Consider the following 61729-nt stretch of genomic DNA (forward strand, 5'->3'; position numbering starts at 1 on the left):
TTTAGCGCCGCCTTCAGCCCAGGGCATGATCCTGGAGACCCGGGATCGAGTCCCACGTCGGGCTCCCTGCATGGAGCCTGCTGCTCCCTCTGCCTGTGTCTCTGCCTCTCTCTGTCTCTGTGTCTCTCATGAGTAAATAAAATCATGAGTAATAAAATCTTTAAAAAAAAAAAAAAAAACCACCACCGAGCTGAGGGCCTGTGTCCGTAACTACATGTGAGCTCATCTCAGGAGGCACCCAGACTACTGTGCGAAGAGAAACAACTGGTGACTCCTTGTGCCATGGCCTGCGTCCCTCCACAACAGAAAGATGGCCTGCCCCCGGCTGGTGTCAGCAGGGCCCTGTGCACTTGGATAATACTGCCTAAAGCCAGGTGTCCCCGCATCCCCGCCACCCCTGCCCCTCCCCAAGCTCTGCAGACTCCAGACATCGCTGCTGAATTTCCACCCTTGAGTCCTTGACTAATGCTTACCCTCTTTGCAAATACCACTTCCCTCCCACACACCCAACTTCACATACTCTTAATTCCTTAGGGGTTTTATGGATGCTCTGAATGATGGGGAAGGCAGAGTCCTTCTCTTTAGCCGTTGTCTGCTGCTTATGTTGCTTTCTGAGTATGATACCATGTGGCTCTTCCAGGGTCAAGCATTAAGGATCTCAGCAAGGATGGATCCAGATTCAGGGGCGGGGGGCGGGGGGGGTACGGCAGGTCTCCAATTTTGGAGACCCTCTTCAAGAAAAGGAATATAAAATCGCAAATGCCAACCGAGTCAGGGCCCTGGAGGGCTGTGTTTGGACAGTTCAGAAGGATCCAGGTGGAGGATATCATCTCAGCGAAAAAAGCAGGATCTGCCTGGGTTCCCTGCACTGGACCAAGGTGTCTGGTTTTGCTGCAATAAAGGACCCTGCTCTTCCCCACTGAGTGCATGTTAGCACCCAGGGGGAAGTACGGAGGTTTGGAACCGGCTTCTTGCCTCTCAGGCAGGAGGGAGTGTGCAGCAGCTCGAGCTGCTGGGGCTTGGAGGCACGGCAAGGTCTGTCCCCACCCTCCTGAGGACCACCTGGTGCTCCCACTGCACTTGGGGCAGAGGAAGGGGAGAGAGAGAGGTTGTGCCCCGGGTGCCAGTCAGATCTGAGGCTGTCCTCCCTTGTCTGGCCTCGTGCCTCACTGATGCGACCCAGAGCAGGAACCTCAGGTTTCTGAAGTGAGTCTCTGTCCCTTGGGAATTCAGACTCGGGACGGTCCCTGAATGCTGGCCTGGTCCTCATTAGTGCTTCTCCAATGGAAGGAGCAGTTTCGTCGGCAGTAGGCCACAGACCAATGCTTTCATAACATACAATAAAGTGAATTATTAGAAAAACAAAATAGAACATGTACATGTAGAAAACACAAGGCCAGATTTCTTATTATTGGATCCAGTTAACATAAAATCGCTCTATCAAATCAGCCTGAAATTTTCTCGATGCTTCCTCTCAATTTCCCTTCTTTTCCTGTTAGGCGCTCCGAGGCAAACACACGTGGTGCACATAAGTACTGACGTGAGGCCCATGTGCACGGGCTCACACGTGCGCACACGCGCACACACGCACACTCAGCAGCCAGGCAGCCCCTGTCCTTCCCTCCACCAGCCCTGTTTCCTTCCCATATTTACAAGGACATTTGCCTCCGGTGGATCAGAGCTCAGGATGAGCAAAGGGCGTCTGGTGAACCTTGAGGAGGCACAGGACGCAGGGACTCCAACAGTTCTGACTCCCAGTCCCTTCCCTGCCTTCTAGAAGAGAGAGGCTTGCTGCCGAACTCCCTGAGACCTGCCCACCCCAAGTCTGGCAGTCCCAGCCCCCACCCCAGGCGTCCTGCCGCGGGTCTCTGCCCATCATTGTCACCGCAGCCTCGTGTTCAGGGCCAACCAAGGAGGACGCTGGACGACCCCCCTCCCACCACCTGGCTACCGAGCCTGTCTGCGCCGGGGGCATTGCTCAGAGGCCTATTCTTAGCTCTCTGGAGTAACTTGATAGCATCCGGGCTTCAACTGCCATTCACCTGCCCCCAAAAGCACCCCCCCACCTCGGGGTCCCAAGGGCCAGGCATCTACCTGCATTACCAGCCCCCCACCCCACCCCCCGTCAGCGTCCCGCATCTTAAGAAAAGCCCTGAGGGCTGAGCTCCTGCCCCGCTGCGCGCCCCCAGCCCGGCTGCTGGGACCATCCCGCCCCACCAGGCGAGGTCCTTATCTAGGAGACACCTGTATGAACTCGCTCTTTTCCATTCCTGTTTCTCCGGTAAGTCACCGTCTATCCCAGGTACCGCCTGAAGAGGGCACAGAAGTTCTTGGGTTTTCTTTTCTCCAACTATCCCGGGTTCCCCGCACGGGAGGGCATAGGACGGCTCTGAAGGGGCCGTGAGTCAGGGCGGCACACACTCCGAAGCCGCTGCAGTCAAGGCTTCCTTACCTAGCCTGGGAGGCCAACAGAAACGGCCGCGAAGCACCGTCCAACGAGCGCAGGAAGTACAACGATGGAGAAAGCGGAGAAGGTCCAGGCAAACAGATTCGCCGTTTGCTCCTGCCTCCCCCAGGGCTTCATCATCCCAACTAAGCCACCATCTTCTGTTAAACACAGATCCTCCTGTCACACGCATCCGCGTGCCACCAGGCCTGTCCCCAGAGTCGGGCAGCAGCAGGAGAAATTTGACTAGTCAACAGCTGGGAGACTGGTGGCCCCAGGAGCTGGAAAAACGTGGAAAGAATTCAGATAAATCCTTCAATAGAGGAATTACATCCAGACAAGTTGTATAGCAACCTGGGTAGGAGTTTCTAACTTCTGTGTGTGTAGGTGGAGGAATCAGATGAAGTGTAACTTGAGCCTAGGAGGCCGTGGACTGTGCAACCGGCCCCTTTGGGCAGCAACGACCCGGCAGCCGTGGAAGAGGGCTCCGTGGGGTAGCTGGGGCCTGAGGGGAGCTGCCCAGGAGCCTTGGGACAAAATCTCTGCAGGACCACTGAGGACACGTTTCCAAAAAGTCACTTGGAGAGGGGCTCCCCAGACACCTAGGATGACACGGTTCTCTTAGTGGGTAAGTTTGCTTTAACATCCAGAAATTTTAAAATTAGGGATGGAAATATTTAAAACAAACACATTGCATTAATATATTTGTATTAAGAAATATGTGCATACTTAGTGTTCTAGGTATTTGCGGTATTTTTTTAAAAATTAGCCTAACAAGAGTTAATTGGCCTTACAGTTTTTTTTTTTTTAAGATTTTATTTATTTATTCTTGAGAGACACAGAGACACAGGCAGAGGGAGAAGCAGGCTCCACGCAGGGAGCCTGACATGGGACTCGATCCGGGGTCGCCAGGATCACGCCCTGGGCCGAAGGCAGGCACTAAACCGCTGAACCATCCCCCCACCCCCACCCCCACCCCACCCCACCCCACCCCCGCCCAGGCTGCCCTGGCCTTACAATTTTAATTTAAAATGTGTGATTGGGAACATCTGGTGATTATTAAAATGTACTTGTTTCTTTTTTTTTAATTATTTATGATAGTCACAGAGAGAGGCAGAGACATAGGCAGAGGGAGAAACAGGCTCCCTGCACCCGGAGCCTGATGTGGGATTTGATCCCAGGTCTCCAGGATCGCACCCTGGGCCAAAGGCAAGCGCCAAACCACTGCGCCACCCAGGGATCCTGAATGTACTTGTTTCTAAGTTAAGTATAAAAGCTTAAAGGGGTGCCTGGCTGGCTCTGTCAGTAGAGCATGCAACTCTCTCTTGATCTTGGGGTTGTGAGTTCAAGTCCCACATTAGGGGCAGAGACTACTTAATAAATAGATAAACAAATAAATGTGTTTTTTTTTTAAATAAAGACTTAAGGAAGAACTAGGCTTCTGATCTGCATCTTTTTTTTTTTTTTTAAAGATTTTATTCATCCTTTTGACAGAAAGGAGTGAGCACAAATGGAGGGGAGCGGCAGGCAGAGGGGGAGGGAGAAGCAGATGCTACTGCTGAGCACCCTGGGATCATGACCTGAGCCTAAAGCAGACGCCTAACTGACTGAGCCGCCCAGGCGCCCCTGATTTGCATCTTTAATATAGGGAACATAAATTTAAAACTTGCGGGGGGGCCTGGGTGGCTCAGTCGGTTAGGTGTCTGCCTTCGGTCAGGTCGTGATCCCAGGGTGCTCAGTGGAAGCCTGCTTCTCCCTCTCTCTCTCTCTCTCTGCTGCTCCCCCTGCTTGTGCTCATTCCCTCTGCCAAATAAATCAAATCTTTAAAAAAACTCTTTTAGGGCAGCCCCGGTGGCACAGCGGTTTAGTGCCGCCTGCAGCCTAGGGTGTCATCCTGGAGACCCGGGATCGAGTCCCACATTGGGCTTCCTGCATGGAGCCTGCTTCTCCCTCTGCCTGTGTCTCTGCCTCTCTCTCGCTCTCTCTGAATGCATAAATAAATAAATCTTTAAAAAATAAATAAACTTTTTTTAAAAATTTATTTATTTATTCATGAGAGAGAGAGCGCGAGAGAGAGGCAGAGACACAGGCAGAGGGAGAAGCAGGCTCCATGCAGGGAGTTCGACGCGGGACTCGATCCCGGGACTCCAGGATCACGCCCTGGGCTGAAGGCAAGTGCTAAACCGCTGAGCCACCCAGGGATTCCCCCCAAAAAAACTTTTTTTTTAAACTTTTTAATTTAAAAAGCCAAGGTAGCCCTCTGAGTATTTTTTCTGGGAACTAAAAGGATGTTGTAAAAACTCACATTAACAAGACCAGCCGGTTCCCTGCACCGTTTGCAACCGCACAGTGAACGGTGAGCTTCTGGTTGGCCTGCCGCTGTGCCCTGCCCGCCGATTCTGAGCCCTGGGGGTGGCACTGACTCACAGAGCACCGATGGCCGGGCTCAGGGCCACCCCGCTGCTGGCGGGCACAGAACCCGGCCGCCGTGCAGAATCGCCCGGTGCCCTCCCCTCTGCCAGGTGGCTCATCCTGCGACTTGCACGCTGGAGAAAACGCGTACGGATGGACAGACAGATGGACAGGGAGCAGGGCGGGCTTCCCTGAGGCCAGCACGACGGCAAAATCCACTCCAAGGAAAGTCCAACTCAGGGACCCTGGTTGAGGCTTCATCTCAACAGGGCGTTTCCGCTCTGGCCAAATTTACAGTTTTAAGACTACATTTTACCAGGCAGGTGACTTTTGAAAAACCAAAACCCCAATCCAACAGATTGTTAGGCAACTGGTTCTTTCAATAAATCAGGCTGCTTGCCTGGGAGAGAGAGAGAAGGGGAGAGAGAAAAAACAGCAACACCCATCAGGGCAACCCCGGGGGGCTCAGCGGTTTAGTGCCACTTTCGGCCCAGGGCGTGATCCTGGGGTCCCGGGATTGAGTCCCACGTCGGGCTCCCCGCATGGAGCCTACTTCTCCCTCTGCCTGGGTCTCTGCCTCTCATTCTCTCTCTCTCTCTCTCTCTCTCTCTCTCTCTCTCTCTGTGTGTCTCATGAATAAACAAAAATTAAAATCTTTAAAAAAAGAAAAAAAGAATGAGTGGAGAATGGGCAGAGGCCTGGAGTAGACAATGAGCCCAGCAGAGGAGATGTCAAGGATCTGGAGAGCAATGCGGGGGCACAGGCCGCGCAGTCCTCCCGTGGGGGTGGGGTGGAGCATGACCTCACCTGCTGTAATTCCCCGGGTGGCCGGCCCAGGAGGACTCCGCTGGGAGGCTCCAGGGCGGGCTCAGGCCACCTCCAGACATACCTGGCACATGTTAGGTCTTCATAAGTGTTTGTTTAACAAAGTTTGTTTTCAGAGCAAAGGAACAGAGCTAGGAAAATATACAGATTGCAAATCTGGAAAGCTTATAAGACAATTTTTTAAAGACTCTCTCATTATGCTTAACATTTTCCAGAGGGGAGGAATCTACTACCTGTGGAGCAGCTGGTGCCATTTTCTGGCAGCTCTAAATATTTTAAATTGCCCCATATAGAAACTAATCTACACATCCATCACTGCCGCAATTCACTGACGCCCAGTCACTGTGAGCATTCAGAATAAACCCAATGTTTCCTCACACTCAATCTCTTAAGTATTTTAAGGGAGTTCTGTGACCCTTGCCCTTCAAATATTGCCTCACCAGATAATAACTAGAGCTATAAAATAGCTCCTACTCTTTGATCCAACAATTCCACTTGGTAAAATATGCTAAATGGAAATAACTCGAACTGGGGAGGAGTAAATTTATGCATATCAGTTCATACTCTGTGTAACAGACAAAAAGTTAGAAATAATACAAATTCCTGAAAATTGGGAGTGACTAAACAAATGACGGGCAAGTGCTCCGTGCTCTAACCGAAGCAGCAAGCCACCACCTTGCCTGAAGACAAATATACAAAAATTATATATTAATGATGCATGGGAATGTGTACGAGCAATGTTCTGTGAAGAAACCAGAATGTAAAACTGTGTTTTTAAATGACCTACAACTGTGTAAAAGGGTCTCTGGCTTTGTCCACCAATAAAGTCCATAAGGGAGCTTGGAACCCTCCAGAACACCCTCTCCAATCCTCACCTCCTCCAGATTCATCTAGCCCAGGAGATCCAGAAGCCCATCTGATCCAGAAGACATTCCACATTCAGTTTCTTTTTTTTTTTTAATTGAAGCATTATTGACATACAACATTATATTAGTTTCAGGCATACAACGTAATGATCCCATCCTTGTATTTATGACCACCACAAGTCCAGCGAACAAACATCACCGTATAGTCACAACACTTTTTTCTTGCAGTGAGAACTTTTAAGATCTACTCTTAGCAACTTTCTTTTTTCTTTTCTTTTTTTCTGCAACTTTCAAATACGCAATATAGTCACCATGCTGCACGTTACATCCCCAGGGCATATTTACTTCATGATTGGAAGTTTGTACTTTTTGACCCCCTCACCCATTTTGCCCACCCTCCACCTCTGGCAACCCCCAGTCTGTTCTCTGTATCTGTGCGCTCGTGGCTGGGTTTGCGCATTTTATTTCTTTTTTGATTATTTTTTGAAGGTTTTTAAACTTTGTTTATTTGAGATGGAGAGAGAGAACATGAGCGGGGAGAGAGGGGTAGAGGGAGAGGAAGAGCGAGAAGCAGACCCCTACTGAGCAGGGAGCCCAACAGCCGGCTCGCTCCCTGGGATCATGACCTGAGCTGAAAGCAGACACCTAATTGCCGGAGCGGAGCCACCTAGGTGCCTCGTGTATGTGTGTGCATTTTGGACTCCACATATAAGTGACATCATATGCTATTTGTCTTTCTCTGACTTATTTCACTCAGTATAAGGCCCCCAAGGTCCATTCATGTTGCAGCAAAAGGCATTATATACACACATGGCACATTTTCTTTATTCGTTCATCCATTGATGAACACTTGGGCTGTTTCTACACCCTGGCTATTGTAGATGACCCTACAATGAACACAGGGGCACACTAAATCGAATTAGTGTTTTTGTCTTCTTCAGCTAAATACCCAGACATGGAATTGCTGGATCATATGGTAATTGTATTTTTAATTTTGGGAGGAACCTCCATACTGTTTTCCACAGTGACTACGCCCCACATTTGGTTTTAAATCTGTCCTGTGTGGCTTACACTTGCAAATATCAACCACAAACAAAGAACCTGTGAGGGCAAAGTCCAGGAAGAAAACAAAGCTGAGCAGCAGACCCCAGGCATTGGGCCTCACTCATCCTGCTCCCCGTTTTCACTTCTCAACTGTTCCCACCACTGTTCCTGTTCTATGGGGGTTTCTGGTCCCCGTACAGTTTCCATCTGGAGTAGTCATACCTTTTGGGACCTCGTCAGACACTTTAGGACACAGCAGTGACAACATAGACAAAAGTCCTGGTCTTCACAGAGCTTATTTTCCAATGACATATGGTGGCGTGGGTGGTCCTATTATTGGAGACAGGACATAACTAAACAAGTATAAAATCAAATAGAGATAAATACTGTGGAGAAAGCAAAACAAAATAACCTCACTGGGAGGGACTAGGGGGTGAGAGATCACTTTAGATCAGGTGGTCATGGAAGACATTTGAAAATGCAACACTTTAGTAAAATCCAAGAGGAGCGGAGTCAGCCCCTAGAACTGTGACAAGAAGCCTCCAGGTGGAAGGAAAAGAGAAGAAGGGCCCAAATTAGGAATAAGCAAGGTAGTTCTTTAAAGAATGAGGGCATCTGGGTGGCTCAGTGGTTGAGAGTCTGCCTTCTGCTCAGGTGATGATCCTTGGGTCCCGGGATTGAGGCCGCATCGGGCTCCCGGCTCAGTGGGGAGGCTGCCATCACCCAGGCTTGTGCAAGCGCGCTCTCTCTCTCAAATAAATAAATAAAATCTTAAAATAATAATAATAAAAAAAAATAACTGAAAGAAGGCCACTATGACTAGAGGGTCACCAGGGTTTTCCCACATTAGGGGAGTGTTGAGAGACAGGGCTGGAGAGATAGGCAGGATATGATCCATATGTACATGGGAAGCCTTAGAAGGGGTTGAGGGGACCTGGTTGGAATTATTGGGAAATGCTCTGGGGAGGGTGCAGAGAATGGCTTCTTAGGAGCCAAGAGTAGAGTACAGAAACCAGTATGGAAGCTAACACACACCATAGGCAAGAGGTGGTGGTGGTGGTGTGGACTCTGATGACACCCAGCTCAGAGAAAAAAATTGTACATTTTTTTTTTTTAAGAAAAGAGAGTCTTTTTTTTTTTTTTTTTAGGGACACCTGGGTGGCTCAGATTTTAAACTCTTAAAAATGAGATTTTATTTATTTATTTGAGAGAGAGAGAGTGCTTGCTCAAGCCTGGGTGAGGCAGAGGGAGAGGAAGAAGCAGACTCCTCACTGAGCCAGGAGCCCGAAGCAGGGCTCCATCCCAGGTCCCCGAGATCATGCCCTGAGCCGAAGGCAGTTGCTTAACCGACTGAGCCCCCCAGGCACCCAGATTTCTTATCTTAAAGTAACTAAGGCTTGGACTCAGTTTCCTGGAAGATACAAGTAACAAGAACATGTTCTCTCAAGCCTGTCCCTTCCTGTCACTAAAATCTGCCTTTGCGGCCTTTCATTAATCCCCCCTTGCCTTGAGGACCAGGACCAAAGCAGGGCACCAGTCACAGCTACGCTCCCAGTGGACAGAGAGTGAGCAGCCTAAAGCCCCAGCCGCACGTGGAAGGGCAATCACATCTCTTGGGGCACACAAGCTGGGCCACGAACGTCACAGATCCAAATATTTCTTCTGCCTTCCCTTAGGGTTGGATGACACTACTTCCCTGTGAAAACCATATTGGAAATTTCTTGGGGATTATTTTAACTGTTCCTTATTCTAGAACAAGTCTAGAAAAGAAAAGGATGTTTATTCTCTGACCCACAGGGACATGTCTGTCACTTTGAGAAACTATTTAAAAAAAAAAAAAAAGAAAGAAAGAAAGAAAGCAGCAGCCCGGTGGCTGGTTCAGTGGTTTAGCGCCACCTTCAGCCCAGGGCATGATCCTGGAGACCCGGGATCGAGTCCCACGGCGGGCTCCCCACATGGAGCCTGCTTCTCCCTCTGCCTGGGTCTCTGCCTCTCTCTCTGTGTGTGTGTGTCTCATGAAAGAATAAATTAAAAATCCTAAAAAAAAAAAAAAAAAAAACTCTTTCAGCCCTGGCTTATTACCAAAATAAACACTTTCTAACACGATGGTTAGGTGGGTGCTGTAGTGTTCAGAGTGCTTCTTTTGTGGACTCTGACAGCTCGGATGAAATCCTGTAACTTGGTGGTTGAGAGTGAAGGCTCTGGAGTCAGACTGCCTGGCCTTAAATCTTGGCTTTTCTACTTACTGTGTAGCTTCCAGCAAGTTATTTAACTTCAATAAGCCAGAATTTCATCTGTAAAATGGGAGTTTGGTAAGCTCGGAAGAATCTGAAATCGGCGAAATACGGTGAGAACGTTTTGTGAATGCTTCTAAGCCTGGGCTGTTCCGAACGTCCAACTCCTCCCCATAACTACCCCCGCTTCACATCCCCCCAAGCACACCCATCAACATACACTCTACAGACACACACTCCCTTAGGCGAGAGCCTCCATTCTTGGAGAAAGGGTATTTATCCATCATAAACATATATGTCACTTTACTTCATAAAATAAACCTTCCTTATTTAGGATAGATTGAAAACAACTCCTGGAAAGGAGTAACTGGATCCCAGGCCTTGCAACTAACCTCCATCCCCCAACAAGTTCAAAAACTTTCAATGGCTCACATTTTTCCATAGGGGGAAAAAACGATCCACTCCTTTTTTTTTTTTTTTTTTTTTTTTTTTTTTACTAGAAGTTCATGAACTCCCAGAGCCAGCTTAATTTATATTCCACTTCCTAATTGCAGGATCCTTGGATCCTACCGACAGTTTCCCACACAATTTGCTTGAGCTTAAGGAATGTAAGACCTGCTAAGGGAAAGTTCAGACTCTTTCTCAACCCTGGGGACGGGTTAGCTGGATCTGAAGCAAGAGAATAAGATTCATAATAATATCTGCTAAGAGCTTCCTAAGTGGCGGCCTCTGGAAGGAGCTACAGGGTGGCATTGATGGAGCGGACACCAGGGGGTAGCAAAATCTCACTCTCCCCGGGGCCCCAGCAGCAACTACAAGGAGGCTCGAGTCTGGGGCTGCGGAGCCCACCGCCCAGCTCCCTGCCCTGCCTCCGCGGGGGAGACGGTCACCGGATCCGCCCTGGACTTTGCTTCTTCTCTGACACTATGGAGCAGGGGCACCTTCTGGTCTCCAAGAAGGATGAACAGCCTCTCTCTCTTCATTTCCAGGGCCCGTGGAGCGGAGAAGGGACGGCGTTTAGCGTCCCGAGGAGGCCACAGGAGAGCCCACCCCCGGGTTCCCCTCCCGCAGCCCCAGCGACTGCCCAGGCCCCGGCGCCCCCGCGCAGGTGCTCATCCCCCCCGCCCAGGTTCTCCAACGCCAGCCCCCAGCCGCGGTGGCACCGCCGTCAGGCCCGTCTACTGCCGAGCGTCCACTCCCCGGGAAGTGCCCCCCGTCCCGCGCCCCTGCAGGGGCTGCCCGGGGCGGGGGGGGGGGGGTGCTGGCATCTCCTGTCCGTGCCCAGGCCTCCTCGGGCCCTGGGAAAGCCTCGCCGGCTCGGGGCACACGCGACGCGGTGGAGGATGGGTGAGCCTAGAACTCTCTTAACCCGCCTGCCCCTTTGCTGCGTGGAGAGCCATCCTCACCGCCACAGCCCGCGCGGCCCGGGGACACCTGGGCCACCCCCCGGGCCACCCGTAGGAAGGAAGGGGCGGCGTCGCGTCTCGAGTCCTGGGGCCTGAGCGGGAGGGGGTGCGGAGGGTGCGGGGGGGGAGGGGCGGGAGGGGTGCGGGGGGGAGGGGCGCGAGCACACCGCTCGGGACGCGGTGCGGACGAGGCGCACGCCCCTGCAGGGCCACCCCATGCCGGGGCCGGGCCCCGCCGTCGCCCTCACCCCTCGCCGCCCCCGACCGCCCTCCCCGGCCGCACACAGGGGCCCATTGTCGGAGCGCGGAGGCTTGAGGCCCCGGGGAGACGGGAGGGGCGGAGGCGCGAGCCCCTGAGGGTGCAAGGGTTCCCGGGGCCTGCCCTCCGTCGGCGGGGCCCGCGCCTCCTCTGGGCTCCGAGGACCGGCCCCCGCGCGAGTTCGGCCGCCAAGCCGCCCATCCCAGGCCGGGGCCCCCGGGAATGCACGCCCCGCAGCCTCCCGAGTGTCCTTGGGGGCCCGCGCGGACCCCGCAGGGAGCCGGGCGGCGGCGGGCGCAGGGGGCACGGTCCGCAGGGCCCGGGTTGCCCGCGGGAGAGCGAGAGCGAGAGCCGGGCGCGGGACGGGGCGGGAGGGGCGGGGCGGGGCGGGGCGCGGCGGGAGGGGCGGGGCGGGCACGCGGGCGGGCGGGCGGCCGTCTCGGCTCTCCCTGGCGGGGCCCCGCGGCCCGAGCGCCGCCGCGACCGGAGCTGCCCCCCAGCCAGACCCGGCGAGACGCGGGCGGCGGGACGGAGGGAGGCGGCGGCGCGCCCGGCCCCGCCCGCCCGAGCCATGGTGAGTCCCGCGCCGCGGCCCCGCGGTCCCCGCCGGCCCCGGCCCCCGGCCCCGTCCCCGGCCCCGTCCCCGGCCCCGTCCCCGGCCCCGTCCCCGGCGCCCGCTCGCCGGCCCAGCGCTCCGGCTCGCCTGCCTCCCTCCCATCCCCCTTCTTCCCTTTGATCGCCCGTCCGTCTGCCCCGCCGCGCTCGGCTTTCTTCCCTCCTCTCGCCCCCTCCCCCTCCGCCCCTCGGTCCCCCCGACCCCACACCTCCCCGCGCCCTCGTCCGTCCCGACCTGTGCCTTCTTTGCAGGCTGGTCCAGCCCCCGCCCCCCGGGGTCCAGCCCCCCGCCCCCAGCGGAGACCCCTGCAGTCGGGGCGGCGGCGGCGGCCCTGGGGTGCGGGGGCGCCCTCGGGTCGGCGGGTCGGCGGGACGACCCGCCTGGAACCACCATTTTCCATCCCAGTCCAGCCCGGTGCGCGGGGCCCACCCATCCGGCCCTGGGGACCGGCCGCAGCTGCGCCGGGCGGGGGCCGGGAACACGGCCGGGGAGGCACATGCCCGCGGGGGGACGGGGCTGCCCCGGGCCGGGGACCGAGGGGGGCGGGGAGCCGGCGGGGCCCGGGGGCGTGACAAGGGAGCGGGCGCTAGGCGGGGGCCGGGGCCGGGGCCGGGGCTGCCGGGGAGGGGTGGGCGCGGGCGCGGGTGCGGGCGGACGCGGTTCTGGGAACTTTCCCGGCAGAAGTTGCCTGGAGCCCCTGCAGGAGCGGCCGGCGGCCGCGGGGCGGAGGAGCGAGGCCCGGGGGCCCGGGGGCGGGAGGAGCACCGCGGGCCGCGGGCCCCGGAGGAAGGGCTCCCCCGGGCAGGGAGGCCGGAGCGGGGCACCAGGGGAACTGGGCCAGGGAGAGCTGACTCAGTGGCTCTGCTCTCGCGGCTGGTCGCGGCCGAGCGAGGCCGCCGCGCGCTCCTGCCCGCCGCCTCCCACCCCAGACCCCTCCTCCCCTCCTGCTGCTGCAGTTTCCTGTGGCGGAGACTCTCGCTCAGCCATGAGCTCACCGCCCCTAATGGGTTGCAGCTGCCTCGCTCCTCGAGCTCCAGCTCCCCCCTCCTGGCCTCCGATCGGACGGCCCGCTCCGCCTCCCCGCCCCCCGGGTCCTCGGAACACTGGGGGGTCTGTCCGCCCGCCCACACACCCTGGGCCGCGGCTCCGTGCCCACGCCGCGAGGGTGCGTCCCTGGAGGGGCTGCCCCAGCTCCGCAGAGGCTCAGACACATGGGCCAGCTGGTAGAATACGCAGTTTTGTCTGCGGGGGGGGGGGGGGGGGGGGGATGGGGTGGCCGTGGAGAACTCCACCGACACCCCCGCAAGCACCCCCTGCCCCCTGCCAGCAGGGAAAACCTGATAAAAAGAACTTCAAAGGCATCTTGAAAGAGAAATTGGCCTGCAGAGGACTAGCCTGAGGAGCACTCCTTGAGGGCCTGGGCCGGAGTCAGCACCCCCCCCCCCAGCCCCCGGGGATGCGCTCAGGGCGGCAATTCTGGGGGAAGCAGGGCTGCCTTCGGAGACAGCAACTGCAGGTGGAGCTGGCAGAGAGGTCCTCCTGGATTTGGAAAAATACATACCATCAAGGCCTCCTCCCTTCCTCACATGTTCCTTTTGTGACTTTTTCCTCTTTTGGCTGCCCCCACCCAGTTCTTTGTAACCCAATCCCACATGCTCTGGGAGTGGGTGATTGCTCTAGGGCCACTCCGGGAGAGGGAAGGTTGCTAGAGAGACAGACAACCCTTTAGTCCTCCTCCTTCCCACCCAAAGACCATCTCTAGTTTATGATCGTTTATGGTGGTGGCACCTCCACCTCCGTTGGAGGTCGCTAGCCCACAGGCCCCATGAGGACGGGCCTGTGAGATGGCCGGGCCAAAGCCCTCCACGCCCCAGAGCTCTCCTAGCCACCACCAAATCCCCTGGTGGCCCAGAGGACTGTCTCCTCTGAGGAGAAACTATGCAATGGTCCAGCTCACAGGAGCCAGCACTGGCCCCGAGAGATCGAGAGATCGGAGACATTCGCAGTAAAGCCTCCCTGGATCTCCAGGGGAGATGACCCTGCTGGCCCCCTGCGGCCACCCAGGCTCATCCAGCGGCACTTCCTGAGGGGCCCCTGTGAGCACACACTGTGTGCACCGTGTGCCCCCCGGGGCCGTGCTCTCTAGGGATCTGCAGCTGGCCTTCTTGCCCCCAGGAGCCCGAGCCAGTGGAGGACTGTGTGCAGAGCACGCTTGCAGCCCTGTACCCACCCTTCGAGGCGACAGCTCCCACACTGTTGGGTCAGGTGTTCCAGGTGGTGGAGAGGACTTATCGGGAGGATGCGCTGAGGTACACGCTGGACTTCCTGGTGCCCGCCAAGCACCTGCTTGCCAAAGTCCAGCAGGAAGCCTGTGTGAGTGGCCCCTAACCTCTACTGTCTCACTCCAGAGACTCTCTAGACTAATTTCCCTCTCCCCAGAGATGCCACCTCCCAACACTCACCCCACAGAGGCACAGGCCGCTCAGATACTAACTCACACAAAGACACTCGTCTTCCCCAAGTACTGACCCCTAAGAGACATCAATTCCCCAAGACCCAGGCCCACCAGACCCAATTCCAGACATTCCCCCCCATACTGATTTCTCAACATACTCAACTCCCCCAGACGTGACTCAACAGAGAGCCTTCACTTCTGCAGATATAAAGGTTCCTAAGAGTCTCTGACCCCTCCAAGTCCACGGCATCTGCTGACCATGTCTTTGTAATGACTCAGTTGTTACTCTCCCACGCATGGAACGCATTTCCTAGAGAAGCTTCCTGCTATCAGAGAACCAGCCAGTCCCAATCCCTTCCTCTGCTACATGAACCCCCCCGGACACCCCTCCTACTCCCCTGGGATGCTAACCCAGCAGGCAAAAGGGCAGCCCTGCCTAGGGTGGTCCCATTCTAACTGCCTTCTGCCGCTTCATCAGCAGAGGCCTGAGCGCGGCGTCCCACCTCTCTCCCCAGGCCCAGTACAGCGGCTTCCTCTTCTTCCATGAGGGCTGGCCCCTCTGCCTGCACGAGCAGGTGGTGGTGCAGCTAGCAGCCCTGCCCTGGCAGCTGCTGCGCCCAGGAGACTTCTACCTGCAAGTGGTGCCCTCAGCAGCCCAAGCACCCCGCCTGGCACTCAAGTGCCTGGCCCCGGGAGGTGGGCGGGTCCAGGAATTGCCAGTGCCCAATGAGGCCTGTGCCTACCTGTTCACACCCGAGTGGCTGCAAGGCATCAATAAGGACCGGCCAACAGGTCGCCTCAGCACTTGCCTACTCTCGGCGCCTTCCGGGATTCAGCGGCTGCCCTGGGCAGAACTCATCTGCCCACGATTTGTGCATAAAGGCGGCCTCATGGTTGGACATCGCCCAAGCACGTTGCCCCCCGAACTGCCCCCTGGACCCCCAGGGCTCCCCAGCCCTCCGCTCCCTGAGGAGGCCCTGGGCACCCGGAGTCCTGGCGATGGACACAACGCCCCCGCTGAAGGACCTGAAGGCGAGTACGTGGAGCTGCTTGAGGTGACACTGCCGGTGCGGGGGAGCCCCACAGACGCCCAGGGCTCTGAGGGCCTCCCCAGGACCCGGACGGTACCCACCCGGAAGGGTGCTGGAGGGAAGGGCCGGCACAGGAGACACCGGGCCTGGATGCACCAGAAGGGCCTGGGGCCCCGGGACCAGGATGGGGCCCGCCCACCCGGTGAGGGAAGCAGCATGGGGGCCTCCCCTGGGTCACCCCCAGGAGCCGAGGCTCTCCCAGAAGCAGCAGCTCTCGAGGCGTCGGAGTCTCCAGCAGAGACACTGGGGGAAGCCTCTGAATCTTTCCCCCTAAGGTCGGGGGACTTGGGAGGAGAGGCAGGCCAGGGGGCCGAAGGACCCCCCGGCACCCCTCGGAGAACAGGCAAAGGAAACCGGAGGAAGAAGCGTGCTGCAGGCAGAGGGGCTCTGAGCCGGGGAGGGGACAGTGCTCCACTGAGCCCTGGGGACAAGGATGAGGCCAGCCACCAGGAAGTCCCTGTCAGTCTGCACCCACCAAATGAGCACGAGCTCCCAGGATGCAGCCTGCTTGAGGAGGAGCATGGAGGCTCAGGGAAGGCAGAGCTGGAGCTGAAAGAGGAACTCAAACCAGCAGACAAAAAAGAGCCTCAGCCCCCAGAAGCCTGCGGACCTCTAGGAGAGCCGGCCAGAGAGAAAGATCCAGAGGGGCCCAGCCTGGCAAGCGCGGCAGGTGAGATGACACCGAAGCCAGCAGGGCAAGGACCACATAGGTTGGGCCCAGGAAAGGGCTGGAGGAGGCGCTGGGGGCCCAACAGCCAGAAGGCTCCCCGCCTCAGGCGCGTAGCTCTGCTTGTGTCTGTGCAGGACCCACAGGTCCAGAGGGGCTCGTGTCAGACACACCACCACCACCCCTGGAGACGGCGCAGGAAGTGGGAGTGAGACAAGAAGAGGCCTCTCCGGTCTCCATCTCTGATGACCCAGATGTAGCTTGGGACTTGATGGCATCTGGATTCCTGGTCCTGACTGGTCAGTGGGCATCGGTGTTTGAAGGGAAGGGGGTCAAGGGAAGAGATGCAGCCTGGGTGGGCTGTGGAGGGAGGCGGGGTGGGTGGTAGGTAGCCAAGGCCTGCCCCCGGCCCGGACAGCCTGACCATTTTGTGTCCTCAGGAGGGGTGGACCAGAGTGGGCGAGCTCTGCTGACCATTACCCCACCGGGCCCTCCTGAGGAGCCCCCACCCTCCCGAGACGTGCTGAGCACTGCTCTTCATTACCTCCACTCATTGCTCAGGTAACCGAGGCCCAGCATGGGCACCCTGGCCGTTAACCTCCTGCTCATGGGGGCCCTGACCTCCTTTCTTCCCAGGACACTGGCTTCCTGACCTCCGGGATGCCTACTTCCTCACCCCTCAATTTCTAAGCCATTGAGCCCTGACCTCGCTGACTTCTGACCTCTAGGATATCTTCATCAGTCCTCAGAATCAACACTGCTGATGTTCAGTATCCTAAGACATGACCTAGATTATCAGGGTACTGATGTAGTCGTTCAGCAGCGACTCACTGGGCCCCATGAACCTAGGGGGCACCCCGCTGTGTCCTGGCAGGGGACTCACACCCTTCCAGACCCCGATCCTGGTACCTGGGACTGTGTGAGTGGAGACTCCGAATGCTAGGTCACTGCCTCTTGGACACAAAACCACCCTTGGGCCCTTTGCCTGTTGCTTCCCAAAAGTGCCAGGAACTGACTTCTCCTGAGGACTAGAGCAGTAAAACCAGACCCTGTGCCTTCATGCCCTCCACGCACACTTACACGTGTGTGTACACACACTGCCTCTTTGGTTCTTCCCGTGCCCTCAGGCCTGATCTCCGGATACTGGGGCTATCGGTCCTGCTGGACCTTCGGAAGGCACCCCCACTGCCTCCAGCCCTCATTCCTGTCCTAAGTCAACTTCAGGTAACCAGCCCTTGACACGGGTACCCCTCTCGACCCTAACCGAGGGCTAAATTGCCCACAGTTTAGCATTATTCTTCTCTGCCCTCAGGATTCAGGAGACCCTCCGTTCATTCAGCGACTGCTGGTTCTCACTCATGATGATTCTCTGACTGAACCCTGTGGGCTTCAGGTTTGAGTCCCCTAGTGCCCCTCAGTAGTGGGGACGGAAGAGGATGGCGAGGGCCCCAGGCTGGTCCCTGAACCCCTGGGTGGCCAGGCCAGGAACCCCCTGTCTTCACGTGTCTACAGGGCGCTGAGTTGCTATCAGAGAGTGATCTGAAAAGAGTGGCCAAGCCAGAGGAGCTGCCATGGGACTTGGGGGGCCACAGGGAACCCTCTCCCAGCTACTGGGTAGAGACACACCAGGTAAGCTCCACCTCCCCTACCCAAGAAGGCAGGAGCCAGGAATGACACCGCTGAGGACGTTCTGGGAGGGAGAGGCCAGACCTGAGACATGTCCTTGGGGTCGGGAAAAAGTGGTTTCCCTTCCATTCCACTCAACAAGTATTTATGGCTCACAGCCCATGAGCAAAATACCACGCATGTACCATGGGCTGCGGGGGAGATGAGAGAAGCGTATGAAATAAGTTCTTAACATGACATCAAACAGCATAAGATTTTTGGTGGGATCTACGTCACAAGCTATTGGAGAAGATTGTAAGGTCATTTTACTGCGGTTCTGGAAAGAGCTGACACTCAGGAAGGCTGGTTCTAGTAGCACGTGACCTTGGACAAGGAACTGTACCCACGTGCAGAGAGGCACCTTCCGTGCATGTTCCCTGCGCCAACATCCAGGCCTCGGGGTCCTCACCCACAGTGTGGCAATCATGATATAATCTCCGATTCTATGAAGCTAAGTGCTGTGAATATTCAAGAAAAGATAAATGAGCTAAGTATTAAAGGGGGTCTGTAACATGGTCTCTAAGCTGTACATCAAAGGGAAGTGGATCTGAATAGGCAGAGAAGAGGGGATTTTTAGGGTGAAAACTTAGTGCGGACAGGGAGAAAGGAGACTCACGCTGACTAAGCTGTTTAAGGTGCCAGTCCTGGCTAAGTGCTTGCCTGTCATCATCCCTTTAAACCTCACAAAATTCTGTGAATCTCTTTTTTTTTTTGAGAGAGAGAGAGAGCATGAGTGAGGGGTGTGGGGCAGAGAGAGAATCCCAAGCAGGCTCCATGCTCCATGCGGAGCCTGACTCCAGGCTCGATCTCACAACCCTGAGATCACGACCTGAGCCAACACCAATGTCCTACAGTTAGTAAGCGACAAAGTCGGAAGTGGACCCAGCTTGGCCTCCACAAAAGTCCAGGGGGGCAGCCGCACCTGCAGCCCCGGTGTGTGTTGCAGGAGGTAGCGAGGCTGTGCCGCCTGTGCCGAGGGGTGCTGTGCTCTGTGCGGCGAGCCATCGAGGAGCTGGAGGGAGCAGCAGAGCCAGCGGGAGAGGTAGGACTTGAGAGGGGCCCAAGGGGATGGGGGCGCCCGGGGCTCCGCTGGAACCCCTCCCGGCACCCACTCCCCACCCCCAGGAGGCCACGGGAATGCTCGAGCCCCTGCAGAAGGTGCTGGCGGATCCACGGCTGACAGAGCTGCAGAGGGATGGGGGCGCCATCCTGATGAGGCTTCGATCCACCCACAGCAGCAAGTACGCGGCGGGGGGCGGGGGGGGGGCCGCACCGGCGCTGCCAGATGGCTCGTACTGGGTGAGCCCCTGGACAGGAGAGCATGCCTTCCCACCTGGCATGACCTTCACCTGACGCCCCTGGCATCACAGACAGGGACTGGGAGGATGGGGAGTGTTAAATGCCTTGGCCGGGATTAGCCACTCGGTGGGGGAGTCAAATCCAGGCCTGCACTCTGACCCGAGGCTGTGCAGGGATGGAATGGGGGGGGGGGTGTTGACGAAGACAGTGGCTCACTGGGCCCCTCTCCCCCTGCAGGCTGGAGAGCCCGGGCCCAGCTGCAGTGTACCAGGAGGTGGACGAGGCCATTCACCAGCTTGTGCGCCTCTCCAACCTGCACGTCCAGAGGCGGGAGCAGCGACAGCGCCTGCAGCGACTCCAGCAGGTGAGGACCCCCAGACCGCTCCTCCGTGGCCTGGGAACCTGGCCCCCGCACTCCCTTTCCTGCCCACATCCACAGTGATGGCTTGATCGATGGCCCTCCCTCTGTCCTCACCCCACCAGAGGTTGGCCTGGTGGGGGTGAGAGTCAACAAGAGGGAGGCAGCACCTCAGCCCCGGAAGAGAAGCCAGACCTCCCCTGCCCCGCAGTTGATATTTGATCAAGGATCCTTAGAGATTATGAGATTAGAAGAGATGTTTGGGTGCCCTAGGGGATTCTGGGAGGAGCTGATTGACCCGAGGGTGCCTGTTAGCTTAAAATAATAAAAGTCCATTGATACCAGCTTTTTAGCTACACTGCCACCCGTGTTCCCTCAGCTCTTTCTGCGATGTCATCCCCAAGCCTGAGGCTGGACAGGTCCCACCTCTTCCACCTTGAGAGGAAAGGATAATGGGAGATGCTAAGGCCTCTGTGGGGAAGATTTGGGGATAAGGCTGGTTTCTCTGAGTCTTGATTCTTCTCTCCTGGGGTTCAAAGCCCCACAGGAGGGCAGCTGCTGTGGCTCAGCGGTTTAGCGCCGCCTTCCGTCCAGGTGGCATCCTGGAGTCCCAGGATCGAGTCCCACATCGGGCTCCCTGCGTGGAGCCTGCTCCCTCTGCCCATGTCTCTCTCTCTCTCTCTGTGTCTCTCATGAATAAATAAATAAAATCTTTTTTTTTAAAAGGGGGGGTCCCTGGGTGGCTCAGCGGTTGAGTGCCTATCTTCGGCCCAGGGTGTGATCCTGGGGTCCCGGGATCGAGTCCCACTTCGGGCTCCCTGCATGGAGCCTGCTTCTCCCTCTGCCTGTGTCTCTGCCTCTCTGTGTCTCTCTCTTGAATAAATAAATCTTAAAAGAAAAATCCCCCTAGAATAGGGGATTATTCTAACATGCGGGGCCCAGGGGCCTTTGCAATCTGCTCCCCCAGAGCCCCAAGAGTGGTGAATGAGCACCGCATGGACCTGCATGTGGGCATCCGGGTCAGTGTCAAAGTGGGGCAGGGCTGTCTGTTTCCTGGGGTTTCTACATATTGGCTTCCTCCAACCCAGGATCCAAGGAGTTGTATCTCTTACTGTTTGCTCGCTTGCTTGTTAGCTGTTTTCCCCGTTTCAAAACTGTTAGCACACAGGAATTGGAGCCTAAAGTTCTCAGCTTGGGTTCTGGCTTTGCTAGGAGTGAGATGTTGGACAAATCTTGAAGCATCTCTGAGTTCCCAAGTCTGCATCTGTAGGATGGGGATCATGATAACGACACTTCCCTCGCAAGGGTGTAAGGATGACCAAATGAATTCATCAAAGGCCTGAACAAGGGTTTATGGTTGGGCCCTATCTTTTGGGAACATTCTCAGGCTTCTCATCCTCAGGCTGTCTTACCCTAGCTTCCAGCCTTTCTTCAGAGGAAAAAATTACTATCCCTTTTTTGATCAAATATCCCAGAACCAACATGAGAGTCCTTAGATTGCCATAATAGGCAACCAGAGCTGGACACACACACACACACACACACACACACACACACACACACACTGGGTTGTCTCTCCAAGCCAGGTACCTGGGACCCCTGCCCACCCGTCGATGGACTCTGAATGCGAAATTTCTCCTGGCCCTCAGTTATCCAGACGGTCGTCACATCCTGCCTCAGGCATACGCCAATTTTATCTATGTCCCCTCCAGGCCTAGCCCTGGACCCCTCACCCGCCTCCCGCAGTGCTTCCTGCCAGCCCAGCTTCCCGTCCTCGTGCTCTACCAAAGGTCTCTTGCTTTCTCTCTTGACCCTGGTGGAGACTACCACCGACCACTGTTACCATTCCCACGTGACAGCTGACAGGAGGGGGTTCGCCCAGGAGGCTGCGGATTGGGATGGTGGGGTTGGAGCTGGATCTCAGCTTTCCTTCCCATCGCATGGCCTCCTTCTCCCTCACAGCCCTGCCCTCCGCCCTGTCTGCCGCAGGTGCTGCAGTGGCTCTCAGGCCCAGGGGAGGAGCAGCTGGCAAGCTTTGCTGTGCCCGGGGAATCCTTGTTGGCCTTGCAGGAGACTGAGCTGCAGTTCAGGGCTTTCAGCACTGAGGTTCAGGTGAGAAGGGGGAGAGAGGCAGGTGGGGAGGGGAGAGGGGAGGAGAGAAGGGGAAAGGGGCAGGGGAGAGGGGGGAGGGGCAGGGGAGAAAGGGAAGGGGTAGGGGAGAAGGGGGAGAGGAGGCGGGGGAAGGAGGCCAGTCTGGGACGGATGGCCAGGTCTGAGGGCCGCCTTCTGTCTCCAGGAGCGCCTGGCGCAGGCCCGGGAGGCCCTGGCGCTGGAGGAGGACGCCGCCTCGCAGAAGGTTCTGGATGTCTTTGAACAGCGGCTGGAGCAGGCTGAGAGCGGCCTCCATCGGGCCCTGCGGCTCCAGCGCTTTTTCCAGCAGGTGTGTGCGAGCCGCCCTCCGCGCTGCCCTCCACAGGGAGCGGTCCGCAGGGTTTGGAAGCAGGGAGCCCCGCTGCCTGGAGTGTCCGCCCTGCCCCCTGCTTGCTCGCTGGCCCTGCGTGCCCCACGGGACCTGCCTCCCGGGCGTGGTCGTAGGTCTGGGCCTGCCCCTGACCGGTCTGTGGCAGCCCGGGGTCGTCTTCCACGCAGGCCCCGCTGCCTCCTTACGGGCTCCCAGGGCCACGGTTAGGGGGGACGCGGGTGGTAACGGGCGATTCTCCGGACCTGGAGGGCGGCAGCCCGGAGGCCGTGGGCTGGGGCGTGGGGAAGGGCACAGGGAGGCCGTGGGCTGGAGCGCGGGGGCGGGGCCTCCTGTGGGCTAAGGCTTGGGGAAGGGATGGGGAGGCCGTGGGCTGGGGTGCGGGAGGGGGCGCCGGAGGCCGTGGGCTGGGGCGCAGGGGAAGGGGCAGGAGGCCGTGGGCTGGGGCGTGGGGAAGGGGCGCGGGGGCGGGGCCTGGGGGGGGACTGGGGCGCGGGAGGGCGGCAGCCCCCCTCACTGCGCCCCGCCCTCCCCGCAGGCAAACGAGTGGGTGAACGAGGGCGCCGCGCGCCTGGCGGGAGCGGGCCCGGGCAGGGAAGCGGCGCTGGCGGCCCTGGCCCTGCGGCGGGCCCCGGAGCCGAGCGCCGGCGCCTTCCAGGAGATGCGGGCCCTGGCCTTGGACCTGGGCAGCCCCGCCGCCCTGCGCGAGTGGGGCCGCTGCCGGGCCCGCTGCCAGGAGCTGGAGAGGAGGATCCAGCAGCAGCTGGGCGAGGAGGCGAGTCCGCGGGGCCAGCGGCGACGGCGGGCGGACAGCGCCAGCAGCGGGGGCGCTCCCCGGGGCCCCCACAGCCCGGCGCCCAGCCTCAGCTCCCTGCTGCTCCCCGGCAGCCCGGGCCCACGCGCCGCCCCGTCCCACGGCTCCCTGGCGCCCTGCGGCGAGGACTGCGCCGACGAGGGCCCGGACCCGGCTGCGGAGGCGGAGGCTGGGCCTGCGCGGCCGGTGCTCATCCGAGGCCTGGAGGTGAGCAGCACCGAGGTGGTAGACAGGACCTGCTCGCCTCGGGAGCACGTGCTGCTGGGCCGCACCGGAGGCCCGGAGGGGCCCTGGGGAGGAGGCACCCCCCGCATGGAGCGCAAGCGGAGCCTCAGGTGAGGGCGCGGCCAGGGAGCCGGGGTGGGCCCCGAGCCCCGCACCGGCCTCCGCGAGCTCCCTGTTGCCCCCGCAGTGCCCAGCAGCGGCTGGTGTCAGAGCTGATTGCCTGTGAGCAGGAGTACGTGGCCGCCTTGAGTGAGCCAGTGCCACCCCCGGGCCCTGAGCTTACTCCTGACCTGAGGGGCGCCTGGGCGGCTGCCCTGGGCACCCGCGAGAGGCTTCGCAGCTTCCACCGGACCCACTTCCTCCGGGAGCTTCAGGGCTGCGCGGCCCACCCTCTGCGCATAGGGGCCTGCTTCCTCCGCCACGTGAGTGACCTCTACACCTTGTCCCGGCCCTGTCCTCCTGCATCTCAGCTCTCCCCCTTGTCCTTCCTCCTTGGTATCCGCTGCCCCACCCCTCCCAGAGGGTGCGTCCCCTGGGCTCCCCTGGATCTGCGCAGGCCTCGGCCAGGCCTTCCCTCAACCGTGGGAGCCTGTCACTTCCCAGGCGGAGAAGTGGCCTGTGTCTCCTGTGGGCTGTAGTGAGGATGGGGGCGAGGCAGGGGAGAGGCCCGTCTCTCACCACAGGGTGGCTTGTGTCTCCCCCACTGGCACAGGGGGACCAGTTCAGCCTTTACGCCCAGTACGTGAAACATCGTCACAAGCTGGAGAATGGTCTGGCCGCGCTTGGCCCCCTGACCAAGGTAACCTTTGCCCCGACCCCCATGGGGTGGGGGGGCACGGAAAAACCTAAAGCACACCCAACCTCAGAGTCCCTCGGGGAAGAAAGCTCCCCTGGATGTGTCAGGGGACATTTCCTATCAATCGTCTCCCAGAAATGCTGGATGCTGGGGGTGGGACAAGCCCCGGACTGGGAGCCCAGCCAGCCTGAATGTTAATCCCGAGGGACTCTGGGCAAGACTCTTGATTCCACTGGGCCTCTGTTTCTACGTCTGGTAAACAGGCACAGTAGCTACTGACCCTAAGTCAGCGCTGTGTGGGTCAAGACTTTACATCAAAATACGTGAAAGTGACTTCAAGGCTTAAAAGCCAGAGACCATGAGGGATTACTCCTCTTGCGTTCCCCTTCGAGGTACAGAGAGAGGGTGCTTGAGTCTCCTGCAGGCCCCCACCTGCCTCCTTCCTGGGGAAAGTCTCCCCTTCCCTCTGGCAGTATCTGGGCTTCATCGACCCCCCACAGCCTCGACTACCCTCCACCTTCCTGACAGAGCTCAGCCCCCGTTAGCTCCAGCCCCTCACCGCATCCCCGTCTGTCTCCTCCCCAACCAGGGCTCCGTGGAGAGTGGCCCTCACCTGCCCCGGGCCTTGGAGCAGCCCCTGGAGCAGCTGGCTCGGTACGGGCGGCTGCTGGAGGAGCTCCTAAGGGAAGCTGGGCCTGAGCTGAGTTCAGAGCGCCAGGCTCTGGGGGCTGCCGTGCAGCTGCTCCGGGAACAGGAGACCCGTGGCAGGGACCTGCTGGCCGTGGAAGCAGTGCGTGGCTGCGAGGTGAGGCCATGGCTCATCACTCCAGTTCTGACTGCGTAATCCTGTGGCCTCACGAACTGTGTCGCTGGTGACAAGAGAGCTAGACTCAAGGTCAGAGGGCTCAGGCTCCAATTTCTAATCAGGGAGATGGCCTTGGTCAAGTCACTGAACTTCACTGGGCCTCAGTGTTCTCGTGTATAAAGAAGCTGTGTCCTGCCCAACACGCCACCGTCCTCCCTCTGCCTCTGCTTTCCTGTCCATTTCTAACTCTTCTCTTATGCTATCGACTCCACACCTCTTCAGGTATCTGGACACCCGGCACATACCTTATCCTCCCGTATCTGGTCTCTCTAGCCCAGGTGTTCCAGAACAAGTGGGGAACCTGCCTCCTCTGTGATAGACCTCTTTCCCATCAGTTCTTTGCTGATTCTTTTCCTGGGTCAGAATGGTGCTTCATCCCCAACATCCAGAGACTTCCCCAAAGGACACTGTAAACACTACCTGCAGCGTACCTTCTGTCCGGAGAGGCAGGACTATGTTGCTAGGCCAGGTGTGCTGTGCACAGCGACCAGGAGATGGATTCTAGGCTGAGGCCTTCCCTGATTTCCTGACTCAGCCTGAGAACCAGTACATTAGGCCCCTTGCCCTATAAATCCCATTTTTACTCCCCATAAAATATACCCAAAGGGCTCCAGGGCCAATTATTTTTCCTTTCCCTTTCCCCAGACAGATCTGAAGGAGCAGGGCCAGCTCCTACACCGGGACCCCTTCACTGTCATCTGTGGCCGAAAGAAGTGCCTTCGCCATGTCTTTCTCTTTGAGCATCTCCTCCTGTTCAGCAAACTCAAGGGTACTGAAGGGGGATCAGAGACCTTCGTTTACAAGCAGGCCTTTAAGGTAGGATATGGGGGGCGGGGTGCCGGGGGGCTCAGTGGTTGAGCTTCTGCCTTCAGCTCAGGGCGTGATCCTGGGGTCCCAGGATCAAGTTCCGCATCGGGCTCCCTGCAGGGAGCCTCCTTCTCCCTCTCCCTGTGTCTCTGCCTCTCTCTCTGTGTCTCTCCTGAATAAATAAAAAAGCTTTTAAAAAAAAAAAAAGGTAGGATGCTAGAATGGCGGCGAGGGGGGTGCGGCGAGGGACAGGACAGGAATTCATGCTCTTCTTGAGAACTCAAGATGTTCTAGAAAATAATTCAACCCCCACTCAGGTTGAGAATCTGAATCATCTAAGACAGGTTTTGACCTTATCAACCATCTGGTTAAGGTGTCAGAGGTGATAGACATTCCTGTCATTGTCATTGGGATTTTCCTTTTCATTCTTGTGGGATATTTATGAGGCATTCCAAGCCAGAATAGAGGAGGACCTTTCCCATTAAGAATATATGCTTTTGCGGTGGTCCCTGGGGGCAAGGAGAAAAGGATCTATCGTCTATCTATTCATGTATCTGTGTATCTACGTATCTATCAATAGCTTAAGTTGAGGGAAGGAACCAATGAAACGGAACCTGAGAGGAAAGAGGCCTTGCTTCAGGGAAACAGCTCTGGTGTCCATCAGAGACCTATAGTGCTAGGGGCACCCGGCTGGCTCAGTCCGTTGAGCATCTGACTCTTGATCTCAGGGTTGTAAGTGCAAGCCCTACGCTGCTTGTAGAGATGACTTAAAAAAAAAAAAAAAAAAAAGAGGGAGAGGGAGAGGGAGAGAGACCTATAGTCCTAGAACTGGCAATGTGACATGATTCTAAGGGATTCTTAGTCTCTCTCTACATTTACTCGAGCTATCTGGGGCAGGGGGCGGGGCGGGGGGGGGTGGTACAGTATAGAGGAAAGAGCCTAGGTTTGGAACAACGTAGACATGGGTGTGAACTCGTTCTCTAATAAGCCATGATAAGCCCCTGGGCGAGTTGCTTCGTGTGTCTGGGCATTCCCCTTCTGTAAATTATGGTTGTCGTGAAGACTAAATGTGGAGCACTTGGCATATGGTGGGTGTTGAGCAAACATTTACTGAACATCTACCAGATGCCAAGCCAAGTGTAGTGCTTTTCCATGTGGTACCGTCTAGCCAGGACTCACTCTGTCTGCACCCACTCTTCCCCCGCTCTTTCTCAGACTGCTGACATGGGGCTCACAGAAAACATCGGGGACAGCGGGCTCTGCTTTGAGCTGTGGTTTCGGCGGCGGCGTGCACGAGAAGCGTACACTCTGCAGGCAGCCTCCCCGGAGATCAAACTCAAGTGGACCAGTTCCATTGCCCAGCTGCTGTGGAGACAGGCGGCTCACAACAAGGGTACCGGGCAGAGCCGGGGAGGGTGGGCTCGGGCCCAGGTTAGGGCAGGAGGTTAGCCGGAGCGTGCAGAAACCACCTGGGAAACCACCCGGGGTGGAGAAAGAAGGACTTGCGAGGTGATTCAAGGTCTGACTGAGAGGGATTGCGGGCACAGAGATTAGCCGAAGGTACACCAAAAGCATAGAGGACGCTACCAATTTCAGAAAAGCAAGAGCAAACGGTAGGGCAAAAGAGAGTGGAGGAGTGCTCACTGGACCGGGGTTCCAGAATTTACCTGCTGTGTGACCAGACTAGAATTTCTGTGGGTTTTGTTTTGGGGTTTTTGTTTTGAATGCTCTTTAGCCTCTTTGCACTCATCTGAAATTGGGAAGCGACAGCTACATCGTGGTGTAATAGGAGATGGTCAAATAAGGTGGCATCTAGGGAAGCGCTGGATAACCTCTAGAGGTGTGTAGAAACCAGGGGCTTGCTCTTAATGCCCAAGATGGAGGGCACAAGGGGAGAACTAGAAGTTGGGCGGCTGGAATGCCAAATGCACGGGATGTAACATGTGGGAGACAAGAGACAGCTGTCTGAGGAGGAAGTCGAGGTTCCCCGTCCCCATCCATGTAGTGACAGTTGACAGCAAGAGGAGCAGGAGATACCAGATGACTGAGAATCGGCAAGGAGCAGAAGACTCCACGACGACGACAACGACGACGACGACGACGACAACGATGGTGCTGGGGCTTGGAGCGAGGGGGCTGAAGGAGGTTGGTAACAGGGTCTCTGTTCCCTAGAGCTCCGAGTGCAGCAGATGGTCTCCATGGGCATTGGGAATAAACCCTTCCTGGACATCAAAGCCCTTGGGGAGCGGACGCTCAGTGCCTTGCTCACTGGAAGAGGTGAGGGCCACAGTGCTGGGGGGCGGCCCCCGAAGTCAAGACCTTGAGAGTGAGGGCATAGTGGGGATGCCTGGTGGGAAAAGGAAGGGTAGAGCGTGGACATGTCTTCCCAGAAACTGTGGGACTGACCGGGAGGCCCTCTGTGAGACGGAGGGTCATTTCCAAGAGCCAGGAGGGCTTTCCCACACCAGCCCCCCACCCCACCCCCGCCCCCCTCTCTGCAGCCGCCCGCACCCGGGCTTCCGTGGCCGTGTCATCCTTTGAGCATGCCGGCCCTTCCCTTCCCGGCCTCTCACCGGGAGCCTGCTCCCTGCCTGCCCGCGTCGAGGAGGAGGCCTGGGATCTGGACGTCAAGCAAATTTCCCTGGGTGAGGCACCTCTCAAGGGGTGGCTCCCAACAGCTGGGTCATCGTGGTGATGCTCAGGCCGCTTGCTGCTAAGCAATTCCTTTTTCTAGCCAAGTAGCCCAGTTGCCATGACAACTATGTACAGCTTCCCCATTGCTAAAAGAGCCTTCCATCTGGTTGCTAGGATAATGCTTACAGCAGCCTGTTGCTAAGAAGCACTTCCTCTGTACCTCTCTCTCTAGCTCTCCTTGGGTTTCTATGGAAACTGCTCAGCTTCCTGTTGTACTCTCCTGGTTCACCACGGCAATCCTTATAGTTTCCTGTCGCTTCTTCCTTGGTTGCTCTAATGATGCTGCTGACAATTTCCTGCCTCTTGGTAGGGGGGTGCTCTTGCAACTGGATTGCTATGGTGACTCATGGCTTCCTGTTGCTATGGAGCTTTTTCTTCCCTGATGGAGCAGCTTGGTTGCTTAAGGTAATCTAGAGGGGTTCTATACCCTGCTCTCACCCTAGCTTCCCCTCCAGCCCCAGAAACACTTGACTCTTCTGGAGATGTGTCCCCAGGACCAAGAAACAGTCCCAGCCTGCAACCCCCCCACCCTGGGAGCAGCACTCCCACTCTGGCCAGTGGAGGGATCTTAGGGCTGTCCCGGCAGGTAAGTCCCTGAACTAGGGCTGGCTCGGGGCGACCTCTTCAGCCGCCTTCTGAGTGGGCTAGTCTGATCATTCAGCCCATGGGGCCGGGGAAACCAATGAGCCTGTGCTCCCAGCAAGAGCACAGGTTGGATATACTGTCCGGTGTGCCTTTCTCCTCTTCCCCAAGGTCTGAGAGGCATTAAGGTCAGAAGTAAAAGGGAATCTTTAATAAGGAGCATAGTGCAGGAGTAGACGGCAAGGGGGGAATGCCAACAGCATCTGGACTTGGATTAAATCAGCAAAATTGAGGGATTTGAGGGAGGAGAGAGGTGAATTGGCAGGCTTGTGGGGTGGGGTGGGGTGGATATAGGTAAGAGGACATTGCCTCACCCTTTCCGTTCACTGCTGTTTGCCCCTTTGCAGAGTCATGTCCGAGCCCTGAGTGACCCCACCACTCCTCTGTGAGCTGGGTGAGTCAGCAACACCCCGTCCACTGTACCCGGCACCCCTTCCCTCCTGCATCAGCTGCTTGCAAGTCAGCTTCTTCCTTCTCCCAACCCATCTCCCTCTTCTCTCCTGGCTCCTAGAGAAGATGGAGAACTTGGCTACAGCCCCTCCTCTCAGCACGTTTCGGGCCGGGCCAGCAGTGGAACACAGTGGAGGACTGAAGAGTACTGAGTTCCTTCCCTCTGCTTCTTGGATGGAGATGAGGTCAAAGGACCAGCACCTTGCCCTGCTGCTATCTCTAGCTCTCTCCAGCCAGGTGCCTTCCTACGGGAGCCAAAGCGGCCACACTCGCTTGCCTTCATACCTGGAGGTGGAGAAATCCTCCGTCATCCAGTCCTTCCCCCTCCTCCTGGGCCACCATGTACTCCCAGGGTGCTGCCCCATGGCAGCCCTCCCCTCCAGCCTGAGTTCTCCCCTTCGTCCGGTGCCACCCGGACTCTCCCTGAGAAGACTCCTCTCCTGCCAGGCCAGCTGCAGTTCCTGGCAACTCCGTCCTGGGGTGTCCTAGGAAACGGAGCTCTGCAAACCATTACAGGAGTGGGGAGGGGGGAGGGGGGGACTTTATACATGTAATTACTGTTATTATAATACTATTGTTATATTAAATGTATTTACTCACACTCTGCGTCGGAAGAGCTAGAGCACAGCTCTGGGTTGAGGTTATCTTACCACCTTGAGGACCTCCCCCCCCATCCAACCATTAACTAGAACACAAGAAACATAACCGGGGCTTCAAGCCACCGAGTACCCCTTAGCGGCCCCACACTGGGCCCGGGTGTGGGCGCATGTGGCTCCTCTGCGGTGGCTCTCAGAGGCTCAAAGCATCCTGCGAGCTTCTTCCCGACCCGCTAGGCCCGCTCATTGAGGCTGAGGCGGTCGGGTCAAGCCAGGATCCAGCACAGTCCAGCCACCCTCACCCTCAGCCGCTCAGCCCACCGTACAGAAGAATCAGGCCCCAGGGCTCCTTGCTAACCGCTGATTCCTGGGCCCCCCACCCCAGAGCTGCAGAAGCCACAGCCAGGGTGGGGGAAAGCCCAAGAGGTCTTGCTTGGCACGAATCTCTCGGAGGGTGGGGGGGTCACTAAGTGCCGGAAGAAGTATTTCTGGACAGAACGGCTGGAAGAGCACGGGACATAAGCAAACAGACGCAGAGCCCTGTGCCTCAAGACACCTGTTTATTGGGGACACAACTCTGCGACAGGGATGACAGGAATCGTACCAAAAATAGCGACGTCTACAGGGGCCCCTGAAGGGGCTAGAAGGGTACAGTGCCCCCCACCCCCACCCATTGTACAAAAATAAACTCTGTCGCCTATGGACCAGCGAAGACCGGCAGAGCGCCTCCTCCCCGGGGGCCCGGCCTGGGCAGCCCGGACCCCGTCCTCCGCTCCTCCCCCTGCCACTGCTAAGGCACTGTGACTCTCCCCTGGGCTGGGTGGGTGCCGCCCGCCCACCCTCCTACGCCCTCCACCCCTCACCTCTGCTCCGCGGGGGCGCGGCTGCGGGCCCCACGCTGCCCCCCGCTGGCTGCTCTACCCACTACCTCTAGGCCCCCCGCCCCCGCGGGGGAGCTCACTACACTAACCGCCCCTAGGCGGGCTCCCTACCGCTCCTGGGCCCCCGGCAGCCCGGGGCCCTCCTCCCCCTCCTGCAGAGGACTGGGGGGGGTCTCTGCGGACTGTGCGGGGGCGTAGGGCGGGGACGCATCCGCCGGGGGCGGCCGGCGGCCCCGAGCCCGGCGGCTGTGGTGCACTTGCAGGTGCAAGGCCATGAGCTCCGGGGCTCCGGTGGCGAAAGGGCAGAAGAGGCACCGGTGGAGGGCGCCCCCCGGCCCGGCCTCGCCCCCCGGCCCCGCCCGCAGGGACAGGTCCAGGGGTTCAGCCTCACCGCCTCGCCCGTTGCGCAGGGTCCTCCCGGGACTGGCGGGCTTCCGACGGGACCCGGGCGCCGCCGCGCTCGGGGGAGGCCGGGGGTGCGTGGCGCCCTCCGCCCAGGCGGCCGGCTGCGGGGCGGGCTTGGCCCCCGACGGCTGTGCCGAGCCCCGCGGGGAAGGGGGCGGCGGCTCCGGGGGGGGCCCGGGCCCAGCCCCGCTGCGCTGCTCCCGGTGGTGGCGCTGCAGGTGGTACTTGAGCGAGCCGGACTGGGTGCCCGCGTAGTCGCAGTGCGGACACTTGTAGGGGCGCTCGCCTGCAGGAAGGGGCGCCAGGGGTCACGCGGGGCGCCAGCAAGGCCCTGCACTCTGCTGCCTGCGCGGGGCCCCTCTGGGCCAGAGGAATCCGCGGCCCACCCCATCCCCCTCGGCCCCCCGCAGCCCGGAGGCTGCCCCCCTCACCTGTGTGCACTCGCAGGTGCACCTTAAGGTGATGCGCTGAGCGGAAAGACTTTCCACAGAAGGGGCAGTCCTTCCCCGTGGCTCCGCGGCCGCCTTCGGGCCGAGTCCCTCCAGCTAACAGCCCGTTCTCTTCTGCAACACACAGGTAAGGGCGTGTCAGAAAGGGCTTGGCCGCCCGCCCCCTGGGGATGGAGACAGCGGGGTGGAGGGAGCCTGGGGGTGGCGGGTCTGGTGCTGTGCCCTCCAAAAGTGGCCTCCAGAGGTGGTTTGGGTTTTTTTCTTTTTTAAACAAGAATTAAGAGGCAGGCCCTTTCTTACAAAGGAGGGGGCAGGAGCGGGGCGCGATGGGGCCTCCGTGGGCCCCTACGTACCCTGCGCGGCGGGCCTGGCCTGCGCCCCCGCGGCAGGTGCGGCGAGCCCGGGGCCCTCGGCGGGGCGCGCGTGCAGCGGAGCCAGCGGCCCCCCCGGCCTGCCGTGGGCCCAGGCCTCGTCCTCCGCCTCCACCACCTCCTCCTCGTCGTCCGGCTCCTCGGCGCGGGGTCGGCGAGCCCGGGCCGGGAGGGCGGCGGGCGCCGGGCGGAAGCCGGCAAAGCCGCGGCCAGCCCCGGGCTCCGCGCCGTCCCCGTTGGGCCGGGCCTCCCCCGCCCGCAGGCTCAGGTAGCCCAGCAGGCTGGGCGGCTCCCGGCGCTCGGGCGCGGGGGGCGCGGGGGGCGCGGCGGGCGCGGGCGCCAGCAGCAGCGCGGGGCCGAGCGGCTCGTAGGCCAGCAGGCCGAGGTCGGGGGGCTGCGGGGCGCGCGCCGCCGCGGAGGCGGACCCCGCGGCGCGCAGCGGGCCCAGCTTGCTGGCGTGCACCTTCATGTGGTTCTTGAGGAACCAGGGCTCCTTGAAGCAGCGGCCGCACACGGGGCACGCGTGGTCGAAGGAGGCCTTGTGCTTGCGCATGTGGCCCTTTAGGAACCAGGACTGCGTGAAGCTCTGGCCGCACACTTGGCAGCGGAACTCCGGGGGCGCGGGGGGCTCCTCGGCGGCGGCGGCGGCGGCGGCGGGGGCGTCGCGCTCGGGCTCCGGCTCCGACGCGGACGCGGGCGCCGGTCTGGGCTCGGGCGGCGGCCGCGGCGGCGGCGGGGGCGCCGCGGGGGCGGCCGCCAGGGGGCGCTCGGGGGCGCCGTGGGCCGTCAGGCTGTGGTGCAGCAGCTCCTCCTCCTGGCTGGCGCCGAAACTGCACAGGCCGCACTTCCAGGGCCGGTGCAGGATGTGCAGGTGGCGTTCGCGCTCCGCCGCGGTGCGAAACTTGCCTTTGCAGAAGGGGCACCGGAAGGCGGACGACGCGGGGGCCTGGGGCCGCGCCGGGCCCTCGGCGGCGGGGGGGGCGGGCTGCACGCCGCCCGCGCTCCGGGCCCTCCCCAGCCGGGCCTCGCGCAGCAGCGCGCGCTCCTCCAGCTCCAGCAGCAGGCGCGCGGCGGGGCTACGCGGGCGTTCGGGCTGGTGCGTGCGCAGGTGCGAGCGCAGGAGGGCGCGCTGCGCGGCGCGGTGGCCGCAGTGCGGGCACTGGAAGGCCTGGGCGCCCGGGTGCGCCCGCAGGTGCAGGGCCAGGATGGAGTTGAAGCGGAAGCGCTTCCCACACACCGGGCACGGGAAGCGCCTTTCGCCCGCGCGACTCTCCGACCAGCCCACGGCCCCCATCCCTGGAGACCCGGCGCTCACGCCCGGCCCGTTGGAGTAGCGCTGCAGATCCAGTTCGCCGTCGAAGGCCGGGGGCGAGGGCGCTAAGTGGCCGCCCGGGGCGCGGGGACGTGAGGCCTGCGGAGACAGATGCGAGGACAGGGGCTGCGGAAGGCAAGGGCGCGGGCGGCCGGTGGCCCCTGAGGGCCCCCGAGGGCCCGAATCCGGGACACCGCGCGCCCTTCCCACTCCCCTCGGGGGTGGGGGGGGAGTGGGATGTGGATGCGAGTGGAGCTATCGGGACCACAGACAGAACTTCTGAGAGAGGGAGGGAGGGAGGGAGGGAAGGGGTACAGTTGTAAGTACTTGCAGGTTCAGGCCACAGCTGCTTCACTCACCTCCATGGACCCCCTTCACATTCTTTGGTTCTGGGGAGTGCAGGGAAGAGGAGGAGGAAAAGCTGCTAGTGAAGGCAACAGGTGCTGAAGAACTAGAGAGACACAGATTTGGAGGTAAAGATGAGCCTTGGTTTCCAGCAGTGGAAAGAGGCACCCCCACCCCCACACTCCTAGCACCCCATACTCCTGCAGCCTATTCCTCCGTTCCCCTTCCTTGCGGCAGGAGGGGACTGCTGCCTTCAAAAGGTGTGCTCCCTCGTTTCCCCAGGCCACAGGCTCCCTGATAACCCAGATGTCTTGCCCCAAATTATTCATTTTAAGCGCCTTGTCCAAAACCACCACTACCATCACCAACCGTCGTCACCACCACCATCACCATGTCACCACCACCATCACCATCATCACCATCATCATTACCACCACCACCCCCTGGTGGTAGAAACCGTCACAGGATGCCCCTCTCTCATTCAAGTTAGGCTATGTAGCTTGATGAGCAAATGGGGGTGGGCCTGCCGTGCTCCCCAGTTATCCAAGTGAGACCAGTTGCTCTCAGACCCCTAACTGACCAGCCAGCCAAACATCCTCCCACACTCCACAGTCCTTCCTTCTGCCCTTATCCTGTCTTTCTGTCTTTTCCCCCTCGTCCTCCCTCCCTCCGCCTGGATTCCTGATCCATTCATTTCCATTCATTACAGAGACTCATTCATGCATGGGAGAGAAACACCTCCCAGCAGCAGAGTCTGGAGACAGACAGAGGGGGAGGGGCATGAAGGGGGAGAGCGCCAGAGGGAGAGGGAATGAAGAGAGAGTTGGGGGAGGAGTGGAAGTTAAGGGGCGCTGCTGGCCTGGGGAAGGGGTTAAAAACTGCAAATACCAGATAGGATTCATCCCCGTGTTTCAAACCTTGCAGCCTGCAGTTTGATGGGGCATCTCAGCCCCTTTGTCCAGGGCTGTTCCGAGGCAGGCTTTCCTCCTCTCTGCAGGGGAGAGGCTCCCTCACACAAGAGGAGGATTACACTGGCTCTGAGCTCAAGAGGCTGGAGTGAGGGACGGGGGGCGGGGCCGGGCCATCTGCACAGATAGGGGCTCAGCACACGCTCTGAGCAGGAAAGGGTTAAAATTCTCCAGGCTGAAATTCCCTGGGCCTGGGATGTGCAGAGCTCCAGTTCTGAGGAAGGAGAAGAGCATTGAGAAGATTGGGGGGTGGGGGGTGGGGGCTCTCCTGATTCTAAGCTGCAGAGGTAAGCATTAGGACTTAGAAGCAACCCCAGAATTAACATTCATGGAAAGAGGCCTGGAGAGGATGCAGAAGTCCGCCAGCCTACCTTCCTGCTTACACACAGAACGGGATCTGGTTGAGCCTGGATGATTGTGGGCCTAACCTATTTTTTTTTTTTTTTTTTTTTTTGCCTGAGATAGAAAGAATATTTGAGATATAAAGAACTTCCTTACAATAGGCATTGTGAAACTGAAATGGGTTACTGAGAAAGAAAAGGACTCAAGCATTACTTTGCTTAAGGATCTTTAACAGAAGAGAACTGGGCCAGGAGTCAGCCCTGCTTATCAGCAAAGAGAAAAGGCTCTGGAGGTCCAAGGCTTCTTTAATTTTTCACATTTAATGAATGTGATAAGATTCCACGAAGGGCCAGGTACCTGTTACATGTGAAATCTGGGTTAAGGGAATTTTATTAACGGGAGGCTGATTGAGAAAGTGTCCTCATTCAAGGGTCAGTAAACCACCTCCACCACCACGTTTAATATTTGTACATCTGTAGCTCCGAATTAGGGCATCCACCGTCATCTTCTGGATCTTCCGAATAAACCCCTTCCCTGAGACCAAGAGCCCAGCTAGGCTCCGTGGGTAGTGTCATCAAAGGTGAATTAAAGAGTGGGACCGAGGAGTAGGAGGCTATTGTGGGGCCAGTCTGACTATTAATAGCCCTGCAACCTTCAGTAAATCACTTGACCTCCAAGTTTACTCATCTGTAAAATAAGGAGGTTGGACTAATTTATATGGATGGTCCCTTCCTGCTTGAAAATTTGTGGTTCTGAGTCAAGGGACTCTTCTGGACCCCAGAGAGATGTTAAAAACCAATGGTCATCCCTTCAGTACCATGGAGAGTGCAGTGGGCTACCACAGGAGCCACTGTGGCAACCTCGGTACCATAGAAAGGGCGAGCAGGAGCTAGAGGGGCCACATTTGCCATTTTAGCGCCACAGATAAAGCTCGGAGAAAAGCTAGAGGTTTTTTAAGAATTCCTATCTGGGAACCATTGGTGGGGGCCGGTGGGGGAGAAACCAGTGGTACCAGAGGGATTATTTTGGCCTTTTGGGTGTCACTGAAAATAGATAAATGTAATAGAAAAAATAGATGTAACTAGAAGAATTTTAATTAGCTCTAAGGAGTGTCCTGACAGTTACAGTTTGTACATCCTGGAATGAGTTACTGAGGCATCGTATTTGGGTCCATCACATTCTGTTGCTCTCCTGGGGATTCCCGGAACATCCTGGTGTACAGCCAATCTGGTATATTCAGAGGAAGCAGATGGTGGGGGAGGAGGGGGGGGAGGCTGGGAATACTGCATGGTCATAGCTGACTAACCTATGGGCACATACTCTGATTTGAGAAGATTCTAGGGCCCCTGAAACTGCCCGTAGGACAGCAAACAAAATACCTCATAGGAGGCTGGACTGCATATAGGGAGCAAGTAGAGTAGGAACAGGGCAAAGCTTCCTCTCCCTAAACAAAACAAAAACAAAAGACCTGCTTTGCACATAGCATTTGCCAGGATGGAAAAAAAAAGTGATATACAAGGAGGCCTAAATTGAAGCTGAATTCCCAAGCAGGGAGAGTTTCCCGGGAGGAGGGTAAGCCTCAAATCAACAAAACCCACTTAGACACCTTCCCAGGCCCAGTCAAGACCTCCTGAATCATCTCCACACCAAAGGAGGCCCCAGGCACCAGATCCCATGAGGGGTTTTGTTTGGTTTGGGTTTTTTGTTTTTTTGTGTGTGCGGTTTTGTTTTGTTTTGTTTTGTTTTGTTTTGTTTTGTTCTGTTTTAATAGGCGAGAACACTGACAGGGTCCTAGGTCTAAGAACCGCCTTGGAACCCACGACATGCATGTCCTGCCTGCGGGCAATAATCACAGCGTTTTCTATAGTCAGGCCCTAAACACCATCCACGAGACTTGGCCAGACAGTAGCACTGACCTACTTTCCACCTCCACTGGGAATCAGGGGTTATCTGGCCCTTATTTGGGTTCTATAAGGATACCAGGCCGGGGTTAGGGATCAGCAATCTTTCCAAAGCAACAGGCCAATTATTTTCATGTGCTGGGAAAGCTGGTGGGGAAGGGGATGTGGACCATCAAACCTTACAGCATTAGGGAGGGCTGGGAGGGTTGGTAAGAAGACTCGGAAACAAGGACACGTACAGAGAAGCATCCACTGAGTGCGGGACCTCAAAAGATTGTCCCTCCAACCAGGGATTCAAAAGTTTTTAGGGGCAGAGTGTAAGGGGCAGGGATTCAGGACTTCCGAGGCATACTTGTGACTAAGCCTCTGTCACTGGTCATTCCTAATACTTGATGTTCTTCCCTCTGTTGAGAGCCCCACACCTCCGAGGTCCGCTACCAATTATGATGAACAGTGCACAAGGGGAGGCAAGAAAGAAAGGGGGCTTCTTAGGTGGTCTGGAGTCAAGGCCACTTTTATCACAACCACATGCAAGTAGCTCCCCGTTAGGGTCTCCTCTCCACGGCCCTCTGAACCTCCCTGCTGGGGGAGTTCCTCTGAATTGACCCCACGTCACAGCATGCCCATCTTTTACACGGAGTTCTTGGTTAAAGCCTCCTTCCCTCCATCCTCACTTTTCTGATTTGGGGGCATGGCACCTCAGTCATGGACTCCAAACGTACAGCAAGGGAAGGAGAGGAAGGTACACCTGCTGCCCTACTGCCCCCTGCCCCCACCATAGTGAAGCTTATTCCCCAAGCATGTCCCAACTTGACCTCTCTTCTGAAAGTTCCAGAGGACCCTGATTTGGGGGGAGGCGGCGAGGGGGCCGGCCCTAAGTCCCCTTAGCTGGAGCTGACCCTAGAAAGGTCAGAGTCTTAGCACCCATATGAGCCTCAGTCCTCAGATTAGGGGCTAGTGGGGGGGGGGGGGGCGAGGAGGGGGTGGGCAGGGCAGGAGAGCCTCTGGGAAAAACCTCCCTCCCAGAAGCAGGCTGGCAAGTAGGGCAGGACCTGTGATCCCGCACAGGGGATTGTTCCAGCAGCACCCCAGTGCCCTCCCGGGGAGGAGAAGCCAGGAGGAGGATGGGGGGGCAGCGGTGGGAGGCTGGGAGGCCAGGGCTCACTACCCCGGCCGGGAGAACAAAAGCGGAGTTGCAGCCGCCTCCGCCGCTGCCGCCGGCCGAGCTCTTTGTGACACTTTGTTTGGGACGCAGAGAGGGAAGCACCCCCCAGCCTCGCCCCTCCCCCACCCCGCTCCGGGAGAGTTCGGGTCCCTGCCCCCTCGCCCCGCAGCCCTACCTGAGCCGGGGGGCGCTGCTCCGCTCCGGCTCCCGGAGCGGCCGCAACGCACCCCCAGGCCCCCCGCGCCCTGCCCTCGCGCCCCTACAAAGCCGCCCGCGCCCCCCGCCCGCCGGCCCGGCCCCGCCGCCCGGGCCCCCGCCCGCCCCCGCCCCCGGGGCCCCCCAGCGCCCCCCGCGCCCGCGGCCGCCGCCCCCACCCCGCCCCCCCGGGAGCTCCGGGCGAAGTTTGCTCGGGGCCGCGCCGGCGCCCCTCCCCCGCCCCCGCCCCCTGCACCTGCTCCGAGCCGGGCGCGCGGGCGGCCCCCCCTCCGCGGGGGGGGCGGGGGCGGGGGCGGCGGGGGGGGGCCGGCGCGGGGGGAGCGGCTACTCACGGGCCCCGGGCGGGCGGCGGCGGGCGGCGGCGGCGGCGGCGGCGGCGGCGGCGGGCGGCGGGCCGGCGGCGCGGGCGTCAGCGTTACGTGGGGCCGGGGGAGATGCGCCGGGCCCCGGCCCCCCCGCCCCCGGCCCGGCCCCCGCCCCCTCCCCGGTCCCCCGCCCCCGGCCCTGGCCCGCATTGTGTGCGGCGGGAGGCGGCCCGGCCATTAGCATGCGGGGGGCGGCGCGGCGGGGCCGGGGCCGCGCGGGAGCGGGCGCGGGCGCGGGCGGGCGCGGGCGGGCGCGGGGACCCCGGGAGGCGCGCGGGGCGGGCGCGGGGCGGGGGCCGGGGCGCCGCGGCGGGGCGGGGGTGCGACGCACGCTCGGCTCCCCGGGAGGCCGGCGGGGATGCCCAAAGGTCACGCCGTCCTTCCCGGGCCCCCGCGCCGCCCGCCGCCCGCCCCCCCGCCCCCGCCCCCCGCCCGGACATACCAGGGACGGAGCTGGCTGGGCCGCGCCTTCTGCCCCGACATGCACGGACTCGGGAAGTTCTTCCTGGGGCTTTATCTCGCAGCCTCTCCCTTACAATTTCTGTCTCTCTTTTTGGGGAGGAGGAGGAGGGGCGATGATAGAGATAGTTAATGTCGGCCGTACAAGAAACATTATTAAAGTTACTCCCTGGTCCTTTCTGTTCTTGATAAACAGATCCGGCTCCTTCCTCTCCAGTTCTCCTCTCCATTCCCTAAGTCGCCCTGATGGCTCTTCAATACGACAAATATTTACTGATTGCTTCCTAAGCACCAGGCACCGTGCTTAGCACCGAGGGGGATGAGCAGAGACAAGGGGCTGGGGGCGCCGGGCCCTGGGGTTGGGGCCCTGGGCACAGTGCAACCCCGACGGGGCTCCGAATTCCTAGGCGGCGAGCTCAGACCCGATCCATACTGACGGAATGCCCGTTCACACATTTAGTCGGAGAGGATCCTCACAATAACACCCTGGAGGATAAGGCCTGCACTTCCAGGTACGGAAAATGAAGCCAAAGGGTCTCGCCACTGGCCTAGCAGCTCAGGGACCCGCAGAGCAAGCCCGGCATTTCACATGGTCGGGCCACTGCCACCAAAGGAAATTAATGCACATGCGGATTGAGCTGGGAGTAGACTCATAACTTCTCAGAATCCCTTTAAGTGTGATTCCCACTCCCCAGGAAAAAGGAAGGGACGCAGTGCTCCAGGGAGTGTTGGCCCAGCACCACTTGCTTCCCAGGACCCTGCCTGTCAGGACTAACCCCCAGGCGTCTTCTGGCCCAGTCTTCTTCTACCAACAGTAATAATAATAATGATAATAGCCACTAACAAGTGTTGGGCACTTAAGTGCAAGGTGCCAGGCTGAGCTAGTTCACTGCATTTTCTCTTTTAATACGCAAAGCAACTAACTCCTTGAGTGTAGTATAGGCATCCGTATTGTTAACTTCCCTTGATAGATAAGGAGACAGAGAGATTAGGTAACTTGCCCAAGGTCATCCGAGGAGATCTGGGATTTGAACACAGGTCTGGTTTTGCTCCAGATCCCAGGCTCTGCACCTTTCCTATTTTTGATCCATGGAGCATATATTCGGGCACAACTCAGCTTCTGAATAAGCCTCTGGTATACGAGCATCAGGCACATCTGTGTGAGCTCATCGCACCACTGATGGCTGTTAAGTGCCCACCGCGAGTCAACAAGCCCTCACAGTCATGTTGTTAGCCCCCTTTTTATCACTCAGTCTGAACAAACCGAGGTGCAAACAGGTAGAATAATGTACCCAAAGTCACACAGCTGGGAAAGCAACAAAGCTGAGATTCTAGACCAGGTGGGCCTGACTGCAAGGCAACTTCTAGCTCTCAAAAATAGTCATTGGTGCGGTAGTGTCCTGTCCAGGACTGACCATTTGGGGACTATTTTCTAAACGTATCTAGCTGCAAATGAACACTGTAACACTAAAAAAAACAAAACAAAACAAAACAAAACAAAACAAAACCCGCTCCGCTATAAACAGGGATCCCCATCTACTAAGTTAGCATCCAATCCAGAGTAAATCCTTCAAGAAAGGAAGAAGCGAGGGGGAAACTGTCCAGAAAGTGAGAGACAGGAAGCCAGGGGAATTTAACCTTGCTTGGTCTTGAGACAACAAACACTGCAAGTAGTAATGACAGGGGACCAATCCAGACAGTAATATGGGATTTCCCTGGGGAACAGCAGGTAATTTGAGGAGGAAGCAAAAAAGGAGAACAACTAGATGGAAATAGGGGAAAACTGGGGCCCGTGGTGATAGTGTCCGTGGGGATGGGGTGAGCAATCAGAAGACCCACAGATGGGCAGAAGGGGGACAGAGCAAGGCAGGGCTGTGCGCTTTGTGGAACAACCGGAGGCTGGTGCCTGCCCATGGCCGCTCCCTGGAACCTTAGGCCCTCATGGGGACCTTTGCCCCACCCCACCCAGCCTTGACAGCCTGTCTCTGCCAGGACAAGTTTGTAGTCTGCTCTGAGCTACCAGACCCTGCCAGGAGCTCCAGGCCCTGTTGGGTCCCATCCCTTTGGAGTAGCATCTTCAGACCAGGTAGGTCTGAGGCCCTGAGCCTCAACTCCCCAGATTTTGGAAGCAGGCAAAGGGACAGCTGAAAGAGATGTTGCCGCACGTCCTATCTGCTGATAGGCGCCACGATGCATTTCTCCCAGCCTAGGAAGCACTGAACTCCAGTGGGCGAGGGAGCCATGGAGGAGAGAGCTGCTCGGCGGGAGGAGAGCTCCAGTCTTCATCTGGAAAAGCTACAGCGCTGGGCACGGCACAGGCACAATGGGCACCTCTTGGCGCTGGCGGTGAGGCCAGGCTGCCCCGCCTCAGGCTTTAGAATGTCCAACTGTAGCCCCAATTCAGTTGTATCCATGTTTAGGGAGCACCCACCACATGCCTGAAGCTGTGCTAGTGTCTGAGTGGGAGGAGGGTGGAGAAAACGTAGAATAATGAAGCAAGACCTTTAGTCTCCAATTAGATCCCATCATGTGGGGAAAACATATAGGTAAGTAACTAGGACGCGAGGCAGAAACACTAAAGAATACCCCATTCCTTCACTCGCCCTTGGTTGACTGCGTTCCGCCAACCTGCATTCCTCCCACTTGCCGATCCCTGGATGCCCTTCACGTGCCCCGCGTGCGGCCTCCAGGTGAGCCAGCTGTGGCTGGCAGTGGCTGTGGTGCCACTTGCTGTCTCCGTGGCCTGCCTGAACTCTGCTTGTCACATGGCCACGGCACTGCCACTTGGGCCTGGGGCACTGGTAAGAGCCATCGCAAGGGAGGGTGGAAGGACGGTCCTGGAGGCCCCTCCTCCCTGAGGCCAGAGCTCAACACTTGCCTTCCCCACCATTCAGGGTCTCCTCACTGGGATTGCTACCCTTGAGCTGCGCCGAGCACCCCGCCTCTGGAAGGTGAGAGGGCACGAGGATGCGGCACTGTTCTCCCAACACACACACACACACACACACACACACACACACACACCACTCAGGCCCGGAAGTGACTGAATGTTAACAAATCCTGAGCTCTCTGCCCCTGACCCGCCTAACAGACTGAGGAGGTAACGCAAGAAAGTTAGAGGCCCGATGGCCCCATTTAGAGATGGAAGAAGAGGAGTCGAGTTTTGAGTTTTGTGTTGGGGCTCAGCTGCAGGTGGGGCTTGGGGCTCCCAGGAGTCTCCTAGGCCGGGCAGGGCTGAGCTGGCTCACTGGCAGGTGCAGGCCATGATGATACTCAACATCTTCAGTCTGATCTTGGGCTTCATCGTGGTGGTGGTCGAGGTGATGAAGACAGCCTTGGGGCCTGCCCCAACTGCCCTGTCCCAGGTACAGGTGAATGAAGGAGAAGGTGGGAGGAGGAGGTGAAGAGGGAACCGGGCAGGGGCAAACAGGTGCTGGCTTCCCTGTAGTATCCTCAGCCTGTCTACCTGCAGCTGGCGGGCTTGCTGGTGCTGGAGCTCAGTACTGAGGCCTTCACCCTAGGGGGAGTGCTGGTCTCCGCATACTCGCTCTTCCTGCTGAATCAGAGGAAGCCAGGATGCTGCAGGAGCCAGAGTCTGCACTACCGGGAGCTGCAGGAGGTACTGAGGGCAGGGAGGAAAGTACGGAGCAGTTAGCTAGCAAATGATTATTTTATTTATTTTTTACTGGCTATCATGGTCAGTGGCGCTGAAGGAAGAATAATGGGGCTAGTGGGGGGTAGAGAGGGGGAAGGGGTCGCAGCCTGCAACGGATTGGTTTTCTGGTTTTAGGCGTTTCCTCCGTAGTGGTGGGGAAGAGGGAACTGGGTATCTAAATGGGTGGGGCTAGAAAGGCGGGAGAGCATTAGGGAGCTAAGTATTGGAAGGACTGTGGGAACAAGGAAAAAGAAATGGAAGAAAAAGAGGAAGTTGTTTCTCTGGGATCCCTCCTTTCTCACCCCTACAGTTTGCTCCCCTCCCAACCGTCTGGCTTGTAGGATCTCCCTGAGTTGGAGGAAGTTGCCGGTCCGGAGGACGGTCCCACGGTGGCTAGTACAACAAACGCAACAAGCGGGTGAGCTGGCCGGGAGGCCGGCGGTCGGGCTCGGCTGCCCCGGGGGATCCCAGCGTCCTCCGACCCTCCTGCCCCGACTGCACACCGACTGCACTCCGCGGGGCCTGCTGGGGTCCCCTGGACCCGCCTGAAGTCCAGGCAGAGCCTTCAGGTTCCGTGCGCCTAGGCCCCGCTCTTGCCGTCCCCGCCAGGGATGCCGCACCCGGGGCAGGGTCTCCGCAGGGTGTCCTCCGGCCTCCCCCCACTGCCCCGAAAGGCTCTCCGCCTGCAGGGCGTCATTCACACAGGCTGCACCCCCGTGCCCCCTTCCACCCCTGCCCGCCCGCCCATCGCCTCCCCTCGCAGCGTCGCGCCCGCCTCATCCCCCCCCCCCCGCCCCGCCTCTCTTCTGTCCGCCTCTCGCTATCCCACCCACCGCAAGCCCGGGGAAATCGAGTCCCTAGGTGCTTTAGTTTGCCCCCTTGGATCCGGTTCCTCGCTCCTCTCGCGAAGACTACAAGTCCCAGGATGCCCCGCGCCGCCCGGGGCCTGCCGGGAAATAAAGAGCCTCCCCTCAGGGAAGGGGGCGCTGTGTGTCCGCGGCGCGACGCGAGGCGCTCCGGTCGGGGCCTAGCCGAGTCTCCGCGGACGCGACCACTGGCCCCGCGTGCGGGGGGGCGCCGCCGCCCTCCCTCCTCCCTCCGGCCGCCTCGGGCCCGCGGGCTGGGGGCGGGTCCTCCGCGGAGCCGGGTTCCCCCCGCGCGCGGAGCCCGGATGCGACATCCTGAGACTCGGAGCGCGCGCGAGAAAGGGCTCGGGGCTGATGAGTCAGGAGCCCGGGGCCCGCCCTCCCTGCGTCCCTCCCTCCGCAGCGCCCGCGGGCCGGGCGGGCAAGGGCGCCCCGAGCTGCGGCTTCCCCGCCTCTCGCGAGCCCGCGTCGCCGCCGCCCTTCCTCTCCGCGGCGGGAGGCACACTGCGCAGGCGCGGCCTCGCGCGGCCCCGCGACCTTTGACCCCGGCCGCCGTCGGGTCCGGAAACGCAGCCCCCGCCGTGTGGGACCTCTGCACGTGTGCAAAACCGGCGCTCGACGGGGGCTGCGGCTGGAGCCCTGAGAGAACTCACCCCGGAGGCGAGCGCCCCGCACGCATTATCGTCCCCACGTGAGGAGGCCGCCGTCCCCAGAGCGCGGCGCCCGCAGCGCTGAGGCGAGAGCGCGGCCTGGCTGCCCGGCCCCGGCATTGCAGGGCGCCCGCGGCGGCGCGGCCGGGACACCTGGGAGAGGGCCCGCGCCCCGTGACAAGGTCGCGCGAGCACCAATGGGTGGAGACAGCCCGGGATTAGGCTCTTGAGTGGAGAGAGCCGGAAGCGGGCCACCCCCTTCCCTCCTCCCGGGCCGGGCGCCGCGGAGCCCCCGTGCACGGGGCGCGGGAGTCGGAAGACAGTGGCGGAGGAGGAACGGGGTGAGGAGCCCGCCGGGCGGCCTGTCTCGCAGATACGCGCCGCAGCTCATATCGGGCTCCTCAGAGGCCCGGGCTGCATCCTAGCGCTGGCAGCAGGTCAGTGCCCCGCAGAGGACTCGGTCGGTCACGTTAGTCCAGGCCGTGCTCTTGTAGCAGGCCCCAAACCTTTTTTCGTCTTTTTGTTTTGTTTTGCTTTGTTTTGTTTTCCCCTAAGCAAGCTCTGTGGCCAGCGTGGGGCTCGAACACACACGTCGGGGATTCTGAGTCGCGCGCCGGAGCCCCCGACAACGCCCACGTCGCGCGTCCCACCGCTCGTCCGCAGGAGCCGGTCAGGGCGCTCTGCTACCTGAGGCGCCTGCGGCCTGGAGCCCCCACGCGGAGCCCCCACGCGCGCGCGTGCGTGAGGTGAGCCTGCGTGGTTCCCGCGCTGGAACACTTCTGCCTCCTCAGGACTGCCCCGGTGTTGGCCAGGGCTCGACCTCCAGCCACACCCAACAGCGAGGTTTCAAACGCCTGGGAGAAGGGAAGCACAATCATTTCCTTTAAAAAAAAAAAAAAAAAAGTTAATCATTCCTGGTGATTCTTGAACAGCTCAGCCCTTGGACCTCTCCTCTGCTCCCGCCCATACCTACCTCTTCGGTTCTGTTCCCTAAACGACTGAATGGAATTCTCACTAGAAACGTTGCCCTGAAAATAATAATAATAATAATAATAATAATAGGACTGGGAGTCAGGAAATTGAGATTCTGGTTTTGTTGTGTAGGTTTGCGCAAGTCGACCTCTCTGAAGTGCTCCTCGCGTGCGCGGAGATTATAATCCTAGTATTTATCCTCTCTACCTTCCCGGAGCATCGGGGCTAAAATAGAATCACACACGGGAAAATGGTTCGAAAGGATAAGGCAACTTCGGAGGTTGAAAATAAATTGCCGACAGGGATGAGGAGTAGTGAAAATGAGTGAGACAGATTGCGGATGATGTAACAGGAATTGGTGGGAACTGTGGCGAACTAGAGCGCCCACGGTCTGCTTCAAGATTTTACCCCCACTCGGCTCCACCCAGCTACTCCCACGTGGGCCTGTGGGCCTGGTGTTGGCATAGTTCCAGTTTTCCTAGAAAAGCCAGAAATTCTGACTAGTTATTTATTTCTGTTTAAAAGATTTTATTCCAAAAAAAAAAAAAAGATTTACGGAGAGACAAAGAGCATGAGCCCAGGGAGTGAGGGGGATGGTCAGAGGGAGAGGGGGAAGCAGACTCCTCACTGAGCAGAAAGCCCCATGCGGCTTGGGCCCAGGACTCCGAGACCATGATCTGAGCTGAAGTCAGACACCTAATGGACTGAGCCAGCCAGGCACCCCAGAAATTCTGACTTTTTAAATGTGAATTCTTCTGATTTTAAAATGCTGAGAATAAGTTTTTCTTAAACTGAGGGCCAGGGTCAGCCTGTTGTCCTTCAATTGTAGGCTCTTTCTTATTCAAGCTGATGATAGGAATTCTTATGTTTTGGGTATGCAGTGTGATTTGGAGGCCTCTCCCGAAATTCAAGTCTTGGAGAGGTTTAATGTTACTTCTTTTTTTTTTTTTTTTTTTATTTATGATAGTCACAGAGAGAGAGAGAGGCAGAGACACAGGCAGAGGGAGAAACAGGCTCCATGCACCGGGAGCCCGATGCGGGATTCGATCCTGAGTCTCCAGGATCGCGCCCTGGGCCAAAGGCAGGCGCCAAACCGCTGCGCCACCCAGGGATCCCTAATGTTACTTCTTAACCTTTTTTTTATTTTTACTTTTTTTTTTAAGATATTATTTATTTATTCATGAGATACACAGAGATAGGGAAAGAGAGGCAGAGACACAGGCAGAGGGAGAAGCAGGCTGCATGCAGGAAGCCGGACATGGGACCTGATCCCAGGACTCCAGGATCATGCCCTGGGCTGAAGGCAGGTGCTAAACCACTGAGCCACCCAGGGATCCCTTTAACCTTTTTTTAAATCAGTATCTGTCTATGGCATTGATCCTCGGGGAGAGGGCATTTTGCCCACTAGGGGTTACTTGGCAATGTCTAGAGATACTTCGGTTGTAAGGAGTGGGTGTTGGGAGTGAGGGGTGGTGGGGCTAAGGTTTATAATGCAAGGAGCATTAGATGATTCGACAAGTCAGAAGACCAGAGATTTAAGGCCCAGTGCTTGCTACCAGTGCCCACACCCTGGGCACCAACCTCTCCCAGCCGAGAGACGTTATCTGAGGTCCTGTGATACCCATTGTCCCCCCACCCGCTGCCTCTGCCCGCAGTCCCTGGCAGCTCCAGGAAAGCCTTCTGCCCCCGGCAGTGCTTCCCAGCCAGCACCCTGCTGACCCTTTCGTCAGCTCTGCAGCCTCGGTGGAAGTCACTCCCGTTTCACTTGAATTACCGCCCTATCAGATTGCCACAGAAAGAAGCAGGTGTGACAAGGTTCCTGCGGCCTTGGCTTTCCAAGGCCTCCACCCCTGCCCGTGCCTTGCCTGGAGAAATACCCCATTCAGGTGTGACTTCACATGCAGCTGGGTTCGCTGGTGGCTGGGAAATCGCCTTGGTGGTGAATTTTGCCCTCCTTTCTTTGCAGCGCAGGCCTTTATTCTGGCCTTGGATACGAGATTACAGACCCCAGCCAGGGGTCTCCCATGAAAGACCTGCTCTTGCACAGAGCTGGGGGCGGGCCTGGGCTGTGTCCTCTGCTGCCACCTCGTGGCCCCGGGCTGCCCAGGTCGTGGTCTCGCCCAGGCGTCCCCACAGGGTCCCCGCGAGGCCTCCCCTGCAGGGGGTCCCCCAGGGCGTCACCCTGGGACCCTGGCAAGCCTGGGCAGAGACCCCAGGAGGCAGTGACCCCAGCTGCCGGGGTACCAGAACTCACCTTGCCCGCCTGGCCTGGGTGTGCCCTCCCCCGGGGCTGGGGCACCCTACTCTTGGGGAGAAGAGGCTACCTCGGTGGCCTTCTGGATTTCTTTTTCTCACCAGGCCCGTCTTGTGTTGCTCTGAGTCCACGGCCTTCACGTTGGCTTGCCCAGCCCATGCTTCCTCAACATGGTATTTGTCTTTTGTTTTTGTTTCTTTTTAAGGATTTTATTCATTTATTTGAGAGAGAGAGACAGAGCTCAAACGTCGGGGAGGGGCAGAGGGAGAGGCAGACTCCGCGCTGAGCAGGGAGCCCGACCCTGGGCTCCATCCCAGGCCCCCGAGATCATGACCTGAGCCCAGGTCAGATGCTTAAGGGCTTGAGCCACTCAGGCGCCCTCAAGTTCCGGATTTGATTGATGGCTTGAGCAGTACTGTAGCAGTGTGGTCGCAGGGAGGCAATGTTTCCTATAAAGATGACAGGGTCTGCGCACTGTACTGATCAGAGGTCCCTCCCCAGGGTCCAGGGACTCTGGACTACTGGTGACCGAGTAGTGACTCCACAAGAGGGAAAAGCAGAAAGCATTTTTAGTTGGTGCTTATTTTTTATTCATTATAATACTGTGTTAAAACCTTCCAGTTGGGATGCCTAGGTGGCTCAGTGGTTGGACATCACTTTTTTTTTTTATTTTTATGTATTTATGATAGTCACACAGAGAGAGAGAGAGAGAGAGAGAGAGGCAGAGACATAGGCAGAGGGAGAAGCAGGCTCCATGCACCGGGAGCCCGATGTGGGATTCGATCCCGGGTCTCCAGGATCGCGCCCTGGGCCAAAGGCAGGCACTAAACCTCTGCACCACCCAGGGATCCCGGACATCACTTTTTTTAAGAGATGTTATTTTTTTTTTAATTTTTTTTTTTATTTATTTATGATAGTCACACAGAGAGAGAGAGAGGCAGAGGGAGAAGCAGGCTCCATGCACCGGGAGCCCGACGTGGGATTCGATCCCGGGTCTCCAGGATCGCGCCCTGGGCCAAAGGCAGGCGCCAAACCGCTGCGCCACCCAGGGATCCCTAAGAGATGTTATTTATTTTTTCATGAGAGACATAGAGGGACAGAGACACAGGCAGAGGGAGAAGCAGACTCCATGCAGGGAGCCCGATGCGGGACTTGATCCAGGGTCTCCAGGATCACACCCTGGGCCGGAGGCAGATGCACAACCCCTGAGCCACCTGGGCATCCCATAAACTCTTTAAAAAAAAAAAAAAAACAAACCACCTTCCGGTTGCCAAAGCAAATTTGTAGAACTGTCCCTCGGTTGTTGTCTCCTCCCATATACTTTCCATATGCTCACCTTTTATAGAAAGCCCTCATTATACCACAACCCCATTAATAGGGGTAAATGTGCAAAAATTTGGGGTGGGGGGGCTTCTGGGGGGCCTCTTTCAGCAGGAGTCATGATCTCCAGGTCCTGGGATCAACCCCAAGTGGGGCTCCCTGCTCAGCAGAGAGTCGGCTTCTCTCCCCCTCCCCTTGCTCATGCTCTCCCTTCCTCTCTCAAATAAATAAATAAAATCTTTTTTAAAAATTTCAAGGGGAAGAATCTCCTTGCATAATTTCCTAGGGCCTCAGGCTGCGGATAGCGTCCTACTGAGCCTGTGTGTAATGCTTCTCTTTAAAAGTGAGATGCTACTTACTTGATGGGAATTGTCTTCTGTTTCTTTTGTTTTTCCTTCTTTGTATATATTTTTTCTTATTTATAATTTATATTTTATATTTTATTTTAGATTAATTCTACTTATCATCTTATTTATATTTATATTTTATTTTATATTTTAGATTATATTTTAGATTATTTATATTTTATTTTAGATTTATATTTAGATTTATTTATATTTTAGATTAATTCTACGTATCATCTGAATCTTTATTTTTATCAGAAACTTTTCCTATGTTCTGTCCAAAGTAATGAGTTGTCTTTGTTGATTCTTGGGTGTTTTTTCCTTGCCTTTATAAAGTTTTCTTGTTTTATTTATTTTTTTTGAAGACTTTACTTATTTATTCCTGAGAGACACACAGAGAGAGGCACAGACACAGGCAGAGGGAGAAGGAGGCTCCATGCAGGGAGCCCAGTGTGGGACTCGATCCCGGATCTTCCAGGATCATGCCCTGGGCCGAAGGCAGTGGTAAACTGCTGAGCCACCCAGGCTGCCCAGTTTTCTTGTTTTAAATGTTTTTCCCCAAATCCAAGTCCCCAAGGTAATTTAATTTGTTTTGCTTCTCTATAATTATTTGTTCCCTTTATGTATGAAGAAAATAAAAAAATGCTAGACACTCACACTTAAGCTTTAGATAAAGCTAGAGGACTCAAAGTCATGGCCTAGGAGAAACAGGATTGATGTCTTTATAAATCTCAAAGATAGGGCAGCCCCGGAGCCCCGGTGGCGCAGCGGTTTAGCGCCGCCTGCAGCCCAGGGTGTGATCCTGGAGACCCTAGATCGAGTCCCACGTCAGGCTCTCTATATGATGCCTGCTTCTCCCTCTGCCTGTGTCTCTGCCTGTCTCTCTGTCTCTGTGAATAAATAAATAAAATCTTTAAAATATATATATATAAATCTCAAAGATAATTATGATGAAGCTGAGAAGCAAAGCTGGGTCCAGTGGTTACTTGTTACAGAGAGGCCAATTTTAGATCAAAAAAGAAAAACCTGAAAACTTTTCAAAAGAATGAGCTGCTTTGAACTTGGCTCTCAACCTCTGGATATGTTAGAGGTGTTCTGTGCTATATACTCTCACTGATAGGTCGTTGAAGCAACTATTTAAACATCGGCTGAATGTTCGGAACAGATGACTTTTAATTTCTTTTCCAACAATAGGATTTGGCTTTTCAGCACGGGTGTTTTAATTGTACTCTCATCAGAATGACTGGCTCTGGGCATAATTGTAAAGTAAGGTGTCAAGTATTCGTCTAGTCCCTAGAACAGAGTTTATCAACCATGGTCCTACTGACTTTTGGGCCAGATAACTCTTTGTTGTGGGATCTCTGGGTGGCGCAGCGGTTTAGCGCCTGCCTTTGGCCCAGGGCGCGATCCTGGAGACCCGGGATCGAATCCCACATCGGGCTCCCGGTGCATGGAGCCTGCTTATGTCTCTGCCTCTCTCTCTCTGTGTGATGACTATCATAAATTAAAAAATAAAAAAAACAGATAACTCTTTGTTGTGAAAGGCTGTCCCTGGGAACGCAGAATGCTTCCCAGCAGCCCTGACCTCTAACCACTAGATACCAATAGCACTCCTCCCACAAGTCATGACCATCAAAAATGTTTCAGGCTTTGCCAAATGTCCCCTCCTTCTTAAAAACCACTCCCTCAGAGAGATACGATATGAGGGAGTTCAAGAACTTAAGTCTAACTTCTCCAACATTCTTATACTGAAAAGGAGGAGACCTACAAAGACCAACAAGAACCATATCACACATCCCAAGCCTGAAATCCTACCCCCGTCGTCTGTCTCTTATTCCCCTTTCTGAATTTTTTGTTCCTTTATTAAATTTTCTCTCTCTCTTTTTTCACCCAAATTTTCTATCTTAACCAGTACTTCTACTTGGCCACACAAACTGAAAGCTAAGCTCAATGCCCTCATTTCCTGTAGCCAAATGCTCATCATTTTCTAGAGATTCTCCTCCTGAATCAGTTCTGTCTACCACCACTGCCCCACGTCAGGCCCTCACCGCCCTTCACCCAGACCACGGGAAGAGCCTCCTTACAGGTTTCTGTGCCTCCGCGCTTGCTCTTCTCAGATAAGTCTTGCTTGTAGCCACATAAATGTGACCACATGGCTTCCCTGCTGAAAAGCCCTTCAGTCACCCCGGTCATCTACAAGATCAGGTCCAAGTTTTTTAAAACGGCTCAATGCCACCTGTGGCCTGGCCTTTGCCTTCCTTTCCAGGGCCATCTCCCACATCCTCTCCCTTCATTCTTCAATGAGAGCAATCTGAGAAGATGCCATTGGGTGCAGCCTAAACATTAAAAAAAAAAAAAGTCCTGATAAATGTATATGATAGACTCTTCAACCCCATCTTTGCACTTCATGCTCTCCCTCTTTATTGTCTTTCTAATTAGCCCAAGGATGATGATGTGATGATAATGATGACAACAAGGAGGACAACAATGACAGCATTGGCTCAGTGATAGCCAGTGTCGGGGCGGAGGGGGGTCACTGCTGTTTGTGGCACCCACTACTGAAAAATCAAAACAAAACACTAGTAGGAAAAAAAAAAACACTAGTAGGGGGGCACCTGCCTAGCTCAGTTGGAAAAGTGTGCAACTCTTGATCCCAGGGTTGATTCCAAACCACATGGTGGGTGTTTAGATTACTTAAATAAATTAAAGAAAAAAAAAAAAAAACCACTAGTAGGAAGTGAAAGCCATATCATGAAAAAATAACTAAGTCAAAACATCTTGCTTTAGCACATATATTTCTTTCTTCTGTGCATTATTCAAACTGTTGTTTCTATTCTTGGCTCTACACCAGCACTTCACAACTGCTACTGATCCTTCGGGACTCAGCTGAATCCTAACCTACTTTGGGAAGCTTCCCTGACCTCTCCCACCACCACCACCCAGACTATAATTCTTCAATGCTCCCTTAGCGCACTATACACATTGTTCTAAACGTCCAACATTTTATTGTGAAGGGGATCAGGATGCGCCACCCCAAAATATGCCACATCAGCATAAGGATTGTTTTGAGCTAAAGGCAAATAAGCAGAAAACTCAGAACTCTCTGCCTTCCCCCATCTGCCTAAAAGTAGGACAAAAAGCTCTGTTCGGGAAGATATTCCTCCTCCAGCAAGACAAGGAAAAACAGCCATTCTCGTGGCAGCCAGCCAGCACCCTGATGGGTCCCGCACAAACAAACCTTACTGAGGTAACCGTTCTCTTCCAACAATTTTCCTCATATATTTCCTTTACTACAGCTTACATGCCCTAGAAACCCAAACCCCTTTCTCCTTGATCTTGTCACTTCTCCATAATTTCTCACTCTTTATTAGAATGGCATATAATGCCCTGAATCTAATCTCCTCTTTGGGTCTCTGTTTCTTCTCTATGAAGGCTCTCTGTGCACATAAAAATTAAAATATTAACATCAAAATTTGTATGCCTTTTCTCCTGTTAATTTGACTCCTGTCAACTTAATTTGCAAGCTTCAGCTACTAAGCCTACGAAGACAGAGAAAAGTTTTATTTTTCTTTCCCTACAAGTGAAATGAACATTTATGTGTCCACCTTTGAAGCAAGAACTATGTTTTACAATTCTTCACAGCCCCAGACTTAGCCAAGTGAATGACGTAGAGGAGACATTCAATGTTTACCGAACAAATGAATAAATAGACTGAGTCAGAAGGAACCTTAAAAGGCATTCCACTCAACATACAGACTCCTGTGCGGTATTCTGACTTCTTCAGTCGCTAAAACATTAACAATGAGCGTGCCACTGGAGGAAATCATTCAAATGTGGCAGCTGGTGCCACAGCGAATTCATGATCTCAAACTGGAACGAGATCTGGAGGCTGCACCATAATGTGGCTACTGGCAGCTCTCAGCTTCCACAGCTGCTACTTCCAGTTTTTCACCTTGTTCGGTAACCGTAGTTACTGCAAAGTGCATCTGGAAGAATAAACAAATGATGAAAGGGGGAGGAAGAAAGGAGGGAGGAGATAGGGCCTCTAATAGAAGGAGTAATAAGGTGAGACCTGGTCTATCAGCTATTAATGTATATTATAAAGATAAAAAATTAAAACAATGTGGTGTTGGCACCAGAATAAACAGAATGGAACAAAATAGAATAAAAAATAGAACTCAGGGAGGCATGTCTGGCTGGCTTGGTAGAGCGTGAGATTCTTGATCTTAGTCTTGAGTTCAAGCCCCATTTTGGGTGTAGAATTTACGCTAAAAAAAAAAGCTTTTTGTTCTTAGATTTTATTTATTCATGAGAGACACAGGCAGGGGGAGAAGCAGGCTTCCTGTGGGGAGCCCAATGTGGGACTCGATCCCGGGACCCCAGGATCACGCCCTGAGCCAAAGGCAGACACTCAACCTCTGAGCCACCCAGGCATCTCTAAATTTTTTTTTTTTTTTTTTTTTTTTTTTTTTTGAAGATAGGGCACCTAGACAACTCGGTTAAGCATCTGCCTTTGTTTCAGGTCATGATCTCAGGATCCTGGGATGGAGCCCTGTGTCAGGCTCCAGGCTCAGAGGGGATCTGCTTCTCCCTCCTTTCCCCCAACCTCCCCCCCGACCATGTGCACACTTACTCTCTCTCTCAAATAAATAAATATATTAAAAAGAAAACAAATGAAAAGTTAAAGGAGGATGACAGAAAGTGACATATTGCTAAAAGATTGTTAGTATTAATATTGAAAAGAATAAAACATCAATAAAGATAAAACAGCCAGTTTACCAATAAAGAAATTGAAATGGCCGATAAATCTATGAAAGATGATTTATATTTACAGTAATTAAATCAATGAGATTTAAAACGATAAGATACCGTTTTGTACCAATCACATTATTAACATCATTAAGCGCATAAAACCCAGTGTTGATGAATATGCAAAGAAATAGGCACTTTCCAATGCCTGGTAGGGCTGTTGATTGGTACAACTGGAACAGAAGGCAATTTAACACGTTTTATCTATATATTAAGAATTGCCGGGGATCCCTGGGTGGCGCAGCGGTTTGGCGCCTGCCTTTGGCCCAGGGCGCGATCCTGGAGGCCCGGGATTGAATCCCACGTCGGGCTCCCTGCAGGGAGCCTGCTTCTCCCTCTGCCTGTGTCTCTGCCTCTCTCTGTATCTCTCATGAATAAATAAATAAAATCTTAAAAAAAAAAAAAAAAAAGCACGTTGCATCCAATTACAAAATAGGCAAAAGACTTGGATAGACTTTTCTCCAGAGGATTTACAAGTGGCCAGTAAGCACATGAAAAGGATGTTGAGCACCATCAGTCATTAGGAAAATGCATTTCAAGCCCACAGTAGGATGCCCTTCACCACTTCCCACCTACCTGTAAAACAATACACGGAAGTGTTGGCAAGGATATGAGGGAATTGGAACTCTCGAGTACTGCTGGTACGGATGGAGGGTGCCGCTGTGGAAAACAGCTTGGTGGTTTCTCACTACATTAAACATAGAAAATACCATATGACCCAGCAATTCCATGCAAACAGGCGTTCAAACGAAAAATTGCACATGAATGTTCTTAGCAGTACTATTCACAGTAGCCAAAAGGGGGAAACAGCTCAAGTGTCCATCAACTGATAAATGGATAAACAAAATGTGGTATGTATCTATATAATGGCATATTTTTTCTAGTAGACTACAACATGGATGAACTCAGAACATTTTATGCTCAGTGAAAGAACCAACACAAAAAGCCACATGTTGAATGAATCCATTTATCTGAAATATGTAGTAATAAGTAATATGTCCACAGAAACAGAAAGCACATTAATGGTTGCCAGGAGCTGGGGGAGGAGAGAATGGGACTGACCCCATAATGGCTGTGGGGTTTCCTTTTGTAATGGTGAAAATATCCTGGAACTAGATGGTGAGGATGGTTGCACAGCCTTGTAAAAGTACTAAATGCCACTGAATCAAACACTTTAAAATAGATAAAGTGATGAATTGTATTTTTTTTAAGATTTTATTTATTTATTCATGAGAGACACACAGAGAGGCAGAAACAGAGGAAGAAGAAAAAAAAAAAAAAAAAAACAGAAGAAGAGAGAGGAGAAGCAGGCTCCATGCAGGGAGCCCAATGCAGGACTCCATCCTGGGACTCCAGGATCACACCCTGAACCAAAGGCAGATGCTCAACCACTGAGCCACACCAGCGTCCCAATAAGTTGTATGTTATGTGGATTTTTTTTATTTTTATTTTAAAATTTTTATTTATTTATGATAGTCACACAGGGAGAGAGAGAGAGAGAGGCAGAGACACAGGCAGAGAGAGAAGCAGGCTCCATGCACCGGGAGCCCGACATGGGATTTGATCCCAGGTCTCCAGGATCGCGCACTGGGCCAAAGGCAGGTGCCAAACCATTGCGCCACCCAGGATCCCTATTATGTGAATTTTACCACAATAGACACAAGTACATTACAAAATAAAAGGTATAGTTGATTTTATTTTTCTGGAAGTACAAGTATAGAGAAAAAGTATAGAAGCATAAATATCAAATTACTCTGGTTGTCCATTGATGGTCATTTAGAACTAATGTTCTAATTTTTCTACAGCAATCCTGGATTACTTGAGTCCTTTAAAAACATATTGTAGAATAATACATAATGAAATAGAGGAGTGTTCATCATATATTCATATGCTATCAAACCAAAATAATATATTTGAATGGTTCTAATTATTGTAAAAATACACCTCTTTCGGGATCCCTGGGTGGCGCAGCGGTTTGGCGCCTGCCTTTGGCCCAGGGCGCGATCCTGGAGACCCGGGATCGAATCCCACGTCAGGCTCCCGGTGCATGGAGCCTGCTTCTCCCTCTGCCTGTATCTCTGCCTCTCTCTCTCTCTCTCTGTGACTATCATAAATAAATAAAAATTAAAAAAAAATACACCTCTTTCATGGAAAAAAAACCTATTGGAAATGCATATGCCAACATATCAATGTTTACATTTCGGTAGAGTGATTATAGGTGAATTTTATTTACTTTTTAAAAATACATTTTCAGAATTCTTCCTGTGAATATACATTACCTTCATAATCTGGGTTTTAAACGTATTTTTCAAAGTTTTTTTAATATTGAGCCAAAACTTCTCCTTGCTTGTTAAATAAAACCTGTAGTTGGGGAAAAATTGAAAGATCAAGTTTTAAAGGGAAATAACACCAAAGAATCTGGAAACTATTAAAACAAAAAAGGAAGAGAATATTCAGAGACAAACACGTGCTTAAAAAGAAAAAAAACCCTCTTGCATAGCTAACTGACTCAAAAGTGTTATTATTGTAAGGGGGAAGTACCTTTTTCTAAAAGGGAAATGCAAGCTAAGAGAATGAAGATGCAACCAAATCATACTAAGCGACGCAGACTAGAAACTGCTTTTGCAACAGTATGTGACAAACAGCACAAGGGAATTTTAAAAAAGATTTTATGTATTTATTTGACAAAGAGAAAGGGCACAAGCAGGGGAAGCAGCAGGCAGAGGGAGGGAGAAGCAGGCTCCCGCTGAGCAGGGGGCCAAGGGGCCTCCATCCGGACACGATCATGACCTGAGCCGATCATGACCTGAGCCGAAGGCAGACGCTTCAGGGGCTGAGCATCTGCCCCAGCCCCCGGGATTTTAAAAAGAAGTCAGAGAAGGAGTTAGGAAACTGTAGTCCAAACCCGTGGCATCTGACTACAGCTGGCCCCTGGGCTGTAAGGCGGGTGGGCTGCAAATGGGATTTGTGTCCACGAGAGAAGGCCTTTGGAAGGGGCCTGAGAACACAGCAGTTATAAGTAATCGTGTGGCATTTTATAATACGACAACTACAACTGCTAACGATACCTGCATTTCTTTTTTTTTTTTTTTTCTAATTTTTATTTATTCATGAGAGACACAGAGAGAGACAGAGACACAGGCAGAGGGAGAAGCAGGCTCCCTCCAGGGAGCCCGATGTGGGACTGGATCCTGGGACCCCGGGTCACACCCTGAGCCAGAGGCAGGGGCTCAATCACTGAGTCACCCGGGCATCCCCGATACCTTCATTTCTAATAATAATATTTATGTGTAGCTTTGTCCTGCTTATCCCTGTTTCACAGATAAGGAGAAGGAACCCCGGGAAGGTCAAAGACATTAATGTCACACAGCTAGTAAGTGAAAAGGCCAATTCACATCCAGTCGTCCTTAGGCTAGAGTTCAGGCACTTAACTGTGATGTTTTACCAGCATGATGGCCAAAATATCCCCTCCAGTGGCAGTTCACTAAGGGTAGTCCTTTCAGGAAGTCCAAGAGGTCAAAACTATTTCCATAATAACACTAAGTTTTTTTTTTTTCCTCATTCTATTACAGTTTTCCAGACGCTATAGGAAGTGTGATGACATCAACTTTAATGGCTAGGAAAAAATGGGGGGGGGGGGGGGGGTGCCCTGGGTGACTCAGTTAGTTAAGTGGCTGCCTTTGGCTCGGGCCCTGATCTCTGGGTCCTGAATCAAGCCCTGCATTAGGCTCCCAGCTCAGCAGGGAGTCTGCTTCTCCTTCTAGCTCTGCTCTTCTCCCTCTCCCTTGCTCATGCTCTCTCTCTCTCAAATAAATAAATAAAATCTTTTTTTTTTTTTAATGTGTTTGTATAGCCTTGCATTCTCTAGGATTTTCTCAGGGAAGCTCTTTGGGATCCTGAATTCAAGATGTTTGAGAACCATCGCCTGACATAAGGTAAAGGGAACATGGTTTCTGAAGAAATAATCAAGGCTACTTGCCACGGTTCGTTCATTTGTTCATTCATTCAATCATGGTTGAGTACTGCTTTGCAGGTATTGTGTCAGGTGTGGAGATTACAGTGGTGAGCAAGAGTAGCTTGGTGCCTTGACTCATGGAGCTTACTGCAATGGTCCTAAAACATCAGGGTGCATGGGAACTCTTTGATAAATTAATTAAAAGTCCAAATCCTGGGGCTTTACTCCAAGAGATACCAATTCAATTTATAGAGCATAGGACTCAGGAATTTTCTTTTCTTTTCTTTTCTTTTCTTTTCTTTTCTTTTCTTTTCTTTTCTTTTCTTTTCTTTCTTTTCTTTTCTTTTCTTTTCTTTTTTCTTTTCTTTTTTTCTTTTCTTTTCTTTTCTTTTCTTTTCTTTTCTTTTCTTTTTTCTTTTCTTTTCTCTTCTTTCCTTTCCTTTCCTTTCTTTTCCTTTCCTTTCGTTTCTTTTCTTTTTTCTTTTCTTTTTTTTTTTTTTAAGATGTAAGGTCAATTCTGAAGCAAAAGACCCACTAACACATTGAAAAACACTGGTTTAGGGATGCCTGGGTGGCTCAGTGGTTGAGCGCCTGCCTTTGGCCCAGGGCATGGTCCTGGAATCCCGGGATCGAGTCCCACATCGAGCTCCCTGCCTGGAGCCTGCTGCTCTCTCTGCTTATGTGCTTATGTCTCTGCCTCTCTCTCGCTCTGTCTCACATGAATAAATAAAATCTTTAAAAAAAAAGAAAAGAAAAAGAAAAACACTGGTTTAGAGGTTGTTTAGCTTGAAAAGAAAACTTGCAGAAATGAAAGTGATCATCATATATAAAGACCTATGTAGAAAGTAGATACCAGGAGGCCAAGGCTAACTTGGAGGCAGGTTTCCATCTCATATCAGGTAGGAATGGTCAAGTCAGGTGAGGCAGAATTGCCAGTCAACTGTAAGCTTGAGTTGGCTAGAGTGCCCTACTACCAACGTTGTCATAAGGATTCCCACATTGGCATGACTTTCTTTTTTTTTTTTTTTTTTTTTTTTGAGAGAGAGAGAGCATGCACGAGGTAGGGAGAGACAGGCAGAGAGAAAGGAAGAATTTCAAGCAGACTGCCCACTGAGCATGGAGCCCAACACAGGGCTCGATCCCACGACCCAGAGATCACAACCTGAGCTGAAATCAAGAGTTGGCCGCTTCACTGACTGAGCCCCCAGGATGCCCCCAGGATGACATTTTCTATATGACCTCTAAGCATGAGAGAATTGTACAGGAGCCGAAAGGGAGGGATCATGGAAGGCATAACTGATTTAGTGCACTATTTCAGTCACTTATTTTCTCCAACAAACTATGTCAACTCAGATGATAATACAAATTCCAAAGTGACCACGTAAGCTAGGACAGACTACAAGGGTTGGCCAAAGTTCAAGGACTTGGAGGATGGGAGAATGAGGACTTTGAGAACGAGGACAAAGTGGAAGCAGCTTCCCAGCCCTTCCCTTGTTTCTCATGGGGCTGCACCCAAAGTTCAGGGACCTCAGCCGTAAGGCCGAGAACAGCAGCCCTTTCTTCCACTTTGAACCTTGAGAGAGAAGGTCCAGCAGGCCTCATCATCCCAGCTACCACCTGGGCTCTAGGTTCCTGTACTCCTTCTGCACCGTAGAAGCCTAACCCAGTCGTGAAATCCTCAGGCTGCACATCACATAACTTAGCTACGTCCAAGTATCATTTCTTGCTGTGCAAGTAGGTCTCCCAGAGATCGCAGTGCCGCAAACGGAGCGGTGGCCTGCACGCTGTACATGATCTGCAGGTCTCCAAGTTAAGCCTGGGGAGCAAACACTATTACCCCATTTTACAGATCAACTGTAATTAATTTCATGACTCACTTTATATTTCATTGAGAAAAGTAGAAGAATCTAGTTGAAGACGATTTCCTCTTCCTCAACTACATCAGCTACCAAGCTACCTGTCTGCCTTCTCTCCTTGTGACGGATGGATTCCTGCTACCATCGAACGCCAGTCCCCTCATCTGTGTACTGGATCCGATCCCTTTTCCTTCCTCACATGCTTTGCTCCTCTTCCTCTAATTATACTTTCTCTCTTCAGCATCATCAATTTCTTCCTCTATATGATTATTCCCATCAGCCTACAAATATGTTATAGTGTCTCCCATCTTTAAACAAAAAACAGGGACACCCGGGTGGCTCAGTGGTTGAGCATCTACCTTCGGCCCAGGGTGTGACCTCAGGGTCCTGGGATCGAGTCCTGCACTGGGCTGCTTCTCCCTCTGCCTCTCTCTGTGTGTCATGAATAAGTAAATAATCTTTTTAAAAAATGAAAAAAAAAAAACCTGTTTCTATCAGGACACTGCCTCTTTTCTTTGCTCTTCCATGTCAGTGTGAATTAGTTTTAGTCCCATATAACAGGAAACTTGAATTAGAGTCATACATATAAGGGAGGGTTGGTTTTCTTTTATGTGAAGGAAGCTCAGAGGTAAATATTATGGTTCCACGCTGTCACGAGGGACCCAGGTGCCCTTTGGCTTCCTGCGTTGCCGTCTTTGGCACAAAACTTCCATTCTCAAGGTCTCCTCGTGACCCAAGACAGGCCAGGCTGGCTTCGGCCGCTCTAAGTTCCAGGCGGGAGGAGAGAACGTCAGGGAAGGAACGAGGACGCTGAGGCCAGGCTTGTCCCCACACCGCTCCACGAAGGCGCTGCTGTCAAGGTCACCGGTTACTTCTTTCTTTTCTCATCTCACAATAAATTTCCCATCCTCCGTTTCCTGGACATACTGATCTCTCCCACCTTGCATCTGGGTGGGCGGCTCCTTGTTCTCGCACTTTCTCTGTATTTCCCGGGCTGCTGCTACTTCGTTTCCTTTACTAGATCTGAACATTTAAGTACCAGTTGCCTCGGGCCTCATTCGTGGCCATCTGCTGTGTATGCAGTATACTGTTCCCCTGATGACCTCACCCTGTCCTAGGACTTTTTTTTTATATATATATATATTTTTTAAATTTATCTGGGGGGGGCAGAGAGAGAGAGAGAGCGTATGAGGGCATGAGTGGGAGAGGGGCAGAGGGAGAGAGGCTCAAGCAGACTCTGCTGAGAACAGAGCCCGATGTAGAACTTCTCATTTCCACCCTTAAAAAAGCGTTCTCCCTCGGTCTTTCCCATTTCAATTACTGGCACTACCGGTCACACAGTTGTGCTGGCCAAAAACCAAGCCGTCATCCGTGACTCCTTTGTTTTCTTCCCCTTCCTTATCCAATCCTTTAGGAAGTTCTGTCTCCTTTATATCCAAAATATATCCCCAATCCAACAGCCTCTTATGCCTCCAACATTCTTGCCCACACCGTCATCAACTCCCTCACCTGGTTTATCATAATAACCTCTTGACCCTTTCCTTTACTCCAAGCTGATTTCCACTAATGGTCACGGTTAATAGTTACGAACAGCAGAAACTAACTGGCTGATTTAAACAGAAAGAGGGAGGCGCCTGAGTGGCTCAGTCGGTTAAATGACCGAGTACTGATCTCAGTTCAGGTCTTGATCTCAGGGGTCAGGAGTTCAAGCCTCATGTTGGGTTCCATGTTGAGTGTGGAGCCTATTTTAAAAACAAATAAACAAACAGAAAAAAGAAATAATTTGTAGGGCTAGAATCATGGCAGGGAATTTGGAGACAAACGGGTGAGCAGCTTTGGTAGAGTGAGGATAAGGGAA

At 55.2% G+C, this 61729-nt stretch overlaps 3 protein-coding genes across 15 annotated transcripts; 2 read left to right on the plus strand and 1 right to left on the minus strand.

The window, feature by feature from the left end:
- The first annotated feature begins 11956 nt into the window (after positions 1 to 11956).
- Positions 11957 to 30016, plus strand: ARHGEF40 (Rho guanine nucleotide exchange factor 40). 7 transcript variants are annotated; one of them, XR_011994866.1, is made up of 24 exons: positions 11957 to 12066; positions 14284 to 14481; positions 15079 to 16324; positions 16459 to 16620; positions 16762 to 16882; positions 17449 to 17545; positions 17634 to 17714; positions 17834 to 17950; positions 18933 to 19028; positions 19112 to 19227; positions 19523 to 19649; positions 21633 to 21755; positions 21940 to 22083; positions 22661 to 23271; positions 23349 to 23583; positions 23874 to 23960; positions 24547 to 24762; positions 25468 to 25638; positions 26845 to 27022; positions 27802 to 27906; positions 28131 to 28274; positions 28496 to 28909; positions 29313 to 29359; positions 29477 to 30016. XR_011994866.1 is itself a non-coding variant. In XM_072724320.1 (24 exons), the coding sequence occupies exons 1-23, from the start codon at positions 12064 to 12066 to the stop codon at positions 29352 to 29354; spliced, it is 4551 nt and encodes a 1516-aa protein (XP_072580421.1). In that variant the 5' UTR covers positions 11957 to 12063; the 3' UTR covers positions 29355 to 29359; positions 29477 to 30016. The 7 variants fall into 7 exon arrangements, 4 of the variants coding, with proteins under 4 accessions (XP_072580421.1, XP_072580422.1, XP_072580423.1 ...); XM_072724320.1 differs by having other exon boundaries at positions 28779 to 28909; XR_011994867.1 differs by lacking the exon at positions 28131 to 28274.
- A 534-nt stretch (positions 30017 to 30550) lies between these two features.
- Positions 30551 to 45316, minus strand: ZNF219 (zinc finger protein 219). 7 transcript variants are annotated; one of them, XM_072724328.1, is made up of 6 exons: positions 38699 to 39072; positions 36464 to 36528; positions 33789 to 33880; positions 32100 to 33528; positions 31729 to 31860; positions 30551 to 31583 (listed from the first exon to the last, which is right to left on the minus strand). In XM_072724328.1, exons 3-6 carry the CDS (start codon positions 33792 to 33794, stop codon positions 31000 to 31002), a joined length of 2151 nt encoding a protein of 716 aa, XP_072580429.1. In that variant the 5' UTR covers positions 33795 to 33880; positions 36464 to 36528; positions 38699 to 39072; the 3' UTR covers positions 30551 to 30999. The 7 variants fall into 7 exon arrangements, with proteins under 7 accessions (XP_072580429.1, XP_072580430.1, XP_072580428.1 ...); XM_072724329.1 differs by lacking the exons at positions 36464 to 36528; positions 38699 to 39072 and adding an exon at positions 44365 to 45316; XM_072724327.1 differs by lacking the exons at positions 36464 to 36528; positions 38699 to 39072 and adding an exon at positions 39174 to 41430.
- Positions 41432 to 43743, plus strand: TMEM253 (transmembrane protein 253). Its single transcript, XM_025992102.2, has 6 exons — positions 41432 to 41536; positions 41881 to 41991; positions 42085 to 42141; positions 42445 to 42555; positions 42663 to 42809; positions 43187 to 43743. The coding sequence occupies exons 1-6, from the start codon at positions 41432 to 41434 to the stop codon at positions 43265 to 43267; spliced, it is 612 nt and encodes a 203-aa protein (XP_025847887.1). The 3' UTR covers positions 43268 to 43743.
- Positions 45317 to 61729: the final 16413 nt, after the last annotated feature.

Source organism: Vulpes vulpes, chromosome 10 (genome assembly GCF_048418805.1).
Source record: "Vulpes vulpes isolate BD-2025 chromosome 10, VulVul3, whole genome shotgun sequence".
Classification (NCBI taxonomy): domain Eukaryota; kingdom Metazoa; phylum Chordata; class Mammalia; order Carnivora; family Canidae; genus Vulpes; species Vulpes vulpes.

Bases quoted from the DNA above. Each gene is read 5' to 3' on its own strand.
- ZNF219 (XM_072724329.1), bottom strand. The intron at 31,861-32,099 runs GTACGTAGGGGC...TGTGTGTTGCAG, and splicing joins GGCCAGGCCCGCCGCGCAGG to AAGAGAACGGGCTGTTAGCT. The intron at 31,584-31,728 runs GTGAGGGGGGCA...CCCTTCCTGCAG, and splicing joins GCACCTGCGAGTGCACACAG to GCGAGCGCCCCTACAAGTGT.
- ARHGEF40 (XM_072724320.1), top strand. The intron at 23,272-23,348 runs GTGAGGGCGCGG...TTGCCCCCGCAG, and splicing joins GAGCGCAAGCGGAGCCTCAG to TGCCCAGCAGCGGCTGGTGT. The intron at 28,275-28,778 runs GTGAGGCACCTC...CTTCCCCTCCAG, and splicing joins CGTCAAGCAAATTTCCCTGG to CCCCAGAAACACTTGACTCT.
- TMEM253 (XM_025992102.2), top strand. From the start codon at position 41,432: ATGGAGGAGAGAGCTGCTCGGCGGGAGGAGAGCTCCAGTCTTCATCTG. The intron at 41,992-42,084 runs GTAAGAGCCATC...CCCACCATTCAG, and splicing joins CACTTGGGCCTGGGGCACTG to GGTCTCCTCACTGGGATTGC. The intron at 42,556-42,662 runs GTACAGGTGAAT...GTCTACCTGCAG, and splicing joins CCCCAACTGCCCTGTCCCAG to CTGGCGGGCTTGCTGGTGCT.